The 72,089-nt window shown below is 46.2% G+C and overlaps 2 protein-coding genes across 3 annotated transcripts in view; one reads left to right on the plus strand and one right to left on the minus strand.

Annotated features, from left to right (window-relative positions):
* Positions 1-2,135: 2,135 nt before the first annotated feature.
* SOX15 (SRY-box transcription factor 15) lies at positions 2,136-17,225 on the plus strand. Of its 2 annotated transcripts, none has more exons than XM_030186896.1 (2): positions 2,136-2,929; positions 16,386-17,225. In XM_030186896.1, the coding sequence occupies exons 1-2, from the start codon at positions 2,325-2,327 to the stop codon at positions 16,669-16,671; spliced, it is 891 nt and encodes a 296-aa protein (XP_030042756.1). In that variant the 5' UTR covers positions 2,136-2,324; the 3' UTR covers positions 16,672-17,225. The 2 variants fall into 2 exon arrangements, with proteins under 2 accessions (XP_030042756.1, XP_030042757.1); XM_030186897.1 differs by having other exon boundaries at positions 16,389-17,225.
* Positions 17,226-64,736: 47,511 nt separating this feature from the next.
* MPDU1 (mannose-P-dolichol utilization defect 1) overlaps positions 64,737-72,089 on the minus strand; it is a 13,934-nt gene continuing 6,581 nt past the window's right edge. The window contains exons 6-7 of the mRNA XM_030186898.1: positions 71,428-71,538; positions 64,737-66,240 (exon numbers count right to left, since the gene is read on the minus strand). Coding sequence (XP_030042758.1) covers positions 66,112-66,240; positions 71,428-71,538 — 240 coding nt within the window. The 3' untranslated portion in view covers positions 64,737-66,111. The remainder of the gene's footprint in view (positions 66,241-71,427; positions 71,539-72,089) is intronic.

Below are 72,089 nucleotides of genomic sequence, written 5' to 3' on the forward strand. Positions count from 1 at the left end.
TCCAAAGTCTGTCTCAATAGCAGACTACGGATTTTTCCTCCAGGAACTTGTCCAAACCTTTTTTAAACCAGATATACTAACCACTGTCACCACATCCTCTGGCAAAGAGTTCTAGAGCTTAACCATTCATTAAGTGAAAAAATATTTCCTCCTATTTGTTTTAAAAGTATTTCCATGTAAGTTCCTCGAGTGTCCCCTAGTCTTTTTGATTTTAAGGAAGGAAATGGCCTTCAGTAAGTTAAATGCTTGCCACGCGGCCATTTTTTGAGTGCCGGAATTGGCATGCGGGCTCCGGTGGTAGGATTGAATTGCTGTGCGCCACCCTACCTCCCTTTTGTAAAACGGCCCCGAAACGCTAGGAAGTCCATTTTAGACCTATGTCATGCAACTAAGCTTTCGTAAAAGTGCCCCATAGTATCAGGAATTTTACACAGTTATAAAATAATATTGTGCACAGAAATTGATCATTATTATTATTTTTAAAAAATCTTTGCACAGAATTCCCCAGGAATACCATAGCTTGGTGTCGCTGGGTGCCTGCTCTCTCTTTCCACAAGGTCTCTCTTCAGCTGTTGTGCTGTGTTCAAGTTATGGTTCAGTAGTGTGTGCTGTATTCAGGCTTTGGGTGTCTTCTGGTACCTGCTGTCTCCTCCCCTGGGAGCTCATGGGGTGCTGCTGTCTCTTCTTCCACCCCCTCCCCCACCCCCCACCTCAAACTCTCTCTTCAATAGTCCCTTTTGTACTCATATTATTAATGTCTTCTTTGAGTTCTCTCTTCAGGTGCTTGTACTGTATTCAGACTATGGGTCTGTTTCCTTGTGTTCTCCAATTGTGTAAAAGAGTGCTGCTCCCCCCCCCCCCCCACCCCCTCTCCTGAGGTCTCTCTTCAATTTTTCATGCATCCTTTAGGCTGTGGAAGTTTTAGGGTGCCGTTAGCCTACAGTACAGCAGCAGCCCAAGGGGTCCTTTTACTAAGGTGCGGTAAAAGGGAGACTGCGCTAGCGTCAGCCCGTGTTTTACAGCAGCGGGTAAAAGGCTGTCTTTTTTTTCTCAACAAGAAATGGGTGTGCGGTAATTGAACCACTTACCACCAGGGCCGCTGAGAGACTGGGCCAGGCCCGGGACCCCGCCCCCGCCACCCCCCTCCATCCACCACTGGGCTGGGCCCCCCTGAATTCAAATCATAGCACCTCACCTTGACCTTGCTCCGCGTGAAAGAAGCGCGGCAGTCTGCAGAACGCCTCCCTTTGGGCCTTCCCTCCCTGTGTTCTGCCCTCATCTGACGTAACTTGCGTGAGGGTGGGACACAGGGAGGGAAGGCCCGAAGGGAGGCGATGTGCAGACTGCCGCTGCTGCGCTTCTTTCACATGGAGCGAGGTCGAGGTGAGGCGCTATGATTTGAATTCAGGGGGGCCCAGCCCGGTGGTGGACAGAGGGGGCCGGGTGGAGGGGACTGTGGCGCCGGGCAGGGGAATTTTGTCCCCCCTGCCCCCCTCTCGGTGACCCTGCTTACCACACGGCCATTTCAGAGGGGAGCACCATTCAGGTGGCGGTAAGGGCTCCTGCGCTAACCTGGTGGTAACCAGGCAGCGCTGATTATGGTCGGGTAAGCACTGGCGCTACAAAAATAGAAAAAATATTTTTGTAATGCCAGAAATGGCGTGTGCTGGGGTGGGAACTACTGTTGGGCTCCTGAAGTAGCCCGGTTCTATTTCCGGATTGGTGCCGCAGCAAGCCCAATGCTGCGTGCCAACCCTTTAGTAAAAGTGCATAAGAACCAGCCTTCTTAAGTACCAGTTCCATTGGTACTGGGGGACAGAAAACTGCCTCTAAAATGATGTTTTATAAAAAGTTTTTAAAAAGTAAGTTTGGAAGAATCTAAATTAGGGAGACTCTTTTCCCTACTGGCACCTGCTGGTTCCGATTCTCCCAAGGAGTTTGATTTTTCAGTAGTGTCTCTTTAAGAAGGCTCAAGGGACTGATTGGAAGACCACACCTTCTTCCCTGGAATGCAGGGGTGGGGTGGAAGTGGGGGAGTGGAGGGAGGAGGTTCCCAATTAGCATGAGGCCCAGTTGATTGGAGCCCTAATCCTTAAAAACCACCATCCCTCACCAGAGCTTGTCTTCCTGTATCTGTTCTGTCACTGGAGATATTAAGAGTTGAAGTTGTGTAAACTCTTAGCCTACTTAGCGCTCAGTCAAGCTCCAGCTTAGCAGCAGCTCCCAGAAGAGAGTTGAGTAAGAGAAACCAGCCTCTGTCCAAGCTCTTGAGTTTGGGTCTTGTTGGTTGGGGGGTCTTGGGTTGACATTGGAGGCTCACCGAGATGTACGCAGTAATGGACCAGCAACTGAAACTCCAGATGCCCCAGCACAGTTCAGGGCTGCCCCCAGGGGGTGGGGAGAAGAGCCGGCCCTGTGAAAGTAGCCCAGCGGTGGACCCTATGGACAAGGTCAAGAGACCCATGAATGCCTTTATGGTCTGGTCCAGCAGCCAACGACGCAAGATGGCTCAAGAAAACCCTAAGATGCACAACTCGGAGATCAGCAAGCGGCTGGGGGCCGAGTGGAAGCTCCTGAGCGAGACCGAGAAGCGGCCTTTCATCGATGAGGCCAAAAGGCTGAGGGCCACGCACATGAAGGATTACCCCGACTACAAGTACAAGCCACGCCGCAAGACCAAGCCAACAACCAAGAAGGAGTCGGTTGGCAAGTACCCGCTGGTGGGTGCTGGTGCCATGTTGAGCCCAGGCCCTGGGGGGAGCCCACACATGGACAGTTACAGCTGGAGCCCCCCAGGGGGATATGCCCCCATACAAAGCGAGGTGATTGGCTACCAACAACCTCTTCATCGTTATGATCTGTCGGGACTCCAGTACCCCCCAGGTCTGACCCCTTCACAGAGCTACATGAGTGCATCGAACTCCTACAGGTTAGCCTTCCGCTTTCTTAATTGTTGGGATTGTTTTGCTTGGGGGGGGGGGGGTTCTAAAAAGGCTCCTTAACTTTCACTCTTCTTTCTTGATATGGGGCTAATTTCTAATACTAGGGAGTGCTTTACGTTTTACAAGTCAACATAGAAATATGAGAGCAGGTAAAGATCTTTAGGCCCCTCCAGTCTCCCCCCCCCCCCCCTAATTTAATCCCTGGTACTACCCCATTGCTGTGGAGTCTTGTCTCTGGCTTTACCCCACCATCTCCCTTCCACTGCTGAGTATTCTCTGTACTTATTACAGGCTTTATCCCCCACCACCCTTACTGAGGATCCTCTACTACACACTGTGGGATTTGAGCTTGTGTTACCCTGAATCCTGTTCGGAGAGGCAGGACCCCCCCCCCCCCCCCCCCCGATAACAATTCAGCTTTTGTACAATTTGTTGCACGAGAAACGTACTCACTGGTTTCAGAATTATAAAGAAGAAAAAATATGCTTAAGTGTTTGTTGTTTTCCTGCCAGATCACACAGGGTACATTCTGGGGGCGTGTGTGTGTGTGTGTGTGTGGGGGGGGGGGGGGGGTATTCTGCCCCTACCTATTTTCACCTCCCCCCTCTCCAAACAACGCTCTTGGGAGGCTGGATAGTGCACAAGTGATGGGGAAACCCAGACCTCTGATTCAGGAAACTTTCCCAGCCAAAAGAAGTGATTATATAGAAGAAAAAATGCAAATCATAGCAACCAAATAAAATTATTCTCCCTGTCCCCCAAAATATATTATTTTCTCTTTCATCTCTCCTCCTCCTCTGTCTGTCTCAACATTCGAGAATCTTATCCTAGCTGGGTTTCAAAGGGATTCTGGACACATTTCTGCAGGGGAAAAAAAACTTCGTAAGCAATTTATAAGCCGAGTAGACCTCGGAAAGCTACAGTTCATCCCTTGGTGGGGGTGGAGGGGGGACTGGAAAAAAAAAAGGGTCTATTATCGGGGACCTGCGCCTCCCTTTTAGTGACCCAGTTTGTCCTGTCCCAGCCTGCCTTATTGTCTCAAGAAAACCTCAGCTGACAATTTGTCTCTATCTGTCTTCAGACTAATACAGAAATGAAGTGAATGAATTGAAACTTGAAATAGAAATGTAGCACTCAAGGGGGAGGGAACTGGTGCCCAGTTCTGGTTATATTCTTTCTCTCTCATCCCTCCAGGCACCTCTTGCTATGTTTTTAAGTTCCCCCCCCCCCCCTTATTGTGGTGGTGGGGGGGGGGGGGGAAGAAGGGAAGTCCCTCTGTTGTCGTTTTTTTTTTAAATATAAAGTGAGTTCACATGTTCTCTTCAATAACTTCTTTTAAAAAAAAAAAAAGTTTCTCTGCAGTCAAAAAAAGTGGTCAATATTTGTTTCTCTAAAATGCAAGGGTAGGAGGTGCAGGAACCGTCCAAATTTCTCATCTTCCATTCTTTTCTTGAAGCAAAAAAAAAAAAACTTTTTGAATGACATGTAAAAATATTTTTAATATCAGTGTGGAAGTGACATGACTTAAAATGATTTATTTTGCAAGGTTTGATAAATAGAAAATCTCTGAAGTCAAATAAACCCACAAGGATTTAACTAAAGAATTCATGGAGGTGGTGGGGGGGGGGGGGTCTCAAAAGCCTGGCTTCGATTTTAGGGGACAGGCTGACAACGAGATTGTAGTGGCTGTAACAGAAGCTGCCTGGTTTCTATCTTAAATATTATGAATAAACTATAACAGAAGTGGAGGATGGATCAAAATCGGAGAAAGATCCATTAAGAAGGCAGAAGAGGAAATCCCGTTTTGCTTGGAGTCTCTGTTTTAAAGTTCAATTTTCTGTGGCTGCATGGAAGGGACAGCATGTGAATTTCTGCATGATTTGGTTGTGGGGTTTTTGTTTTAACTTGCCTTCTGAATGAAATCCGATGAATGGCACATTATTAGATGTCTGCTATAAATAGTAAAGCACCCTGTAAAGTGTTTCCCCAGGTTCGGTCCTGGAGCACCCCTTGCCAGTCAGGTTTTCAGGGTATCCACAATGAATATGTATGAACTTGATTTGCAGACACTGCCTCCATTATATGCAAATCTTTCATGCATAATTCATTATGGCTATCCTGAAATTTTGACTGGCAAGGGGTACTCCAGGACTGGACTTGGAAAAAACTGCTGTAAACCTCCCCCTCCCCCCTACACTCTTAGAATTCCTTCCTTCCTTTTATTTCTGTAGTGCAACAAGCTAGTTCTGTTGGAATCTGAGCAGAATAGGAGCACATTGTGATGTCACTATGCATTTTGAAAGTTGTCCTGCCATTGGTTAATGCCTCTGGTCATCAGGTGAATCCATTGTGTTCCCTATATGGATTTCATGAATATAGATAACGTTAATGCACTTTCACACACATTCACATCATTGTTGTGATAAAGCTCAGATTTCTGTACCAAAGAAACCAGAAATCATGAAATGTTCACAGATTTCCTGTATCCTTCTGGATGCCACTACTAGGTTGGTCACACTCCAGTGATGCTGGCTGATTTCGTCTGACAGCCAGGACTTTGTATGCCAGGGTCACAAAAAAGAATGAATTTCATTATGAGGGTGAAATAGTTTTTCAAGTATTTGACTTCTCTACGCAGGGGGTTATAAGTAAGATTTAGTTATTTCTTTAAAAAAAATGGCCAAAGTCCCATGATCTTATGCTCCAGCAGGCCTGGCTATGAGTCACATGGTGAGTCTGCCTGCTGGACTAGGCATTCACCTAGGGCAGCAGCTTCTGGAGGCAGCAAGGAGTAGCCGTAGTCAAAATGAATAGATCTGGACAGCCATACAGTGAGAAATTGCATAGTAGATGACAGAAGGTAAACCTGCATGGCCTATCCAGTCTGCCCAACAAGAGATACTTTTAACAGCCGGGGTGGGGGGGGGAGTGAGAGAGGGGTTTCAAATGAGAATAAAATACTTGAGGGTGTATATTAGAGAAGACAAGGACCATTTTTTAAATCCCCTTCCCAGGTCTCTCTTCAGCTGTCCCTGCTATATTCCTACTTGGATCTTATCAAGATGTTGGTGTCTCTCTTCAGCTGTTTATGCTGTGAAAGCAGCACCTGAGATGATCCCCCCTCCCCAAATAAAAAGTTTCTCTTCAGTTTCTTCTGTATTCAAACTTTGGGAGTCTCAATGGGGCTGTTTTTTCCCTTTCCTGGGTTCTTTGTCAAGTATTCAGACTTTGGGGGGGGGAACCTAAGGACTGCATATGTCTCCCTTCTCTGGGGGTTCTGCTGTGAGGAGTAGCCTAGTGGTTAGTGCAGTGGACTTTGATCCTGGGGAACTGAGTTCAATTCCCACTTTAGCTCCTTGTGACTCTGGGCAAGTCACTTAACCCTCCATTGCCCCTGGTACAAAATAAGTACCTGAATATATGTAAACCGCTTTGAATGTAGTTGCAAAAACCTCAGAAAGGCGGTATATCAAGTCCCATTTCCCTTTCCCCCTTTCCCTTATGACATCACAATATCAGAAGTGAGCCAAGTGTTGGGCAATCAAGCCACTGTGACATCACTGATGAGGTTGGCTCTTATTGGTGGAATGAGTGGAGGAGTAGCCTAGTGGTTAGTGCAGTGGACTTTGATCCTGGGGAACTGAGTTTGATTCCCACTGCAGCTCCTTATGACTTTGGGCAAGTCACTTAACCCCTTCATTGCCCCAGGTACAAATAAGTACTTGTATATACTATGTAAACCGCTTTGAATGTAGTTGCAAAAACCACAGAAAGGTAGTATATCAAGTCCCATTTCCCTTTCGACATCACAATATAAGTATCGGGCAATCAAGCCATTGTGACATCACTGATGAGGTTGGCTCTTATTGGGGGAATGAGTGGAGGAGTAGCCTAGTGGTTAGTGCAGTGGACTTTGATCCTGGGGAACTGAGTTAGATTCCCACTGCAGCTCCTTGTGACTCTGGGCAAGTCACTTAACCCTCCATTGCCCCTGGTACAAAATAAGTACCCAAATATAGGTAAACCACTTTGAATGTAGTTGCAAAAACCTCAGAAAGGTGGTATATCAAGTCCCATGTCCCCCTTTCCCTTCCCTGAGGTCACTTTAGTTTTTAGTGCTGTATTCAGATTTTGGTGGTCTCAAGAATGCTGCTGTCTCCCTTCCCCAGGGTCACTCTTCAGGTGTTTGATGTATTCAGACAGGTTCTAGTCATTTTCTACTACTACTTATCATTTTTATAGCTGAGTTTCTTTACTGATGTGTTATTTTCCTGTACTCCTCTGCCACTGATTTACATTCGAATTGCTATAATTTAGGGTATCAACATTTATATAAACTTGAATGTAACAGTGCTTTGTGTTCTAAGATCTTGATGCTCTTCACAGAAAAACATTAATCAGAACAGCCAAGTACTTTTGGATATCACAAAGCATGACTGATTAGGGTGCTGCTGGGCAAGGAGTGATGTGCATTAGCAAAGGTCCCGGACCCCCTCCCCCGAAACAGTGACATGGAGGGGGGGAAATCTCTATACTGAGATGGGGGATGCTGCAGGGCAAGGAATGAGTACTGGCAGAGCTGGGGGGAGGAATCTCCATGCAGAAATAGGGGGTGCTACATGAGGAAGCTGTGGAGGAGGGGGTCTCCATGCTGAAATAGCAGGGGATGCTGTAGGGCATGAAATGATGTGTTCTGGTAGATCAGTGTGTATGGATGGGAGAGGAAATCTCTGTACTGAAACAGCAGGAGGTGCAAGGAGTGAGGGTACTCATAGATTTTGCTCACACCTTTTTCAGTGGTAGCTCAAGGTGAGTTATATTCAGGATATGTAGTGGTAGAACTGTGTGTGAATGGGGGGGGGGGGCACGAGTGAGGTGAGATGGCAGAGTTGTGTGTTTGGAGGGGGTCTGTCAGTCTCGGTACTGGAAGAGCTCTGTGTGCGGACTGTGCACGCGTGTTTCAGTGGGTCTTAGTACTGTTAATATCAGGGGTGTTGCATGGCAGTGAGGTGAAATGGCAGAGCTGGGTGGGTGGAATAGCAGAACAGGAGTGAGGTACATTTGGTAGAGGTGTGTGTGCATATGGGGGCGGGGGGGGGGGGGGAGATGCTCTGTTCAAGAACAGCAGAGGTAGTGCAGGGCAGGAATGAGATGCATTTGGTAGGGCCTTTTGGGGAAGTCTCTACTGGAATAGCAGGGGTACTGCAGGACAGGAGTGAAGGTTTGCAAAAGAAAAGATAACTGTCAATGCAAATCACCAAACCCAGGGTGGAGGATAAAGGTCTCTTAAAATCCCCATCTCCCCCCACTCATTCCCTGACCCTGATCTTCCTGCTCTCGCTGTCCATGGTGCTAGACCTACTCAAAGATTATAGCAGGGGTGAGGCAACCACAGTCCTTGAGGGCCACAACCCAGTCAAGTTTTTAAGATTTCCACAATGAATATTGCATGAGATCTATTGGCATACAAATCAATGTCATGCATATTCATTATGGAAATCTTAACCTTAACTGGATTGTGACCCTCAGACTGTGGTTGCCCATTTCTGCCCTAGGCATAGTTCTTTGCAGAGGCACTCCTGTGCAAAGCACTGGAGGGATTGATTTGCATAAACTGGTTCATAAACTCTCAGGGACTCCCAAGTTTGACTCCAGGGAGGTTAAGCGGTGTGTTGAAGGTCACATATAGTAGCTATTGGGTAATAAGAGGCAGGGCCTCCGAGTGACTGAATTGGTCCTGAGGCAGGGCCGCAGTCGCCCCCCCCCCCCCAAATCATCATCCACTGCTTCTGGCCCCCACCCAATCGCTGCCACAACAGGATTGAAATATCTATTTAGGTTTTGCTCACACCTTTTTTCAGTAGTAGCTCAAGGTGAGTTACATTCAGGTACTCTGGATATTTCTCTGTCCCAGGAGGGCTCACAATCTAAGATTGTAACTGAGGCAACGGAGGGTTAAGTGACTTGCCCAAGATCACAAGGAGCAGCAGTGGGATTTGAGCCGGCCACCTCTGGCTTGCAAGACCAGTGCTCTAACCACTAGGCCACTTCTCCACTCCAGAATCTTGCTATTCTTTGGGGTTCTACATGGAATGTCGCTACTTTTTGAGATTCTGCATGGAATCTTGTCACTCTTTAAGATTCCAGAATCTTATTTATTTAGATTTTGCTCACACCTTTTTCAATAGTAGCTCAAGGTGGTTATGTTCAGGTACTCTGGATATTTCTCTGTCCCAGGAGGGCTCACAATCTAAGTTTGTACCTGAGGCAATTGGAGGGTTTTAAGTGACTTAGCCAAGATCACAAGGAGCAGCAGTGGGATTTCAACCGGCCACCTCTGGATTGCAAGACCGGTGCTCTAACCACTAGGCCACTCCTCCACATGCTATACAGTAGTGCCGTCTATTTGCTGCCAACTTATTGGCAAAAGTGCCAGTATTCTATTCACTGATGTGCACAACTGGTATATAAATTCAGGTGCCCTGGCATAGACTTGCCCCTTATAAAGTCAATTAGCATGCATTAAAAAGTTCAAAACACATGTTAAATGATCGTATGAAACAAAACAAGTGTCTGAAGATCAGAAAAAGGCCAAATGATTCCGAAATATTTTCCTGCGCACATCCCCAAGACCCTGTAAAAATAATTTTGCTGAATCTCCCTGGCTAAAAGTGCAAGCATGTTTAAGATCAGAAAGAGGAGGTCCTCTGGACGAATCCAGGTTGGAGTGCAGGGGAAACCAGCATGCTTGCATTTGCTTCCAAGCACAGGTGTGCAGTCTTGCCCTGTCCACACAAAGAGCAGATGAATAATACATGGGTGCTTTTAGCCTGGCTAGTTTCCACTTCCCTTTCTGGAAGCTGGGTGCAGTGGGAGTGGCTTAAGTGTCCAGGTACATTCAAAGTGACTGTTCCCCTATACACCCCTCCCCCATCAGCACTAGCCCCATGCTGAGGGGATAGGGGCTCCTTGGGAGCTGTGAATTAAGTGTCCAGGACCGGTTCTTCAGGTTTCCAGGAGCCTGCTCCATGTGGACAGCTGCTGGGCCCGGGCCTTCCTGTTCAGACTTGTCAGGAGGGGGAAGTGGAGGGCAGGGCATGCTAAGAATCTTCAGCCCTCATTCACACATCTAAATATTTTTATCCAACTAGTGACAGAATTACAACTTTACACTGTGCATCAGGTTGCCCTTCTCAACACAGGGCTGCTCTCCTCCCAGTCCTCACCTCCTATTTCTGTCTGAGGCATGCTCAAATTCTGTCACTGTTGGCACCCTTCTGTCTTAATTTTTGCTTTGTCTCAGCTTCTGAACAAGGCTCACCTCAAATGTAAGTTCCTCACCTGAAGCACTGGGAAAAATAGTGATCTATATATATATATATATTTTTTTTTTTTTTTTTTTTGAAGGAAGAAATGTTTTCCGCCTGTTGTCTGGCATCTTGTAACATAGTACCAATTTGAAGACCCACTGGTCTCTTTTTAAAGACTATCCTTTCCAGAAGATTTTGTCATCATTGCCCAGAAGGCTTTTAGTGAAATAAGACTCCTGATGCATGTCTACAGCCGAAACACAACCTTGTGTCAATAAACTTCTCTATTATACATCCTTGGTCATCCTCCCACTTTTATTGAGTTCTCCGTTCTTTGGCGGATTTCTTTTCAGATTTAAATCAGGTTCCCAGGAGGAAAAATGTATTTGTGAAAAGTTTGTTGGCGGACCTTGGAAAGGGGGGGGGGGGAGGGAATACAGTCCTTTCAAGACCCTCCTGCAAAATTGGAGAAGGAGGCAAGTTAGGTGTTGGAAATACAACCCAAAGTTTGTGGGGTGGAGTACAGTAGGGTTGTAGGTTATTTCTCTTACCTGTTCCCCATAATGCCACTCCATGTGCCCATCAGTTCCCCCTCTCCCCTTTCTTTAGCCAGTGTTCAAGGAAAGACATTCACTGTCGGTGACTGGGCCTGCACAGAAGGGTTAAAGTTCAGACGGTGTCTTGGAGAGATCTGCATGGAATTGTCTGGAGAGAGGCTTTTTCCTGATGTGGAGAAAGTTAGGAATGTGAAAAATAAGACCGCCAAATCACTTCAAGGCTGTGCCATGTTGGACATCAGAACAATTCAGACGGGATCTACTCAGCCTCCAGCCCTCCTTTACATTGTATCAGCTGATACTATGAAAATTCTTTCCTGGACCGTTTCTCCATAAAATAATGATGACAACTTCTGGAGCGGAGGAGTAGCCTAGTGGTTAGTGCAGTGGACTTTGATCCTGGGGAACAGAGTTCAAATTCCCACTGCAGCTCCTTGTGACTCTGGGCAAGTCACTTAACCCTCCATTGCCCCTGGTACAAAATAAGTACCCACTTTGAATGTAGTTGCAAAAACCTCAGAAAGGTGATATATCAAGTCCCATTTCCCTAATTATTTCTAGTCTTCTCCCTGCCCCTCTTATCAGGGCCACTGAGAGGAGGGGGCAAGGTGGGCAAAATTCCCTGGGCCAGGTCCTCTAAGGGGGTCTCTCTCTCCTGACAGGACCCAAGTAATTGCATTCCAACAGGAGCAGGAGAGAGAACTCCAGGGCCACGCCCCACCTTGGAGGCTGGGGAAGACCTGGAGCTTCCTCCAGCACTGCTCTTCTGCCTATTGCTGAGCGGCTGCTCTTCTGCTCATTGTCTAGTGGCTGCTTTTCCTTTGAGCAGGGACTGTCCTTTGTTAAACTGTACAGCGCTGCTTAACCCTAGTAGCACTTTAGAAATGTTTAGTAGTAGATTCTACATGGAATGTTGCTAGTGTGGAGGAGTGGCCTAGTGGTTAGAGCACCGGCCTTGCAATCCAGAGGTGGCCAGTTCAAATCCCACTGCTGCTCCTTGTGATCTTGGGCAAATCACTTGGGTTCTCCATTGCCTCAGGTACAAACTTAGATTGTGAGCCCTCCTGGGACAGAGAAATATCCAGAGTACCTGAATGTAACTCACCTTGAGCTACTACTGAAAAAGGTGTGAGCAAATCTAAATAAATGTGTGTTAGGGGCATTCACAGGGGCAGAGCCTGGAAGGGGCATGGGCAGGACTTCCACGTGTGCAACTTACAAAATACAGTATGTTAATGCACAGTGGCATAGCAACAGGGGGCCTGGGTCCCCCCCCCCCCCACCTTGAGTTCAGATCCCCTCCAAACCTGCGGCACCCATTTGAATGGCTGGGGGGGGGGTGCTGATGCCCCATAGCCAAAAAGATTTACTGTGGAGCCTCTCCCCTCCTCCTCTTGTTACTGCAGTAACTTGAAAGTTAGCAGGGTGCCTCCAGCAGCTGATGCCGGGACTACTCGTGCATGCTCCAGTTCACGCAAGAACTGAGCATTCTTAGGGCATCGTGGATTCAGTGGCAGGAGGTACGCGGCCAACTTCCAGGTTACTGCAGCAGCAAGAGGAGGGGAGCGGCTGTGCAGCAAATTTCTTTGGCTGGCGGGGCCTCAGCATCCCCACTTACAAAGGTATTTTTAACACACCGGTGGGCTAGCTACACCCCTGGTTACACACCCTTGCCACATTTTACATGAGTGCAATATGGTGCCCAGAAGCTGTGTTAGAACAGGCTTTCACCCCATTATGTGGGATGAAGCCAATAGGTGGAGCTTGTTGCGCTATCAAGTGCATTGTTTTGGGTGTACCAAGATGGCGGCAGCTGCATTGGGGAGAATTACAACTTTGGGTGGAGATTGGCTTCAGCTTTGTGACGACATGCTGTCTCCTGTCATTAAACCTCCTTGCTGCCATGTCACAGAGCAGGACTTAGCCAGTTGGTGGCGATTTTCAGTCCACTAACTGGATAAGTGCCCGTTAGGACAGCAAAAAGGCTACGCTAACCTTATATGGGTGTTTATCTGCCCAATGGTCTGAATATCGTCCAGCAGCTGTCCTAGACCTGGATATTCAATGCCAGTGTCCAGAGTGGGCCTGGTGTTCAATATCTGGGTCATTACTGCCTGCAGTGGTCAGCACCTCTAACCGCTGACTGCCACAGGCTCAATATTGGCTCATAGATTACTCCAGCCCATAGCTCTCAGGACCAAGTTTACTAGCTTCACCCCTGCTAGGAAAAAGAGCAGACTTTGTTTAAAAAAAAAAAAAAAAAAAAAAAAAAAAGGGTTGTTAACAAGTCCATCCCTGATGAACTGAAGCTATCGTCATGATTTTGTCCACAGTGCATGCTGGGATTTGTAGTTCAAGAGTAGCCTAGTGGTTAGTGCAGTGGACTTTGATCCTGGGGAACTGAGTTCAATTCGCACTGCAGTTCCTTGTGACTCTGAGCAAGTCACTTAACCCTCCATTGCCCCAGGTACAAAATAAGTACCTGATTATACGTAAACCACTTTGAATGTAGTTGCAAAAACCTCAGGCGGTATATCAAGTCCCATTTCCCTTTCCCCCTTTCCCTTATGACATCACAATATCAGAAGTGAGCCAAGTATCGGGCAATCAAGCCATTGTGACATCACTGATGAGGTTGGCTCTTATTGGGGGAATGAGTGGAGGAGTAGCCTAGTGGTTAGTGCAGTGGACTTTGATCCTGGGGAACTGAGTTCCATTCCCACTGCAGCTCCTTGTGACTCTGGGCAAGTCACTTAACCCTCCATTACCCCTGGTACAAAATAAGTACCTGAATATATGTAAACTGCTTTGAATGTAGTTGCAAAAACCTCAAAGGCGGTATATCAAGTCCCATTTCCCTTTCAGTTGTCTTAGTGAGGCATAGTTAGTGATTAGAGCAGCAGGCTGAGAAGAAGAATTCAAATTCTGCTCATGCTCTTGAGTGACCTTGGGCAGGTCACCTCATTCTCCAATGCCTTGGGTATAAAGGCCTTATTTACAGCCAGCATTTAAGCATCAGCACCAGTGCTTTAACTTTACACATGCACCCCCCGGATTCTACAAATGACGTGCAAAATTGCGTACTATCCTGAGATGCGTGCACAACTAAATTGGGTAGCTATTGCCATTGGCAACAATTTGGATTTGTGCATGCAATCTTGCTATGTACTATTCTATAAAGATCTGCGTGTAAATCTTATAGCTTACAACTCAAAAGGGGCGGGGCATAGGTGCCACTAAAGATGCACGCAGTAGTACTGAACTCCAGGGATCGGCACCTAACTTGGCATGTCAGGATTTACACCAGGGTTCAGTTGGTGTAAATCCTCGCACGTAAAGTTTGGCATAGAAATCGGCTCTAAGCGTTAATCTATAAATAGCATATAACTTGGGCATGCCATTTATAGAATAGTGCGCCGCGTGGATTTTTTTTTTCAGCACCATTTACTGAATCAGCAGGAACAGTGCCTGGCATTAACGCCCCTATGATCAGAGCTTAGAGCATGCAAATTTAGGCAGCCGATTACCTCTGATCATAGAGGTAAAAGTGCGTGAGGATTGTGCTTGAGCGCATCCTCCCGTGCTTGCTTGACAGGTCCAGGTTGTCAAAAGCCTGGACCCGTCAAACACAGGAGCTGCAGACCCCAAGCCCCCCCCCCCCCGAACAGCGAGATGGGGTGGACCTCTGGCCCCCCCATGTTGCTGTCCCAGGGTGAGGTGTGGGGGCTTAGGGGCACTAGGCCACCAGAGCTGGGCTGCCTGACTTTGGACTGGAGTGGGGGGGGGGGGGGGAGGGATCAGAGCGCTGTTCTCTGATCAGAGGTAGAATACATATACATACATAGTAGATGACGGCAGAAAAAAAGACCTGCACGGTCCATCCAGTCTGCCCAATACCGCAGATCTCATTTAATTCTAATTTAAATGAGCCCTGCACTATGCGGGGCACTGTTTGCCCTATGATCGCATTTACGGAGGTAAATGCAGGCATCAGTCCAGTGCTAGTGGCCTCTAGCACCCGTATTTACCTTTGATCATCGGGCCACTAGTCCATAAAGTGGCACCATCTGTTTAACCAGTACCACTAAATATATGTATAAGCAGGGGCCACAGTGGTGCCACCACTCACGAGGCCTCCATCTAAACACATCCATTTAAAGGGCGATTCTATAACTGGGCACCGAGTTGCACATCACTTGCAGGCATTTACGTACAGAAAGCGAGCCCTTAACATGTGTAAATGGCAGCAAAGTGATGGAATGGTATTTTGCAAGGGTGTGCATACCAGGGGCATAGCTATGTGGGGCCACGGGGGCCTGGACCCCCCTAGATTTGGCCCTGGACCCCCCTGCCAATGACCCTCTTGACCCCCTCTCCCGCTGTCACCTCGCCGTCGCCTACCTTTGCTGGCGGGGGACCCCAACCCCCGTCAGTAGAGGTCCTCTTCTTCCTTCGTTCTGTTTCCGAGTCTGACGTCAGACTCGGAAACAGAACGAAGGAAGAAGAGGACCTTGGCTGGTGGGGGTTGGGGTCCCCCACCAGCAAAGGTAGGTGACGGTGACGGAGGGTTGGCGGTGGGAGGGGGGGTCGAGAGGGTCATCGGCAGGGGGGGGTCAAAGTTGGTGGGGGCGGGGGGGGGGGGCGGTGGTGCCAGGGGGGGGCTAAAATGTGCCCCCTAAACTCAGGCTCTGTACCCCCCCCCCCACCAAAGTCTGGCTACGCTCCTGGTGCATACGTTGTATAGTGTATAACTGCAAGGGGGTATTCAGATGGGAGGGGCACAGGCAGGGTTGCCACCTTCATGCTCCCTTTCTGTGTTTAGGTGCCCGCAGATACACCAGGTCTACGGCTAGCTTAACTGCATGTGCCTAAAGGTATGACATGCCGATTCGATAATGGAATCTGGGTGCCCAGAATAGACTTGCATCTCGCAGCATTGGGAAGCCTAAAAGGAGGGATAGAAAATTAAGACCAAGAATATTATAATGCCTCTGTATCGCTCTATGGTGTGACCCATAGGAGCCAAGTTTTCAAAATTATTGGGGGGTGCTAAGCCCAATGGAAAAAAACCTCTCTAGTGGGGGAGCTCAAGCACCCACAGAGCCGACTCCTATGGTGTGACCTCAACCTTGAGTATTGCATTCAATTCTGGTTGCCGGATCTCAAAGATATAGCGGAATTAGAAAAGGTTCAAAGGAGAGTGACCAAAATGATAAAGGGGATAGAACTCCTCTCGTATGAGGAAAGGCTAAAGACGTTAGGGTTCTTTGGCTTGGAAAAGAGACGGCTGATGGGGGATAAGATTGAGGTCTACAAAATCCTGAAAAAAAGCATGAACCAAAGACTGTCATATTTTGTTGTCGTTTTGAAGATGCTACCAGTGTTAAAGGTTAACAGAAAATGGAAAATTAGGTGATGCCTTTTGTATTGGAGTAAATATTCATCACCTTGTTTATAACTTTTTATATATTAGCCTTTTAAAGTAGACTAACATGGCTATCGCATCAATTTTATAAAATACACAGTTTTACTTTAATAGCGTATTTTTCTTTCCTTTTCTTTTTTTTTCATTAAAGCAGCCTGTCCTACAGTTCCCCTTCTCAGCACTCCCCCACAATCCTCCCCATGGTGAAGCAGGAAAGTGGGTCGCTTTCCCCTGGGTCCTCCGTGGCACATCACAGAGGAGGTGGCGGAGTTGGAGGAGCTGGCGGCTTCCAGGGCGAATTCCGCGACATGATGACTATGTATGGGCTTGCGGGAGGCGATGTGGCAGAGCCCACCAGCCAGCGGGCTTACCACACCCCGCAGCCTCACTATCAGAACTTGGGCCTGAACGGGACGGCACCTTTGACGCACCTCTAACAAGTGAGAAGAGATCAGCCTACCACGGGCAGTGGGAACCAGCAGCCACAAATTGCAGGAGGAGAGACTTTAGTGTCTTGTGTTTTTATTATTTTTTTTTTTAATGATGTACAGAATTTAATGAAGGAACTTTTGGGTTTTATCTACTTTTGTACATAATTCTTGTGTGAATATGTTTTAAATGTCCTCCTTTTCCATAATTTAAAAGTGCCTTCTGCTTTTAAATCTTCTAGTTGCTCACCCCCTCTCAAGGCAAGCATATAAATATCAGGGCCATGAAAATATTAGGTGTGATATTTATTTTGTATAGAAATAACTAGGCCTCTGGCTCAGTTTGTAGAGCTTGGCGACTGTTTCCCCAGTGACAGGTGATGTCATTGCTGTGCACCTCCAGGCATCACTGACCTGTGCTGATGTCACATCCTGCCACTCCAAAGAGTGGTTAAAAAGGGAGACGTTTTTAAGTACATTACAATAAACCTAGAACTTTTTTTCAGAGTGAAAAGTTTGTTCCCCTGTGGGGAAAGAATGGGCATTTCTCTGCAAGAGTATCTTGGAGGGAGGTGGGGGGGGGGGGGGGGGGTAGAACCTGTATTCATGTCTAATAAATGTTTTCATCTTGTTAAGTTGTACGGATGGACTCTTGATTTTCATAGACTTTTTTTTTTTTTTTTTGAGGGGGGGGGGGAGGGTGCTCAAGAAGCTACATTAAAAAAAAAAAAAAAGTAATCTGCAAAAAAAGAAATAAAGATTTCAAAAGTTTCTGCTCTCTTCTTGTTGGAGGTGCTCTAAGGGATGTTACAGGGAAACTCAAAGCTCCTGCAGTCCCAGCCTCTCTCAGCAGGAGGCACTATAGAGAAAGGGGTGAGAGAGCTCAGTTCCTGCAGTCCCAGCTTCTATAGAAATGTCATAAGTACATAAGTATTGCCATACTGGGAAAGACCAAAGGTCCATCAAGCCCAGCATCCTGTTTCCTACAGTGGTCAATCCAGGGCACAAATACCTGGCAAGATCCCAAAATAGTACAATACATTTTATGCTGCTTATCCCAGAAATAGTGGATTTTCCCCAAGTCCATTTAATAATGGTCTATGGACTTTTCCTTTAGGAAGCCGTTCAAACCTTTTTTTAAACCTTTACCACATTCTCTGGCAACAAATTCCAGAGTAATTACATGTTGAGTGAAGAAAAACTTTCTCTGATTCGTTTTAAATTTACTACATTGTAGCTTCATCGCATGCCCCCTAGTCCTAGTATTTTTGGAAAGTGTGAACAGATGCTTCACATCTACCCGTTCAACTCCACTCATTATTTTATAGACCTCTATCATATCTCCTCTCACCCACCTTTTCTCCAAGCTGAAGAGCCCTAGCTGCTGTAGCCTTTCCTCATAGGGAAGTCGTCCCATCCCCTTTATCATTTTCGTCGCCCTTCTCTGCACCATCTTTTTTGAGATGCGGCGACCAGAACGGAACACAATAGTTGAGGTGCGGTCACACCATGGAGCGATACAAAGGCATTATAACGTCCTCATTTTTGTTTTCCATTCCTTTCCTAATAATACCTAACATTCTATTTGCTTTCTTAGCCGCAGCAGCACACTGAGCAGAAGGTTTCAACGTATCAACGACGACACCTAGATCCCTTTCTTGGTCCCTGACTCCTAACGTGGAACCTTGCATAACGTAGCTATAATTCGGGTTCCTCTTTCCTACATGCATTACTTTGCACTTGCACACATTAAACATCTGCCATTTTAGACTCCCAGTCTCGTAAGGTCCTCTTGTAATTTTTCACAATCTCCTGCGGTTTAACTACTTTGAATAACTTTGTCATCAGCAAATTTAATTACCTCACTAGTTACTCCCATCTCTAGGTCATTTATAAATATGTTAAAAAGCAGCGGTCCTAGCACAGACCCCTGAGGAACCCCACTAACTACCCTTCTTCATTGAGAATACTGACCATTTAACCCTGCTCTCTGTTTTCTATCTTTTAACCAGTTTTTAATCCACAATAGAACATTACCTCCTATACTATGACTCTCCAATTTCCTCTGGGGTCTTTCATGAGGTACTTTGTCAAACACCTTCTGAAAATCCAGAAACACAATATCATCCGGCTCGCTGTATCCACATGTTTGTTCACCCCTTCAAAGAAATGTAGTAGATTGGTGAGGCAAGATTTCTCTTCACTAAATCCATGTTGACTTTCTCATTAATCCATGCTTTTGAATATGCTCTATAATTTTGTTCTTAATGGTCTCTGCCATTTTGCCCGGCACCGACATCAGACTCACTGGTCTATAATTTCCCAGATCTCCTCTGGAACCTTTTTTTAAAAAGTGGCGTTACATTGGCCACCCTCCAATCTTCCGGTACCATGCTCTATTTTAAGGATAAATTACATATTACTAACAATAGCTCCGCAAGCTCATTTTTCAATTCTATCAGTACTCTGGGATGAATACCATCCAGTCCAGGAGATTTGCTACTCTTCAGTTTGTAGAACTGCCCCATTACATCGTCCAGGTTTACAGAGAATTCATTAAGTTTCTCCGACTCGGCTTCGAATACCATTTCTGGCACCGGTATCCCGCCCAATCTTCCTCGGTGAAGACCGAAGCAAAGAATTAATTTAATCTCTCCGCTACAGCCTGGCCTTGTCTTCCCTGATCGCCCCTTTTACTCCTCGATCATCTAGTGGTCCAACTGATTCTTTTGCTGGCTTCCTGCTTTTAATATACCAAAAAATGTTTTTACTATGGGTGTTTGCCTCCAATGCAATCTTTTTTTCGAAGTCCCTCTTAGCCTTCCTTATCAGCGCTTTGCATTTGACTTGACATTACTTATGCTGTTTCTTATTTTCAGTAGGTTCCTTCCATTTTTCCGAAGGATTTTCTTTTAGCTCTAATGGCTTCCTTCACCTCACTTTTTAATCATGCCGGCTGTCGTTTGGTGTTCCATCCTCCTTTTAAAGCTAATATCACTATTCATCAACCAGCCCCAGCACCAGATCATGTGCTCCACTAAGGATTAGGTCTAGAATTTTTCCTTCTCTCGTTGGCTCCTGTACCAGCTGCTCCATAAAGCTGTCCTTGATTTCATCAAGGAATTTTATCTCCCTAGCATGCCCCGATGTTACATTTACCCAGTCAATATTGGGGTAATTGAAATCACCCATTATTATTGTGTTGCCCAGTTTGTTTGTGTCCCTAATTTCCTTTAACATTTCTGCATCCGTCTGTTCATCCTAGCCAGGCGGAGGGTAGTACACTCCCATCACTATCCTTTCCCCTTTACAAGTGGAATTTCAATCCACAGTGATTCCAAGAAGTGTTTTCTTTCCTGCAGAATTTTCAATCTATTTGATTCCAGGCTCTCGTTAATATACAATGCTACCCCTCCACCAATTCGATCCACCCTATCATTACGATATAATTTGTATCCCGGTTTGACAGTGTCCTCCTTCCACCAGGTCTCAGAGATGCCTATTATATCTAATTTTTCATTTAGTGCAATATATTCTAACTCTCCCATCTTTATTTCTTGGGCTCCTGCCTTTTGCATATAGACATTTCAAAGTGTGTTTGTTGTTCCTGTTTACATCATGCTCAGTACTTGACAGTATTAATTTGCAATCTTTTGTCTGATTTTTATTTTTATTTTTATTTAAGGACACCTGATCTACTACGGTCTCTTTTGCAACCTCACTATCAAGATCCCCTATCTTCCCTGTTTTGGTGATATCTTTGAAAGATACCTTATCCTAAACCATGTGCTTTTGAGCGACTGTTGGCCTTCCCCATGTTTCTAGTTTAAAAGCTGCTCTATCTCCTTTTTAAATGCAGACGCCAGCAGCCTGGTCTTAATTCTAGTACTACATTTTAATTAACCTTAGTATTTGTTTAATGTGCAATGCAGCTCTGCCGTAGCTAAGGTTGCATAGTCTAATAATCCTAGATGACACCCCAAGCCAAATACTCACTTCAAAGCATTTGGTTGGGGGGGGGGGGGGGGGAATTATATTACCAGGATGATGGACACACTATGCTTAATATTGAAATGGTTTACACACAGCTACTGATTTATATATATTTTTATGTTCAATCGTTTTTGTCAACAACCACAAGCAGCAACATAACTGCCAACACGTTGACAGGAAATTTTGGATTACACAACAGCACAAGGGCATAGCCCTCCCCCTATCCCCACCAGGCAATCAATAGTAACCAAAGTGAACCTCCCAAAGAAATGATTCTCAGAAAATAGCAGTTTGCAGTTAAGAAAATCCCTGTACAAATGGGCAGAGTGTTCCCTACCTGTCTTTTCCCCTACTATCCCTCCCCAGGAGCAATTGCAGATTAATCTTACATAGTCAAGGGCAGAGAAAGACCTGAACGGTCTAGCCAGTGTGCCCAGCAGTCACACTCGCTCATTGATTCATGGTTTAAACCATTGATGAGCGTGGTTAAATACTTGATCATGGTCTTTCTTTGGCGTTTCTGGGCCATAGACTGAAGAAGCCTGCCTGGCTCTGTCCTTATGTTCCCAACTCTTGGAGTTGCTGTTGAAGCCCATTCCAGCCTATCTGAATTCATTTTGTCATTGGTGGGACACAGACCGTAAAAGTCCTCTGTGTTCATCCCACGACTTTTTGAATCCCATCATCATTTTTTTTTTACCTCCCTCAGGAGGGCATTCCAGATGTTTACCACCCTCTCCGTGGAAAAATTTTCTGACATTACTCCCTAAGTCTACCACCCTGCAACCTCAATTCATATTCTCTAACTTGTTACTGGGACATGTGTTTCTACATTAATACCTTTAAAGTATGTAAACGTCTCTATCCTATCTCCACTGTCCCTTCTCTCCTCTAGGGTATAGATATTCAGGTCTTCACTCTCTTCTCATATGTCTTTTGTCACCTTCCTCTGGACCACTTGAAGTCTTTTGACATCTTTAGCAAGATACAGCCTCCAACACTGAACACAATACTCCAAGCGGGAGCCTCACCAACAATTTGTACAGGGGCATCAACACCGCCTTTCTTCTGCTGGTTCTGCAGTCTAGCATCCTTCTGGCTACACCTTCTCACACTGTTTCTTTGCCATCAGATCCTCAGACACTATCCCCATCTGTGCATATCAGCCCCTCACCTCCTAGGACTTGGCTCCCTGGGATTTCTACTCCCCAAATGCAGCACCCTGCACTTCTTTGCATTCAATTTTAACTATATAACGTTAAAAAAAAAAAAAAACCTTAAAAATTTATATATCACAGTGAAATTTGTGAAAAAACAAAATGTTTTAATATAATTTTTATAATATGCAAGTAGTGCTCAGCGCATGGGTAACTATCACTGGGCTGACTGGCAGTCCATAGATGTATTTATACCCAACATCACATCATCACCATCCTGCTACCCTATGATGTTATATTATTTGTACTGTTGATAATGCTAAACTCAGTATGTGGGTCAAAATTTCAAATGCTGAAATGTCACATAGGATTGATCACTTATCTTAGTGTTGAGTAGATAGGTTCAGCTGTAGCCTATGAAAGTCCCAGTCACTTTAATAACGTGCTGTGAAACTTAATTTGTAGGCTTCTGAGCCAGTTCCCTGTTGTAACGTCTCTTGGGTTCCCTACATGCGAGCACGTTTCGCCGTAGCGTCATCAGGGGAACGCCATTCTAAAATGAACATAGTATAACGGTAAATAAAAATAACATTATAGTCAAGAGCAGTACTTGTACTAAGCACTAATTGAATGTCATTAAGCTTTTCTACAAACAAACGTTTAGAATATTCAATTATTCAGCCTACAGCTGCACTAAACACTAGGCTGGATATCACTAAATCCCTTTCCTTGCCCTTATCCTCTGCTGACTCTCCTTTGGAAGGTGTTAGCAGTTTGAATTGGCTCTTAGCCACCACCTTGAACTCTATGCTCCTCAGTGGTTATCCTCCTCTGTCTTGTTGACATCTTCTTTGCCTTGGTTTTCCACTAAACTTCATCTACTGAAATCTCAACTGCGTCATTTGAAATGCCAATGGTGCAGATCTCATGCCCCCTCCTGTCATGCTGTCTACTGCACACAACTCACTTGATTTGTTTGATACTGAACGTTTATCAAACAAGCCAAGTATAAGTATTTTGATGATCATATCTCTTGTGCTGCTAATCGACCCCATGCCTTATTTTACCTCTTAAACCGCTTCTCCGATGATACCTTCCCCTACCTATGACCCTTCAGTCCTATTACTCTCTGGCCTTGCTGACAGCTGGGATTCCAAAATTTCACTGTTGCTCTCTTCCATGCCACCCATTTTCTCTTCTCCGTCACATATGCCTTCTCGCCCCCCCCCCCCCCCCCCCCATAGCAGCACTTCCATATACTTCCTCCACGTGGTCTTCCTTCAACCCTATTTCAGCTTCTTCTGTTCTTGAAACTATTCAATCTTAACCCAACTTCATTTAATCTGGATCCATGGCCTGCTCATTTGGTCAAACACCTCGCTCAACCTCTCCTACTCCTCTTCTTTCCCCTGCTCCAGTCCTCTCATGCCCTTGGTATTGTCCCCTCCCTGTGGAAACACACACTTGTCACCCCTCTTCTGAACCCCCCCTCCCCTTTATTGCCTGCTAATTTCTGCCCCAAATCTAACCTCCCCTTGTGCCAACATTCTCCTTCTGTATTAGGAAGGCTTTCATACAGGCCATAACACTGAAACACTCCTCTTCTCTCTATCAACACTATTTCGGTAGCTTTGGACCAACATATGTACATGTAAGTATTGCCATACTGGGACAAACTGAAGGTCCATCAAGCCCAGCATCCTGTTTCCAACAGTGACCAATCCAGGTCACAAATACCTGGCAGAAAAACAAAGAATAGCAACATTCCATGTAGAACCCCAAAGAGTAGCAAGATTCTAGAAGTCTAAAGAATAACAAGATTCCACGTAGAGCCCCAAAGAGTAGCAAGATTCTATGTAGAGCCCCAAAGCGTAGCAAGATTTCATTCAGAATCCCAAGTACATAAGTAGATAAGTGTTGCCATACTGGGACAGACCACAGGTCCATCAAGCCCAGCATCCTGATTCCAACAGTGGCCAATCCAGGTCACAAATACCTGGCAGAAAAACAAAGAATAGCAACATTTCATGCAGAACCCCAAAGAATAGCAAGATTCTGGAATCCTAAAGAGTGACAAGATTCCATTTAGAATTTCAAAGTGTAGCAACATTCCATGTGGAGCCCCAAAGAATAGCAAGATTCCATTCAGAATCCCAAGTACATAAGTATTGCCATACTGAGACAGATGAAAGGTCCATCAAGCCCAGCATCCTGTTTCTAACAGTGGCCAATCCAGGTCACATGTACCTGGCAAGATCCCAAAAAAGTACAATACATTTTATGCTGCTTATAAGTCCATTTGGGGAAAATCCACTGTCATCATTGTTTCCTTGGATTTATCTTCCACCTCCAATCTTGTCGATCATCTCCTCCTTCTAAGTTGCCTACATTCAATTGGAATTTCTGGATCTGTCTTGTCCTGGTTTTCGAGCTACCTATCTTTTCAACTCTCTCACTCTGGATCCCATTCTGCAACCTTCCTAGTGCTTTCTGGGGTTCCCCAAGGCTCCATTCTCTCCCCCACTTTGTTCAACATTTTCCTAGCCCCTTCAATAAAGGAATATGGCTGTTACCCTTCTGCTATGCAGTTGAAGTTCAAAACTTTTTTCCGGTTTCTGAACCACCTTCTCCTCCCACTATTTTGAACTCTCGCCTTATAGCTGTTTCATCCTGGCTCAGCGACCAAGTGGTCAAAATGTGAAGCCATAGCCATAGCCTTTAGCTCCCCACATTCTCCTGTTCCCATTTATCCTACCCTGGACAACAATACACTTTTATTCAGCAATTCTATCAGAATTCTTGGAGTCCATGTTGACTCATGTTCAAAACACAAACTGACAATGTTAGATCCTCCTTTTTCACCTTACACTGTATCCAATCCATTCATCCCTTCCTCTTCCCTCAATCTATTCACTCCCTGATCCCCACTTTAGTCATCACTCAGCTTGATTACTGTAACCTGTTGTAAGCAGGACTTCCCTTATACTCAATAAAATGGTTTTCAACTGATTCAATCCACAACCATCAAAATGATTCAACCAGTACACATTTCAATCATGTCACCCCTCACCCCCCTCCTCATTGAACACTGACTTCCTGCCTCCTCCCGTATCCACTACAGCACTACAAACTGCTAATGCTCCTCTTTAAAGGTCACTTTTCCCAAAATCCTGCCTACTTACCAGGGGCGTAGCTACGTGGGGCCACAGGGGTATGGGCCCCCGCCAACCCCCCTCCCATCGCCAACCCTCCCCTGCCACCGTTGGGTACCTTTGTATTTTTTTAGTGTGGGAGGGGGTTGGTGACCACTGGGGGAGTACGGGGAGGTCATCCCCCATTCCCTCCAGTGGTTATCTGGTCAGTTGGGGCACCTCTTTGAGGCTTGGTCGTGAAAATAAAAGGACCAAGTAAACCCGGCGAAATACTGCTTAACGCAGGACGTCAGAGTCAGAAACAGAACGAAGCCTTGCGCTGGAAGAAGAGGACCTCAGCTGGCGGGGGTTGGGGTCCCCCACCAGCAAAGGTAGGCGATGGGTTGGCGGGAGGGGGGGTCAAGAGGGTCATCGGCAGGGGGGTCCAGGCCCCCGTGGCCTCACGTAGCTAAGCCACTGCTTGGTGATCCATATCACTTCTTCCTTTCCCCAGGACCCCTGCTTTTCAGTTGCATTGTTTCTCAGATACAGAGCCGTTCCTCCACCTTTTTGACCATCTCTGTTCTTCCTATATACATTATAGCACGGTATGTTTGTGTCCAGCTTGGCCCCCTCCCTCCCCCCCTCCCCTCCGAATTCCATGCCTCCCTCCCTCTCCTCCGAGTTCCAGGCCCCCTCCCTCTCCTCCCCTCCAAGTTCCATGCCCCCTCTCTTCTTCGAGTTCCAGACCCCCGCGCCTCCCTCCCTCTCTCCCCTCCGAGTGGCAGCCCGACCTGCGTTGTCCACTCTCTTCTCCCAGTCCTCCGCCTGCCGCTTGCCTTCCTGAATGTAAAAGTTCTTACATCATGGTCCAGCGGCAGCAGTAAAAGGCATGCAGGCACGGCGCTTTAGCCTGCCTTCCCTTCTGTCTCAGCTCTACCTCTGGTCCCGCCCTCATTTCCTGTTTCCAGAAGGGCGGGACCAGAGGCAGAGCTGAGACAGAAGGGAAAGCAGGCTTAAGCGCCGTGCCTGCTCGCCTTTTACTGCTGCCAGCGGACCCCGAGGTAAGAACTTTTAAATTCAGGCTGGCACGCAGGAAGGCGAGGGACAGGCGGAGGACTGGGAGAAGAGGGCGGGCAACGCAGATCGGGCTGCCACTCGGAGGGGAGAGAGAGAAAGGGAGGGAGGCGCGGGGGTCTGGAACTCGGAGAACAGACGGGGCATGGAACTCAGAGGACAGGGGGGAGGGAGGGGGCGATTCTCACCTCCAACGTTCTGTGGTTAGCTGGTGCTAGTTTCCCTTCCCTCTCATTGATCCGCCCTCTGTCATCGCGAGGATTGACCAATGGGAATTGCATTACGAACCTAGGCATCCAGACGTAGAACGTTGGAGGTGCAAATTATTATATAGGATGTTATACTTTACTTTACCAGTTGCTTATATTCTGCTCACACCTCAAGTGATTCGGAGCGGATTACAGAGTAAAGAGAATTTAACAAGATTGCATTGGGAAGACAAGTTTCACAGCAGATTACAGAGCGGGTTAGTTGGTAGATAAATCAGTCGAATACAGAGATACAGTGAAAGGACTTCAGTTTGATGTTAGACATATTGAAAAAGTCATGTTGGGGAACCAGATTTACAAGGAGTTTGATAAGACGTATTTCTTAAATAGAACGGATTTTAAGGCTTTATGGAATTGAGTGTAGCAGTTGATGTTGTACATTGGTATCAGTAGAACATTCCACAATTTGGCAGCTTGGTAAGAGAATAGGCTTGAGAAAAGTCTCTTGAGTCGAAATTCCTTGAAGGATGGGAAGGATAATTTTAGAGTTTCTTGTCCCATAGTTTGAGTGCAGAGTTGTGGTTAGAGAGAACATGTATTTGGGAGAACAGCCCTGAAAGATTTTAAAGTCAAAACATCAGAGTTTAAAGATAATTCTGGCCTCTACCGGTAGATACTGTAGTATATAGGTAAGAGACCCCATCAAATTTTTTTCAGACCGTAGATTAGTCTTATGGCTGTATTTTGTGTTATCTGTAGTTTGCATATTAAGGTTTAGGCAGTGCAATTTTTCTAGCGAAAAAGGTGCCGGTACTCAAATGCCAGGGTGATCACTGAGGGACTCACTGCACAATAGCCAGGCCCCCTGCAACCAGTCACAGAATCTATGGCAAGGCAGAATTGGTGTCTTGAGCCTGAGCTCTTTCATTAAAACTTGTGGTTCATGGGTCAATTTTAGAAGACACTGGAAAAGGTGCCGGTACTCAGTACCCCCGAGTACCCCCTCAAAAAAAGCCCTGGGTTTAGGGCAGTTTAAGTGGACTATATTGCAGTAGTCTCGCTTAGTTAGAATTAGAGTCTGTACCACGAGTATGAAGTGTTCTTGTGTAAAATATTTCCGTATTCGTCTGAGGTTATGCAATTGGAAGCAGGGCCACCCAGAGACTGGGCCGGGCCCACTCCCCCATCCCGAGGTCGTCATCACCACCCCTCCACCACCACCGGGCCGGGACCCCCTGAATTCAAATCATAGCGCCTCACCTCGACCTCGCTCCGTGTGAAAGATGTGCAGCAGCGGCGGTCTGCAGATCGCCTCCCTTCGGGCCTTCCCTCCCTGTGTCTCACCCTCGTCTGATGCAACTTGCGTGAGGGCGGGAAACAGGGAGGGAAGGCCGGAAGGGAGGCGATCTGCAGACTGACGCTGCTGCGCTTCTTTCACATGGAGCGAGGTCGAGGTGAGGCGCTATGATTTGAATTCAGGGGGGCCCAGCCCGGTGGTGGACAGAGGGGGACGGGTGGAGGGGACTGCGGCACCGGGTCCCCCTTGGAGGCCCGGGCCCGTGGAATTTTGTCCCCCCTGCCCCCCCTCGGCGGCCCTGATTGGAAGAAGCAACACTTGACTGTCCTATTCATCTGTGTTTCCCAGGATAAGTTTTGGTCTATTGTAATGCCTAGGATTTTGAGGGAGGGTTCTAGTTTGTAGGGTAAACCATTCACTAGGAAGGAAGTTTTTTGTTTTTTTTCTATGGTTGTGTTATGGCCTGTCAGTAGGAATTTTGTTTTATCACAGTTTAGTTTCAAATGGTTCATTGCCATCCAGTTTCTGATTAGGGAGATGCAGTCCTCTATGTGTAGTTTTATTGAGTGGATGTTGTCATTTGTTGGAATTAGTAGGGTGATGTCATCTGCATATATAAATGATCTGAAGCCTGTTGCTTCAAGGGTGTATCCCAGGGAGGCCATAAGGACATTGAATAGAATGGAAGAAAGTGGCGAGCCCTGGGGGATGCCTCTATCTGCGGGGCCATCATTCTGAGTATGTTCCATTCATCCTAACTAGGTAAGATCTGCTTGTTAGGAAGCCGCAGAACCAGTTTAGTACGTGACCTGTTACTCACGGAACTATGTACATTATATGCCTAGGTTTCTAACAATGCCATTTTTTCCCATTGTCTCCTTCTAATGTTTCTATGTTGATGTCCCATTGTTATACTCCCATTGATATTCGAATGTCTCGCACAACTCTGTTCAATGTAATCCATAACCTAGTCGTAACAAATGTATTTCTATTATTCATGTCTTATTGTAAGCCACACTGAGCCCACAAATAGGTGGGAAAATGTGGGATACAAATGCAATAAATAAATAAATAAATAAATAAATAAATAAATAAATGCCAATGTTGTTTAGGATCGTTAGAAGTAATTTGTGATCTACCACATCGAAGGCGCTTGATAGGTTGAACTGCATGATGAATGCTTTCTTCCCCTTAGTCCTAAGGGTGTTTATGTCATGTATCAGAGCACATAGAGTGGTCTTGCTGATGAAATTTGCTCGGAATCCTGATTGTGAGCTACGTGGTAACGTGCGTAGGTGACGACAGAAAAATACCTGCACGGTCCATCCAGTCTGCCCAACAAGATAAACTCATATGCGCTACTTTATATGTATACCTGACCTTGATTTGTATCTACCATTTTCAGGGCACAGACCGTAGAAATCTGCCCAGCACTAGCCCCGCCTCCCAACCACTAGCCCCACCTCCCAACCACCAGTGCTGCCACCCAATCTCGGCTAAGCTTCTGAGGATCCATTCCTTTCTGAACAGGATTCCTTTATGTTTATCCCACGCATTTTTTAATTCCGTTTTCATCTCCACCACCTCCCGCGGGAGGGCATTCCAAGTATCCACCACTCTCTCCATGAAAAAATACTTCCTGATATTTTTATTGAGCTGTGTAGTATATTGAATTTGTTTTTGTTTTGTTACATTTGTACCCCACGCTTTCCCACTCATGGCAGGCTCAATGCGGCTTACATGGGGCAATGGAGGGTTAAGTGACTTGCCCAGAGTCACAAGGAGCTGCCTGTGCCTGAAGTGGGAGTCAAACTCAGTTCCTCAGGACCAAAGTCCACCACCCTAACCACTAGGCCACTCCTCCACTGTTGCTACTATTTGAGATTCTACATGGAATGCTGCTATTCCACTAGAAGTCAGCCCTTGCAGATCACCAATGTGGCCGCGCAGGCTTCTGCTTCTGTGAGTCTGACAGACTCACAGAAACAGAAGCCTGCGCAGCCTTCTACATGGAATGTTGCTAGTGGAATAGCAACATTCCATGTAGAATCTCCAATAGTAGCAACATTCCATGTAGAATCTCCAATAGTATCTATTTTATTTTTGTTACATTTGTACCCTTCGCTTTCCCACTCATTGCAGGCTCAATGCGGCTTACATGGGGCAATGGAGGGTTAAGTGACTTGCCCAGAGTCACAAGGAGCTGTCTGTGCCTGAAGTGGGAGTCAAACTCAGTTCCTCAGGACCAAAGTCCACCACCTTAACCACTAGGCCACTCCTCCACAGTCGCTACTATTTGAGATTCTACATGGAATGTTGCTATTCCACTAGAAGTCAGCCCTTGCAGATCACCAATGTGGCCGCGCAGGCTTCTTCTACATGGAATGTTGCTAGTGGAATAGCAACATTCCATGTCGAATCTCCAATAGTATCTATTTTATTTTTGTTATATTTGTACCCTGCGCTTTCCCAGTATGGGACTATATGAGGTATTATTGTATTTATATAGTATAGGTGGGGGTATATGGGGCTATATGAGGCATTATTCTATTTATACAGCACTGATGGGGTGCATGGGGTCTGTATGAGGTGTTATTATTTTCATACAACATCAACAGGGTGCACAAGATCATATGCTAACAATGAATGTGGGTTCATATTTATACAGCATTCAGAGTCTGAGGGAAAGAAAATGATCTGTGTATGGGGTGGAGGGAACATTAAACCGAAAAAATTAATACACAGTCCAGAAAAGTTTCCATTCATTTTTACCATAGTAATATGGTGGACGATGGCAGATTAAGACCAGTCTGGTCCATCTGGTCTGCCCAGTAGGGTTGCTAGATTTATTGCCACACAGAGCGGGTTCCTTTCCCCAGTCTTTATCTGCACCATGATTACTTAAGTATGGGTTACTAGGGGTACCGTTCTTTCAGGTCCAGCAATATAATTAATCCCTCCTCTGGCTGCCAGCAAGGCATGGAGATCAGCAACAGAGACACTGCTGGCTGTGTGCCCCTCATTGCTGAGAAAGTCTTGGAAGTGAGGCTCCGAGGGGGGGGGGGCTGCCCCTTGCCAAGCTGGGTAGGACATGAGTCACCGGCAGATGGTGAATGGATGGATGTCCTAGAGCCAGAGGCTAAATCAGCAAAACTCAGCAATAGGTTCCAACAAGTAGGGTGAAAAAAAAAAGAGAGAGAGTGAATAAAGAAAAACAAAAAATCATGGAACAACAACAGAAGAAACTGTAGAGCTAAGCCACTGTTCTATTCTACAAGCCAGAAACGCACTGATAAGGGCCTGTGATAGAATGATCCACTATTCTCTATTACAGCATAGCTGCTATAGAAACACAGGCTGATCATCTAAATAGAATAATCTAGATACCCATTTAAAATAATCTCATACATTAAAGATGATAAGACTACTATTTCTTTTTATCATAAAATGATATGTTCCAAATAGATCCCTCCTTCTCTGGATAATTTGGCTCAGAAATGGAACTGGGATTTAGGGATCAAGATTACAGCTGTTATGTTGAGAGGGTTGGCCTTGAAACCCCCAATTAAAGTGGTAAATGCTAATCATAGAGAGCAACTTTACAAATTTGTGTTCTGAGCTTATATACCTCCTAATAGAGTTGTAAAAACGGGTATCGCCTCCACTGACTCTTGTATTAAGTGAGGTGCGGGGAGTGGAGGGCCTACCTTGCGCCATTTATTTTGGGCTTGTGAGAGTATTCAACATTTTTGGGAACGTAAGAAGATAAGAATAGCCATACTGGGTCAGGCAGTGGTCCATCTAGCTCGGTGGCCAATCCAGGTCACAAGTACCTGGTAGAACCCCACATAGTAGCAACATTCCAGAAGCTTGAAGAGTAACCAGATTCCGGAATCATAACGAATAGCAAGATTCCATGCAGAATCTCAAAGAGTAGAACATTCCGGAACCCCAAAGAGTAGCAAGATTCCATGCAACCAATCCAAGAGCAAACAGTGGCTTCCCCCATGTCCATCTCAATAACAGACTATGGACTTTTCCTCCAGGAACTTGTCCAAACCTTTTTCAAATCCACATACGCTAATTTGTATGCATTCTTGTCATTTTGATGTTATTCCTTGCCATGTTGATTCAATTTAATAAAAATTAATTGCTACAAAAATAATAATCTCGTACCTGAAAAGATGACTTTGGATGGATATGCCAAACAGAATAATCCACTGTTCTATTCTAGAGCACAGATGCTGTGCAAAATTCACTGATCAGTACCAGTGATAAAATCATTTGCAAATTAGCATTATGCAAAAAAAGGTTGTAACACAGACCACAGTCATAATCTTTGCTCTTAATGACAAAACCTGCTTCCCCCTTTCAAGAGGCAATTTTTCATCAGCACCAGTCCCTCTTTGTGTGGTTCACCAGTACAAGCCCTCCCCTGTTGTACTGGGATTTCCTTCCCTGCTCGCCCACACAAAGGTGAAAGCTCATGGTGGCCTAGCAACCCCTAGGCGCCTCTCTGAGGGTGTGACTCTCTTCCCCTACCTGGAAGTTTCACCACATAAGAGTTGTAAATCACCCTAGGATACCTTCCTTCTCCACCTCCTCCTCTTACTCAAGCTTCCAGAAGGCTCTAGCCCTAGGGAGAATCAGCAAAGGGCAGAAAATTGAATTCTCTCGCACAGCCCTCTTCAATATCTGGTACCTGCTTCCAGTTTGGACACTGCAACTCTAAGAAGACAGAGGCCAGTGAAATGAGGTCTATCAAAATGGTCCATAGACTACACTGTCACATTATTTATTTATTATTTAGATTTTAATCACACTTTTTTCAGTAGTAGCTCTAGGTGAGTTACATTCAGGTACTCTGGATATTTCTCTGTCCCAGGAGGGCTCACAATCTAGGTTTGTATCTGAGTCAATGGAGGGTTAAGTAGGGTTACCATACGTCCGGATTTACCCGGACATATCCTCTTTTTGAGGACATGTCCGGGCGTCTGGACGGGTTTTGGCAGTCCGCCCGTTTGTCCGGATTTCTGGACAACGGATGGGCAGGTGGGCGGCGGGCCTATTCTAGCCTCCCCTCCCCTTCCCTTACTTACTATCTACTGCCCTGGTGGTCTAGTGACCTCTTCGGGGCAGGAAAGAGCCCCCTCTTTCCTGCCCAGAGCGCTGCCTTGCCCTGCATTCTGTTGCTGTGTGACGGTCTCGGGATTCAAAATGGCCACAGAGAGTTGAAGCGGCCTCGCGAGACTTCAACTCTTGGCGGCCATTTTGAATCCTGAGACCATCACAGCAACAGGATACAGGGCAAGGACAGAGCTCCGGGCAGGAAATAGGGGGCTCTTTCCTGCCCCGAAGAGATCACTAGACCACCAGGGCAGTAGATAGTAAGTAAGGGGAGGGGCGGTGACGAGGGGGGAGCAGGGGAGGGGAATATGTGACAGGGGTGGGACATGGGCAGGGCAAAGGGTGGGGTGTGGGCGGGGCAGGGGTGGAACATGTGTCCTCTTTTTCAGAGGACAAAATATGGTAACCCTAGGGTTAAGTGACTTGCCCAAGATCACTAGGAGCAGCAGTGGGATTTGAACCGGCCGGTGCTCTAACCACTAGGCCACTCCTCCACTCCGTCCTGTGTCTTCCTTGTCTGTTATGGCAAAGGTTGTAGAGAAAGTAATTGTGTCAGGTTTCCGAGGAAGCAGATACAATACAGTCTTGATTATCCAAACTTCACTAATCCGACAGACCCCCCTCCCCCCCAGTGATGTTATCGCATTTATTTCTATTAAAAATCTTTGTTATCGAACAATTTTTGAAAATCAGAAACTCTGGCTTTGAAGGGTTTCTGCAGTGCTTTCCATATTATCCCATTTTTCACTTATCCGAGAACGGGTTGGTCCCGTTTTACATCAGATAATGGAGACTGCACTGTATTTTGGATCCCTTTCCGTATGGATTCCATTCGGCACATGGCACTGAAAAATTGTTGGTCTCTACGGCAACCCTCTAATTCTATAAAACCAGGTGCCCAACTTTACGCTTAGCGTGGAAAGTTGGGAGCCCAACTTCATTTAATACTTGACTGTTAATTGGAATTCACAGCCAATTATTGGCTTCAATTGCTGTCAATTGGCATTAATTGGCAGTTGTGGGCTGACCTTAGTCACTATTCTAGAAGCTGCTCGTGCAATTATTGTTGCATGCAACATCTAGGGGATGTGGCCATGGGAGGGGCATGAGCAGGTCTTGGGCGTGGCAAAGCGTTATAGAATACTAGGGATTAGGCAATGTTCGCTCTCATTTTTGCTGGCCCCCATGCAAATGGAAAACATTTTCTGCCGGATTCTGTATAGTGTGCCTAGCGTTCCATGCCAAAATCTAAGGGTATTCCATAGCAATGCACGTAACGTAATTGGCTTAACAAGCTAATCAACATTGATAACAGCACTTCACAAGCAAGAATGAGCACTAATTGGTAATAATTAGAATTTACGCGCACAACTCGCTAAGCGTATTCAGTAACGTACTGCGCCTAAATTCTAATGTGCGCAGTTCAAAAGGGGTGTGTGGTTATGGACGGGGAAATGGTCATTTTGTGGGCGTGCTGAAATTTACACAAGCGCATAAATCTACATGCAGGGATTTACACTGCGTTTTCATTGGTGTAAACGGATGCACCTAGAGTTAGGCACTGGGATATCACCTAAGAGTATTCTATATACCGTGCCTAACTCTAGGTGCCATTTATAGAACACGCTTAGGCGGAAATAGTAACATAGTAGATAACGGCAGAAAAAGACCTGCACGGTCCATCCAGTCTGCCCAACAAGATAAACTCATATGTGCTACTTTTTGTGTATACCTTACCTTGATTTGTATCTGCCATTTTCAGGGCACAGACCGTAGAAGTCTTGCCCAGCACTAGCCCTGTCTCCCAACCACCAGCCCCGCCTCCCCCACCGATGTTTACTGCGTGGATTTTTTAGGTGCCTTATGTAGAATCTGCCCCTTTGTGTGCAAGTTTTAAAGCTTGACTTTCTGTGTGCAGTGTAGGCTACGTTGACAATGAAAAACGCCAGCAAACATTCTGTGCGTGCAGTTGCTAGGCGTGTGTGCTCCCTTTCTGGCCCGTGTGCACACACACACACAGCTTAGAGAGACTCCTGGAGTTAGGTATTTAAAATGGAAGCTAACTCAACATGACTTGTAGCTGTTTGGTGAATGCTGAATTAAACACCTATAATGTGGTTCAGTAAATAGATTCCATTATGCAGCAAAGCACAAACATAACCCAATAAAATGATTACAAAAAAATAAAACCCAAGAGCATCAAAACAATGAGGCTTGCAATGTCTGCCCGAACTCTCTCTTCTTCATGTCAGAGGCCTACATGAGAGGTGGCCTCGGTGTGCAAAGAGTTGGATGAGGCTTAATTCTGATAGCCTGGAAGCAAATTGGGCATTTTTATTTCAGGTTTGCATTGCTCTATCCAAAAACAAAATGCACTGAAAATTGTATTGCAAAACTTTGCAATACTGTTTGGGTGGGGGTGGGGGGGGGGGGGGGGGGAAAGGGAGGTTAATAAAGAGTCAAGTATTAAAATGCAAAAATAGCCATTTGCTAGAAAAATCCTCATCTCCAAAATTATTTCTGGATAAAATTTTGGGGCTCTCAAAGTGAGATGCCCCAGGCGGTTGCCCAGTTTGCCATTCTCTATGGTTACCACAGACTCCATGAATGTCATTACTCCATTAAATATCTCCTCCCAAGTCACATACCTACAGAGAATCCAGTGGCATCACCCCTGTAAATACTCCTTACCTACCTCATTCACCCCCAGAGACTCCAATGGCATCACCCCCTTAAATATCTCTTCCTCACCTCATTCACCCCCAGAGACTCCAATGACATCACCTCCTTAAATATCTCTTCCCCACATCATTCACCCCCAGAGACTCCAATGGCATCACCTCCTTAAATATCTCTTCCTCACCTCATTCACCCCCAGAGACTCCAATGACATCACCTCCTTAAATATCTCTTCCCCACATCATTCACCCCCAAAGACTCCAATGGCATCACCTCCTTAAATATCTCTTCCTCACCTCATTCACCCCCAGAGACTTTAATGACATCACCACCTTAAATATCTCTTCCCCACATCATTCACCCCCCCCCCCCCAGAGATTTCAATGACATCACCTCCTTAAATACCCCTTCCCCACCTCATTCACCCCCAGAGCCTCCAATGGCATTACCTCCTTAAACATCTCCCACATCATTCACTCCAGAGACTTAAAATTCCAGCTGGGGGAGACAGCAGGTCTCCCTCATGCAGCAAAGCACTGATTTTCAGCCTGAGTGAAGGGCAGTTCTCCTTAACAGCCTGAAGCTTTTCCTTAATCACTGAGTGGGTCTGGAAGTATTTAGGGTCCAGCTATTCTGGTTTTCCAACTGTGCAGTTCTGAGAAAGATGCCCTGCAAGGGAGTGCCTGTGAGAAACAGATTAAGACGGAAGGGCCACTCCCTCGGGGAGGTCTCATAGGCTCAGCCCCTGGAGACATGTCCCAGCAGGGAGAGTTATAAAAGCATGCAGCACCTAGTACACAAGGAGAGACAGCCAGAGAGAGAGAGAACAGGTGGCCCTAAGAGACTGCTGAAGCTCTTAGAGACTGCTAAAACATTGAAACTGTAGTTTTGCTAACATTTTGTACATTATTTCCTTCAGTTTTTTTTAAATGTGTGTGTTTATTTTTGTCTTCACTTCTAAGGGGGTGATTTTTCCATGCATAAAAGAGCTTTTATCAAATTTCCCTAGGGATTATAAGCAGTGACAAAACAGCCTGCACTTTTATATGACCCACATGTAGGTATATTTGGGGCAGAGTTTAGGAAGAACACAAGTGGAACTGTAATTTCTGCACGTGCTGCCCAATAGCAGCACCTGCTACCAGACTTCGGCGAGAGGGGGGTTCAGAGCTCGAGGTGAGGGGGCACATTTTAGCCCCCCCCCCTGCCACTTTTGACCTCCCCCTGGTGCCGCTGCCGCCACCACCATCTTTGACCCCCCCCCAGGCGCCAACCCTTTCGACCCCCTCTTCCCGCCGCCACCAACCCTCCCCTGCCGCCACTGTCACCGTCGGGTACCTTTGCTGGCGGGGGACCCCAATCCCTGCCAGCCAAAGTCCTCTTCTCCAGCGCAGCCGTGTTGCTGGCTGATCTGCAGGGCTTCGTTCGGTCTCTGTGAGTCTGATGTCCTGCACGTTGTACTCAGAAACCAAACGAAGCAAGAAGACTTCAGCTGGCGGGGGTTGGAAGGTAGGCGATGGTGGGTGGGGGGTCGTTGGTGGGCGGGCCACAGTTGTTGGAGGTGGTTCTGGCGGCGGCAGCGGGGGGTGTTGGCAATGGCGGGCGGGCAGCGTCGGCAATGGCGGAGGGGGGTCATCGTCGACACCGGGGGGGCTAAAATGTGCCCCCTAACCTCAGCTCTGGACCCCCCTAACGGCGAAGTCCAGATAAGCCCCTGCTTTACAGGCTAACATTTCCACCTGCTCCAGTATCCACAGTTTCAAACTAGCTGTGATTTCTGCTGGTTTATCCCTAGTAATAGGGCACAGGCCCACTCATTTTGAACTCAGGCCCACCCAGCAGCAGCACAGCTGTGATGTGGCTTGCAGGGATCCCCAAGCCCCTCCAGCCGAAGATTCCTGGCATTTCTTCCTCCCCTCCTCCCAGGCAATTGGGGGGTCTCTTAACTCCATTCCCCCAAACCTCTGGTACCTTAAATTCTTTCAGGTCTTCACTGGCAACGAGCAATGACTCATACCCGCTGCTCACACTGGCCCCCAGCCTTCCCTCTGATACAACTTCTTGTTCCTGGGACCAGGAAATTGCATTAAAAGGAAGGCTCGGGGCTGGCATGAACAGCAGGTGTGAGTCGCTGTTTGATGCCAATGAAGAACTAAAGGATTTGAAAGGGACAGAGGGTTGGGGGAATGAAGTTTGAGACCCCTGATTGCTTGGGGGGAGAGGAGGGAGAGATGACGGGTGGGGGGAGCAGGGTTCTTGTGCTCACCCACTTTGGGCTCCAGCCTGCCCAAACTTGGATGTCTGGCTATGTCCCTACCTAGTATTTCATAAAAACACAGAGGCCCCATGGGGGTAATTCTGTAAGCGGGGGCCCCCTGTAGGCACCCTTGATGCCACTTCATGAGAACCTTTTCTACAACTGTATCTGGTTACCCAGATTCCATTACAGCAGTAGAATCCCAGCATAACCTGGCAGGGCCTCCGAGAGACTAGGCCAGGCCCGGGGCAAGGCTGCCCCGCCTCTGCCCCCCCCCCCCCCTGCTGCCGCTGCAGTCCGCAGTCTCACCTGCCTGCCTCCACGGCTCCGGGCCCCCTGCATTCAAGGCGGCAGTCGCAGATCACCTCTCTTTGGGCCTTCCCTCCCTGTGTCCCGCCCTCGTCTGATGTAACTTCCGGTTTCCGCGAGGGCAGGAGGGAAGGCCCGAAGAGAGGCGATCTGTGACTGCCACTTTGAATGCAGGGGGCCCACAGCTGAGGAGGCAGACAGGTGAGACCGGGAACTGCAGCACCGGTGGCTTGACCCCAGCGCCGAGCCCCCCTTGGAGGCCCGGGGAATTTTGTCCCCCCTGCCCCCCCTCTCAGCGGCCCTGTAACCTGGCATCAACCTGCCTTACAGTCAAAGGCATGATGTAACTACAGGTGTCTGAATGCAGAAAGTGGCAGCACCATGCCCCACCCACATAAATGCACCCCTTGCATTTATGCATTATGTCACTTATCGCATCCTTCCAGAATAGCACTTCTCTTCATTGCTGCCATGTAAGTGCACTAAAGTGTTTATTTTGGGGACGATACTCAAAGCGATTTAACTGGCCAGAAACAGCTCCTGGCCAGTTAAATCACCTGCTTGAGACTAACCAGTCATTTTCAGTGGCACTTAGTGCCGTGAAAATAATCAGTTTGCGCCAAACCGAAAACTGGCTGTTTTGGGGGTATTCCGGGGACAGAGTTGGCACTTGGCCAGTTAAGCACTGATATTCAGCACTTAACTGGACAGGTTAACCCCCAAAACAGGACCACATAAAAGTCAGTTCTGTCTTTATGCGGTAAACTATAGCTGGTTTAATGCCGGATATCACACTTAAACACACTTATGTGTTAGCCAGCTCCAGAAACCCAGAACTTCAATGCCATTGCCCGGACACGGCCTGACATGGAATGTCCAGGTTTAAGATGGCGGTGGTCTGTGTGGCGAAACTGGGGACTTATGTCTGTGATTTATTATGTGGCTGTATGACATATTTTTCCCCAGTGCATTTCTCTTGTTTGGCTAGCAGGTGGTGTGGTGTCTGTCCTCTGCTTTAAAGCTGTTGCAGAGGTGACTGTTTTCCTTTCAGTTTAAGCCCTGAGAGAAAATAATCTGTACTGCTATTGCCCAAATATCCATACATTTTAATGCTCTTGGCTCTGATTGGCCCTGAAGTTCAAAATCCAGCCAATATGTGCTGAAAATCCTCAGACTCAGAGGGAGTGTGGAGAGTAAAGATCTCTGTTCAAATCCTGTGAGCAGTTATTTCCTGAACTCCCCAGGTACTACTCAGATAGTAAGAAATTGTCTGGTTAGTTTTAATGCTAATGCCTGTTAATTTACCTGTTATTGTTTGCTAATTACACCTGTTTTTTCACCATTCACTGTTCCACTTTTCTGATAATAAACCTATTAGTTTATTAGCTCTGCTGTCCTGGACTGACTAAGAATCCTGGTGGCTTGTGTTTTTGGTCTGTGGGTGTTTTCTAGTAACTGTGGGACCCCTGGGATTGTGGCCCCAGTGTCCTTAGGAACCACTGGGGAATTAACTTGAGGATGGGAAACTTGCCCAGAAGCAAGAGAAACCCAGTGTAGAGCACATGCAGAGGTGCAGGTGGGCCTGAGCAGTGCTGGGACAGACACTTTAGGCAGCCGCAGGGTTAACCCAGGTGGGTGCTAGGCATTTGTGACAGTCTGCAAAATGCTGATTTATTGGCACTTTATGTACTGGAACTACAAACAGGTGATAGGAAAGAAGAGAGAGAGAAAACCAGAGACAGCTCACAACCTGCAAAAGCTTGTGAGAAAAGCAGCTTGAAATTTCATCTAGACGGGCTCAGCCCAAAGTGGGGCTGCTAGAGGATTCCTAAAAGTGCTGGTATTCTGTACATTTCTGCAACCAAGCGGCGGGTACATGCAGAGATGCCAAGTTACCCAGGCTGGGGAAGTTTGGGACAGTCCTGGATTTCTGACCACCCCATTCTGGTGCAATATGGGCCTTGCAGCGCTGATTTCAATGGGCAGAATCAGCCACTACAAATCCCACACTGTTAAAAAACAGGACTGTCCTAAAGTCTGCAACTCTGTACATGCAGGTGCTCAGTGCTCAAATTGCCTTTTAAGCGTGTTTATAAAACAGGTTAAGCATAAGCACCTTCTTACCCTGTTCTAAAACTATTGCTTTGGAGTGCATGTATAACTGTCATGTGAAGAAAGTTATCTGAACCTTCTGTTCGAAGCTGTCTCATAGCTCAGACATCTGAACACTCCCAGCTGAGACAGCTCTGCTGCCTGCAAGCCAAGAGCCCACATGCTGCCACTCCTTGAAGTAAGGCACCTTTCTGCACTCAAAGCTGAGTCATCTCCAGCTGTCTTTCCTTACTGCCCTTTCCTGGGGCTGTTGCACTGTGCCGAAGTCAGCCACTTCTTGCTGAGCAGGGCTGTCTCTACACCGATACCATCAGTCAGTCTGGTATGTACAAGGTGTGGTCTTTAATGACTGAACCAACTATGGGGGCCCTGCCATCACCTGTGCAAGTGCTATCTTGTACTCAGAGAGCTGTCAGGTGTCTGGTCCAAGAGAGAGGAGGCCAGCAAAGGTTAAGGAAGGCTTCAGGGACAATGAGATAAGATCAGGCTGGTGACAATTCAGCAGACTTGCAAGGCTCCTGGAGGAAGATGGTTTTGTGATCTCTGCTTGCGATAATGTTTACCTGAACAGTCAATTCTACAGCAGGAAACCAAAGACAACCTGTCATTAAACCTCCTTGAATATATCTAATAAATTGTGTTCCCATGCCATTCCTTACAGCACATCCTGCTGGGAGAGGCTGGGACTGCAGGACTTTGAGAGACTCTGAACTTCCCCACAGCTACCACTCCTGCACCAAACTCTACAGCACCTCCTGCTGGGAGAGGCTGGGACTGCAAGAGCTGTAACCTCAGCCAGTACTCTTGCATTAATCCCTACAACACCTCCTGCTGGAAGAGGCTGGGAATGCAGAAGCTGTGCGCTTCCCCACAGCCAATGCTCCTGTTCTGCACCAATCTCAGCAACAGCTCCTGCCAGGGGAGGCTGGGCCCCCCCCATCTCAACCAGTGCTCCTGCACTAATCCCTATAGCACCTCCTGCTGGGAGAGGCTAGGACTGCAGGAGCTGTAATTCCCGCCCTCAGTCAATGCTCCTGCACCAAACCCTACAGCCCCTCCTGGAGTTGGGTTTTCAGGATATGCACGGTGACTATGCATGAGATAGATTGCAAGCACTGCCTTCATCCAGTGCAAATCTTGTTTTCACTGTGGATATCCCAGGGGCGTAGCCAGACACCCAATTTTGGGTGGGCCTGGGCCCAAGATGGGTGGGCAGAACTCCGCCTTGTCCCACAAGTGATGTGGTCTCTCCCTCTCTCGCCTGCATTCCATATGCTCTTTCAAACATCCCCCTCACCCACATAACTTTTAAATAGCAGATTTTCACCGGCAGTGAGCAGCAACTAATACACACTGCTCATGTTGGCCCCACAGCCTTCCCTCTGATGCAACTTCCTGTTTCCGCATAGGTGGGAAGACATGGCCGGTGCAAGCAGTAGGTATCAGTCACTGCTCGCTGCAGGCAAAGATCTGCTATTTACAAAGTATGCAGGAGGGACAGTTGTTGTGTTTTCGGCTGGTGGGGATCCCTGCCAGCCACATCATAGGTGTGCTGCTATTGGGTGGGCATGAGCCCAAAGTGGATGGGCCTGGGCCCACCCTTGTCTACGCCACTGGGATATCCTGAAAATCTTTCCCAGGCTGTGATCCTGTGTGTTGTGCAAAGGAGACCTGCTCTTTCTGGCTGTGATCCTGTGTGTTCTGCAAAGGAGACCTGCTCTTTCCGGCTGTGATCCTGTGTGCTCTGTAAAAGATACCTGCTCTCTCTCCCAGGCTGTGATCCTGGCGATTCTGTTTGCTGTGTAAAGGAGACATGCTCTCTATCTCTCTGTCAGGCTGTATGAAAGAGACCTTTTCCTTCACAAACTGTGATCTTGAGTGCTATTGAAAGGAGACAGGCTCTGTCATCCTGTATACTGTATATAGGAGACCTCTCTCTCTCTTTCGCTGGCTGTGATCCTCTATTTTAGATGGTGTCTCTCTGTCTATAAAGAGAATTGATAAGACGGTGGTGACATTAAAGTGGTCAACTCTAAAAATTGTCTTCCGGCTTGTGCTGGAGGAATCATAAAGGAATCATTGCTACTCCATGCTGTCATTTACAGAAATCCAGGGAATCTGGGCCATTTCCCCAGCCCTGTGGCTTTCTTGCCTTCACAGGCATGTTCTGGCAGAACAGAGAGTAAAGAAAATCCCTGACTTTCCTAGAAGAATTTAGGAGGAGGTGTAGGAGAGAAAGAGAACTGTGCTTTTTTTTTTTTTAAGAAATAAACACCAGAACCATCCTCTTCTCCTATGTTAGTGAATATGTCCTGTCCCCTGTATCATCTCCCCCCCCCCCCCCAGCTCTAGAACATCTCTATCACCCCTCAGATCCACCTGAGGTGTCTTCACTGAGTCTAGGAGCCAACTCTTTCTATGTTGTGGCTTAGAATAAGGCCGCCTTAGGGTGTAAGTGAAGAAGGAAGGGAGCAAATGCCGCTCCCTGAGGAGTGCAGCCTCTGGTGGCCTAATGGTAGGGCCACCATTGGTTATGCCATGACCAGAAGCAGGGGAGCTAAGCTAGCACAGAGGATGGATAGCACCACTGGAAGAACAAATTCCTGGAGGAAATGTCCATAGTCTGCTATTGAGACAGACATGGGAAGCAACTGTTTGCCCTGGGATCTCTAGTATGGAATGTTGCTACTCTGAGATTCTGCATGGAATCTTGTCACTCTTTAGGATTCCAGAATCTTGATATTCCTTGGGGTTCTACATGGAATTTTGCTACTCTTTGAGATTCTGCATGGAATCTTGTCACTCTTTAGGATTCCAGAATCTTGCTATTCTTTGGGGTTCTACATGGAATGTTGCTACTCTTTGAAATTCTGCATGGAATCCTGTCATTCTTTAGGATTCCAGAATCTTACTATTCTTTGGGGTTCTACATGGAATGTTGCTACTCTTTGAGATTCTGCATGGAATCTTGTCACTCTTTAGGATTCCAGAATCTTGATATTCTTTGGGGTTCTACATGGAATTTTGCCACTCTTTGAGATTCTGCATGGAATTTTGTCACTCTTTAGGATTCCAGAATCTTGCTATTCTTTGGGATTCTACATAGAATCTTGTTACTCTTTAGGATTCCAGAATCTTGATATTCTTTGGGGTTCTACATGGAATTTTGCCACTCTTTGAGATTCTGCATGGAATTTTGTCACTCTTTAGGATTCCAGAATCTTGCTATTCTTTGGGATTCTACATAGAATCTTGTCACTCTTTAGGATTCCAGAATCTTGTTATTCTTTGGGGTTCTACATGGAACCTTGTCACTGTTTAAGATTCCAGAATCATGCTATCCTTTGGGGTTCTACATGGAATGTTGCCACAATTTGGGTTTCTGCCAAGTACTTGTGACCTGGATTGGCCTCTGTTCAGAAAACAATACTGGGCTAGATGGACCATTGGTCTGACCCAGTATGGCTACTCATTTGTCTTACGGATAATTCTGAAATGTTTTGTTGAGTTGCCCCCTGCCCAAGAGCCAGGATTCTTTCCAATGTAATGCCAATTCCATTCTTGCACATTGATGACAAGGGCAAGGGTCATGTATTTGATACACTACCTTTCTGTGGTGCAACCAAAGTAGTTTACTTATTAAATGCAGGCAATTTCTCTGTCCCTAGTGGGCTCACAATCATAGGCGCCCCGTATAAGAGGCTTGGGGAGGCTAAGCCTCCCCAGCCCAATCGTCGACTTCCGCTTGTGGTGCAGCCCACCCTCCCGCCCCGCGTATTTTCATCTTTTATTTCCTTGGCAGCGACGTCAATGAAGAAAAAGACTACAGGCTCGCCGCCAGCTTCTCCCTTCTCTCTGCTCTCGCGGAAACAGGAAATGCATCACGGGACACTGTGTGCAGAGAGAAGGGAGAAGCTGGCGGCGAGCCTGTAGTCTTTTTCTTCATTGACGTCGCTGCCACGGAGCGTATGGAGGTAAGCTCCGCCCCCTTTAGCCTCCCCAAACAGTTGGGCTACCGACCGTCTATGCTCACAATCTAAGTAGAACTATACTGAAAATTCGTATTTGATTCGGCCCTGAACAGTGCCCCAAATACATTATTTGTATTTGGCTGAATAGTGATTTAAATTCGAATATGAATAGTCCAGGTCTCTACTGTGTTAAACCGTACTGAAATAAATAATTGATCTCGTTTGTTACGTTAAAGCTAAGTGCCCATTATTCGTAATCGGCTGAATAATATTTTTCATTATTTGTATCTGGCTGGATAGTAAAACATGCTGTAAGTTTTGTCCCTGGGGCAATGGAGGGTTTCTTTATTTATTCATGACATTTGTATCCCACATTATCCCAAACAAGTTTGAGTTCAATGTGGCTTACAATAAACAGTATAGGATACATAACAAAGAATAATGAATAAGAAAGTAATTTGTTGTAAGAATCCAATTTTACAATACAATATCAAACATACTGGGATAGCTATGGATGTTTAATATTTAGAAAATCTATTATGAGTGAGAAATTGTACATGAGGCAAAGAGAAAGGTAATGGTAAATAGAGTAATAACCAATTCAGGTAATAATTAGTTGTTTGAGATAATGGTTATTCTTTGTGAGGGTTTGTTTGAATAGGAACGATTTAAGGATTTAACGGAATCTAGTATATTCCTGTGTATTTCTTATCCTAGGTAAGAAAAGTCTGCAGAGTGGACAGTTTTGTAGATCACTTTTTTTGCAATTTGGGAGGTTTAGTCTGAGATAGTTACTTGCCTCATATTTACCGTTTCTTTGAGGTAAGTTGATTAATGGTCCCATATAGTCTGGAGCTGTGTCATTTAGTATTGGAAAGACAAAGGTACATAATTTAAAGGTGATTCTCGCTTTGATGGGAAGCCAGTGTAATTTGATTAATAAAGGGGAGGAACTTTTCAAAACGAGAGATTTTGTATACAAACCTGGCTGCAGTGTTTTGAGCTGTTTGGAATTTTTTCAAACATGTACTCCTTACAGCCAGCATATATGACATTACATTAATTGCTTGACCTTTAGGAGTCGTAAATACAGTGGCGTTTCTAGGGGGGCTGACACCCGGGGCGTATCGCCGATGCGCCCCGCCCCCCGGGTGCAGCGCCCCCCCCCCCCGGAACAGCGCGATGCCCCCCCCGGTGAAAGAACCCCCCCTGGGTGCACGCCGCTGGGGGGGGGTGCCACGCGCCTGCCGGCTCTTCGTTTTCATTATCCCTCTGCCCCGGAACAGGAAGTAACCTGTTCCGGGGCAAAGGGAGCATGAAAACGAAGAGCCGACAGGCGCGCGGCACCCCCCCCAGCGGTGTGCACCCGGGGCGGACCGCCCCCACCGCCCCCCCCTTGGTACGCCACTGCGTATATACATTTTAGGAACCTGTTCGCACAGTGTTCCTCTTTTGTGTTTTTTGATACACAACTTGGACCCCTGAGGTAGGCTTTTCTCACGCCGAAACACGGCCCGTGTCGGGTCTTGCAGAAATAAAGGACTCCTGTTGTCTCAGTCTTGAAGGCCCGGCTGTGTTTTTTTTCTTTGGCTAGTTGTACTTGTGAACTGTTTTACCTTCTCTCTTGCCACACCAAGAATTGCAAACCAGTTTCAGCTTCATCGTGACCCAACTCATCACTTTTCTTTTTGACTGGAGACCAGTAACCAGTTCAACATCAACAGGCAACTCTAATGTTTTCATAGGCTATATTCACTGAACAGCAAAATTTAAGACGAGATGATCCACTGTTCGTGTGACGAGGTTTGCGATAGCAAAATCCTGTTTCAGATTTTGCTGCTTGACTTGGTTTACTGAGAAATCATCATTTAGGTCTTGCTTCCACTTTTACTTTTTTACTTTTAACTGCAACTACCAGATGTAACTGAGTAAAAGTAGTAAAAACTGGTGAAATTATGCCTTCAGTTAAAGTAAAAGTAACTAAAATGTTATCCTGTACTTAAGTAAAAGTGACAAAACCTTTACTTAAGTACAGTAATTAGTACTGGGCGGCACCCTTCTTTAACTCCCCTGGAGCAATCAGCCAGGCCAAAAACCAGGCTGGCTGTGGCCTCCATATCCCTGGCTGGTAAGGGGCTCATCCCGTTAATGGTGTGTGCTCAGGACACTGATTTCTTCTGCAAAACTTCCCTGGCTACCAGTACAAAACAGGGCTAAATTTAAAATCTATCTCTGATCTTTAAGGCCCTTAAAGGAAATGGGCCAGAGTACTTGAAAAACAGGATATTTCTTCACACACCTCCAAGGTTGCTAATGTCCTGGCAAGGAAAATCCCTAACCACACCCTCTCTAAAGGAAATCATGTGATGTGACAGGCAATGAGCCTTCTCTGGAGTAACCCCTACACTCTGGAATGCACATCCAGAAAGGCTTCTCTTACTCAAGACCATCTCTATTTCAGGAAGCAGGTGAAAACTTCACTCTTCTCCCAGGCCTTTTAATAGAAGAAGTAACTAACCAGCTAGTCACACATACCAGGACTAACGCCGGTCGTGCATGTTGTAGCAGGACTTGCTTATCCATTCCTGCTCTAGCTGAGATCATTCTCTTGCACCTTTCTGACTTTATGTGCAACTTTTGCTTAAGTTAGTCCCTTCCTTTTCTATCTAACTCCTGTTTCTCTGTCTTATCTGATAAATGTTCCGCTTCCGTTTACACCCAATGCTTTCTTACGATGTTTTATTTTGCATTGTGTTGACGTTGTAAGTATCACACTATGCCAGCTGCCTGCGCCCTTAATGCCACCTATTGACTTAGCGGTATGGGCTCACGTGTTACCCGTGCAGTAACCATCCAGCATGCGCCGCCAATTACCACCGGGAACACCCCAGCGGTCGCCAATTACCACTGGGAAAACCCCAGTGGTAGAACTAGAAAATTATTTTTTTTTACCGTGGGTTTTCAGCAGGCGCCAAACTCAGAATTCCCACCAGGTGCACGCGCTAGCCGGGTGGTAATGCCAATTTGATGCACGCTGCATGCGCACAGGCCATTGCGCGTCTTTGTAAAATGGCCCCTTAGCTTCTCTAATTACAGTACAGTTTGGATTATCCAGCATATCAGAAATCCCTCGGTGACATCATCACATTTATTTCTATTCAAAATCTTTGTTTCAGAACACGCACATGTACAGTAATTACGTCTTAGCGCTCCAATCGGGAATTCTATGCCTTTTTTAATGCATTGTTTGAGGGGTTACGTTGAAAATTCGGATAATATGGAAAACAGTTATCCAGCAATGGGTCAGTCCCATTTAGGTTGGATGAATCGAGACTGTACTGTATTCCCTATACCCCCCCCCCCCCTCGTCACAGGCAAGATGGGAATCCACTGGAAACCGGGTTTTCTTTTCCCTCTCTCAATTTCTTTGGAACTCTCTACCATGTACCCTTCGATTGGATGTCCTCATACTCAGCTCTCAAGACATACTTGCTCCATCTGATTTCTCTACCACCTGATGTTATGTACGCACATTGGTGAACCCAAAGTACAGCAAGCTTCCCTAAACTCCCCTGGACTTTCTTAAATTCCCTAAAAATGTCCTGAATCCCATCATTTTCCCCTTAATTTTTAACCTCCCATTTTTTTTTGGAGTGCATGCCGTATGTTTGTTTTTAACTTTTCTATTTTTAAATTGGAGTTCCTTTCTACTTGTTTTAATTGCTTGTGTTATGCAAACTGCTTTGATTTGTGCTCACAAAGAGCAGTTTAGCAAACGGTAATAAACGATAAACGATTTTAACACAGGGCGCTCACAGAAACACACAAAATCGTGCACAAAAGCAGAGCTAAGCTGTGTGCAGACCTAGAACCCTTTACATTGTCCCATCAGCCTGTCTTTTGTTTCACCCACTTTCCCACACTCACACTCAGTCTCCCTCTGGCTCACTCACACCAGTTTCTCTCAACACGCTCAATTTTTCATTTATGCTCTACGGCCTGCCAGTTTTGTCTTTCGCAACCAGAAAGAAGTGCCTGCAAGTTTAAAAGACTGAAGGAAGGTAGCAGATCATCTGCGCACGTCCCAAAAAAAATGAAACTGTGAACACACATCAGCCTCAAAAAAGATGCCCATTAGCCCCAAGATTCTATATAAAGCGCCTAGCGTTCCGTGCCGAAATCCAAGCGTATTCTATAACAGCGTGTGTAACTTAATTGGCTTAACAAGCCAGTGTTGTTAACAGCACTTAACAGCCCACCTTTTTGATGCTGCTTTTAACTCCTAACCCTTACTCACTTGTTCAGTACCCTTATTTTATCATTCCCACCTTAGTAATTCCCTTATCTCTTATTTGCCCTGTTTGTCTGTCCTAATTAGATTGTAAGCTCTGTCGAGCAGGGACTGTCTCTTCATGTTCCAAGGGTACAGTGCTGCATAAGTCTAGTAGCGCTACAGAAATGATAAGTAGTACCGTAGTAGTAGTCTTTGGGATTCTGGAATCTTGCTACTCTTTGGGATTCTGCATGGAGTCTTGCTACTCTTTGTCCTTGTCCCTTACTTGTCCTGTTTGTCTGTCCTAATTAGATTGTAAGCTCTGTCGAGCAGGGACTGTCTCTTCATGTTCCAAGGGTACAGTGCTGCATAAGTCTAGTAGCGCTACAGAAATGATAAGTAGTACCGTAGTAGTAGTCTTTGGGATTCTGGAATCTTGCTACTCTTTGGGATTCTGCATGGAGTCTTGCTACTCTTTGTCCTTGTCCCTTACTTGTCCTGTTTGTCTGTCCTAATTAGATTGTAAGCTCTGTCGAGCAGGGACTGTCTCTTCATGTTCAAGTGTACAGTGCAGCGTACGTCTAGTAGCGCTATAGAAATGATAAGTAGTAGTAGTTATCAATAATGAGCACTAATTGGCAATAATTAGAATTTAAGCGCACAACTCTCCAAGTGTATTCCGTAACATCTGCGCCTAAATTTTAATGCGTGTAGGCAAAAAAGGGTGTGATTATGGGCATGGAAATGGGCGTTCCAAAATGTGTGCACGCTGTTACAGAATACGGCCCTCTGCGCCCAAATGCACATGCCGGGATTTACGCCATGTTTTCGTTGGTGTAAATGGATGTGCATAGTTTTAGGTCATAGGATATCAACTAAGTGTATTCTATATACCGTGCCTAAATTTAGGCGCCGCTTATAGAGTGCACTTAGGCGGAAATGCTTTCTGCGTGGATTTTTCAGGCGCCATATTTAGAATCTGCCCCTATATTCCTATGGGCGTCTTATCATTTAGCGTGCACTGTTTATTAACGCACCTTAGTAAAAGGACCCCCATAATTTTATGTGCAAGAAATGTTTGTGAGACTAATATTTATGAGCAGAACAGGTGCTGATGTCTATGTACTCCAGACATTTCACCCTCCTATATAAGTGCACAACTATGGAATGCACTGCCAAAAGCTGTGAAAACAATCCACAACCATCTCAACTTCAGGAAATCACTAAAAAACCAAGTTATTCAAAAAAGCATACCCCACGGATCCAACATAAATGCCTACATCCTGCAGCACAGCATAACCAAGGACCCTATTGGACACTTATAACCCTCCCTACCTTTAACCCCTTTGTGCTTGAAACATATAATACTCATTTGACCACTACACTATTTTGTATATCTACCGGACTGGCGACCACCTTTATGGTATTATGCAAGGCACATTGAGCCTGCAAATAGGTGGGAAAATGTGGGATACAAATGTGATAAATAAATAAACTATTTCTCTTGGGTATGTTCAATTTCTCTTTATTGCATGGTCGTTGCCCCACAAACTAATGGTAAATGCTGAAATTATTTTCCTACCAATTTTATCACTGCACAGTTTTGGGTGGTATTATCATTAAACGTGCCTATGCACTAATAAACAGTCATCAGCTACCCCCAGAAAAATGTTCTGGAGTGTGACAAACACACAAACACTATCAAATTCAAAAAAAATACATTTAGGTGTAGTTTTGCCTTCATTCTGATTCTCTTTCAGCAGAAAAGCTCCCAACTCCATTGAAGAACAAAGTGAGGGGGGGAGGGGGGGGGAGAGAACAGCAGCTGCAGCATCTACTTGAGGGAATCTCCAAGGGCAACGGGGCAATAGCCAGAACTCAGCCTCCCAATCTCTCCCCCGCAGATACATATGAATGACATTCAGACAAAAGACCCAGAAGAGCCAAAGAAGACCAAAGAAAGGGAGGAGAAGTACCTCCAACTAAAGAGGGATCAGGCCCCCCAACACCTCCTCCCTCGCCGACTTCCATTTCATGGCTCCTGGGGCTTCCCTACCATAGTGCAGCTGCAGGACTGAATGGTTCAGTGCTATAAACCCCGGCCCGGCCATAACTATTTATTTATGTATGCATTTATTTTTTTTTACAGGTCGATATGCAAAGCGATTTAATTGGCCAGAAATGGCTCCTGGCCAATTAAATCGTCTGTTTGAGGCTAGCTGCTCATTTGCAGTGGCATTTAACCGGAAAGCACTGCTGAAAATATTTGGTTAGCGCCGAACAGAAAATTGGCTGTTTTTGGGGTGTTCTGGGGGAGGAGTCGGCACTTGGCTGGTTAAGTGCGGATATTCACCACTGAACTGGCCAGGTTAACCGCATAAATGGGACCACATCCAAGTCAGTCCTAGCTTTAGCTGCTTAAGTCCTGAATATCGCACTTAGGGGTCCTTTTACTAAGGTACGCCAATGATAAGACGGCCATAGGAATATAGGGGCAGATTCTATAGATGGTGCCTGAAAATTCTGTGTGGAAAAATAATACGCTTAGGTATATTCTCTAAAGCATGCTAAAGTTTATAGACTAGGCTTAAATTTCTGCGCGGTATATAGAATTATGCCAAGCGCCTCTCCACGCGACCACATTTAGTCGTGGCCATTTACACCACATTTCACCTGGCAATAAATCCTGATGCCTAAACTAAGCGCAGAGCTGGTGTATTGTATTGATTTTAGCCAGCCTAATACCTAGGTTACTCTAGTATTCTGTAACGCATTTAGGCTCCCGACGCAGAATACTCTCTCACTGCCGGCATCAGGGGGCTTGAAGAAGTACCAGTTCTAGAGTCATCCCCTAAGTGACTACAACATCCAAATAAGAAATAACAGGACTGTAGTACAATAATGTCAGCACGACACACATTACAACATCTTGTCCTCAATACACAGATTACACTGTATAACTTTATATTAAGGATAAAACTCCCCCTCCCCTCACCGTCCCCCATACACGAGTTACACTGAATCACTTTATATTAAGGATAAAACTCCCCCTCCCCTCACCATCCATGCATGAGTTTACACTGTATCTCCACAACCTATACTGAGAATAAGAGGTCCTTCCCTTCACTGTCCTCAATACACAGATTACACTGTATCACTTTAAATTAAGGATAAAACTCCCCCTCCCCTCACCACCCCCCATACACGAGTTACACTGTATCACTTTATATTAAGGATAAAACTCCCCTTCCCCTCACCCCCCCCATACACGAGTTACACTGTATCATTTTATATTAAGGATAAAACTCCCCCTCCCCTCACCTTCCATCCTCCACGAGTTACACTGTATCACTTTATATTAAGGATAAAACTTCCCCTCCCCTTCCCCTCACCATCCCCCATCCACCAGTTATACTGTATCACTATATTAAGGATAAAACTCCCCCTTCCCTCACCGTCCCCCATCCATGAGTTACACTGTATCACTTTATATTAAGGATAAAACTCCCCTTCCCCTCACCCCCCCCCCATACATGAGTTACACTATATCACTTGATATTAAGGATACAATGCCCCTTCCATTACTCCCTCCATACATAGGTTACATTGTATCATTTTATATTAAAGATAAGATGCCCCCTCCCCTCATTGTCCCCCATACAGGAGTCACACAGTATCACCTATATATTAAGGATACCCCTCCCACACACACACTGTCCCTCATATACGAATTACACTGTATCACTTTATATTAAGGAAAAAAACTTCCCCTCCCTTCCCCTCACCATCCACGAGTTACACTGTATCACTTTATATTAAGGAAAAAAAACTCCTCCTCCCCTCCCCTCACCATCCACGAGTTACACTGTATCACTTTATACAAAGAATAAAACGCCCCGTCCCCTCACTGTCCCCCATACACCAGTTACACTGTATCACTTTATATTAAGGAAAAAACTCCCCCTCCCCGAGTTACACTGTATCACTTTATATTACCTATTTCTTCACTGTCTCCTATATACATGTTGGGCCAAAGGAAAGGCAACTTTTACACACTATTCTCACACCTCATTGTTTACTTACCTGGGTAAAAGTGTTTTTACACATTTATTTCCCTCTATGAAGGTAAACATAAATGCAACGTGTGTACTTTCCTTCCCAGGTTTGTGAAGGTGCTCTGGGGGAGGGGTGAAAGGGGGATTAGTCCAGTAGAAGCAACAGCCTTTAGTTTTGGCTGGAAAAAGGTACCCCAGGAAAAGCAGGTGGAAAAGCTTTGCCACTACGTCAGTTTCACCTTGGCCATTTTTAAAAAGAAAACAGGCAGGAATTTTTCCTTTGAGTACTGATGTAAAATCTGTCAGTACAGCAGCTGTCAACTTTACACTTGTTCACATGACTTTGAAAACTGGCCGGAAGGGGGGAAGAGGGTTTTGGCATTTAGCTCATGGCTTTTTTCCAGTATTTGCTCAAAGTGAGTTACATTCAGGTACATTAGCTATTCTCCTGTCCCTAGAGGGCTGATGTAGAAAGTGGAGGAGTGGCCTAGTGGTTAGGGTGGTGGACTCTGGTCCTGAGGAACTGAGATCGAGTCCCACTTCAGGCACAGGCAGCTCCTTGTGACTCTGGGCAAGTCACTTAACCCTCCATTGCCCCATGTAAGCCGCATTGAGCCTGCCATGAGTGGGAAAGCGCGGGGTACAAATGTAATAAAAATAAAATAGATACTATTGGAGATTCTACATGGAATGTTGCTACTATTGGAGACTCTACATGGAATGTTGCTATTCCACTAGCAACATTCCATGTAGAAGGCTGCGCAGGCTTCTGTTTCTGTGAGTCTGGCGTCCTGCCACACTCACAGAAGCAGAAGCCTGCGCGGCCACATTGGTGACCTGCAAGGGCCGACTTCTACATGGAATGTTGCTAGTGGAATAGCAACATTCCATGTAGAATCTCAAATAGTAGCAACAGTGGAGGAGTGGCCTAGTGGTTAGGGTGGTGGACTTTGGTCCTGGGGAACTGAGTTCGATTTCCACTTCAGGCACAGGCAGCTCCTTGTGACTCTGGGCAACTCACTTAACCCTCCATTGCCCCAGGTAAGCCGCATTGAGCCTGCCATGAGTGGGAAAGCGCGGGGTACAAATGTAATAAAAATAAAATAGATACTATTGGAGATTCTACATGGAATGTTGCTACTATTGGAGACTCTACATGGAATGTTGCTATTCCACTAGCAACATTCCATGTAGAAGGCTGCGCAGGCTTCTGTTTCTGTGAGTCTGGCGTCCTGCCACACTCACAGAAGCAGAAGCCTGCGCGGCCACATTGGTGACCTGCAAGGGCCGACTTCTACATGGAATGTTGCTAGTGGAATAGCAACATTCCATGTAGAATCTCAAATAGTAGCAACAGTGGAGGAGTGGCCTAGTGGTTAGGGTGGTGGACTTTGGTCCTGGGGAACTGAGTTCGATTTCCACTTCAGGCACAGGCAGCTCCTTGTGACTCTGGGCAACTCACTTAACCCTCCATTGCCCCAGGTAAGCCGCATTGAGCCTGCCATGAGTGGGAAAGCGCGGGGTACAAATGTAATAAAAATAAAATAGATACTATTGGAGATTCTACATGGAATGTTGCTATTCCACTAGTAACATTCCATGTAGAAGCCTGCGCAGCCACATTGGTGATCTGCAAGGGCCGACTTCTACATGGAATGTTGCTACTATTGGAGATTCTACATGGAATGTTGCTACTATTGGAGATTCTATATGGAATGTTGCTATTCCACTAGCAACATTCCATGTAGAAGGCTGCGCAGGCTTTTGTTTCTGTGAGTCTGACGTCCTGCACATACGTGCAGGACGTCAGACTCACAGAAGCAGAAGCCTGCGCGGCCACATTGGTAATCTGCAAGGGCCGACTTCTAGTGGAATAGCAACATTCCATGTAGAATCTCAAATAGTAGCAACAGTGGAGGAGTGGCCTAGTGGTTAGGGGGGTGGACTTTGGTCCTGGGGAACTGAGGAACTGAGATCGATTCCCACTTCAGGCACAGGCAGCTCCTTGTGACTCTGGGCAAGTCACTTAACCCTCCATTGCCCCACGTAAGCTGCATTGAGCCTGCCATGAGTGGGAAAACGCGGGGTACAAATGTAACAAACAAAAAAAAATACATGAGCCTAACCTCTTGGTTACTGTATGCTTTACAAGCACATCAGTGGCCACACAATGCAGGAAGGGGTTGAGCAAAGAAAAGACACAGGCACACGCCATTAAAATGTATGGAATGAACGCATTAAAGTATCCCATGCAATGCAGAAAAGGAAAAAGTGGCTTTTGATGCATACGCAACATGAGAGGACTTATGCCAGTGTTTGATATTTAACTGGTCTTTTACAACTGGAAAGAAGTGACTGTGTAGTTGAAAAGACGGAAGGGAGGTAGCAGGGGGTGTGTGTAGGTCCGAACAAAAATGAAACTGTGAGCACACGTCAGCCCCTGTTCAGCCTGAAAAACTTATGTGCAAGAACTTTTCAAGGCTTTTTTTGAGCAGAACAGTTGCCGATGTTTACTTGATATGCACACATTCCATGTTTACCATAAAACCTTTGTGGGCATGTGCCCTTGCAGGTTCTGTGCATTTTAAATTTGCAGAGCATTAGATTCCTGCATCGTGCAGAATTAAGATTGCAGTGGAAGCCATGTGATCAGCCTTCTGAGTGTGGCTCTACCTCAAGCCTTTCTGCATTGGCCTCTAAATAGTTTGTACTTGAGACAATGGAAGGTTAAGTGACTTGCTGAACATGGCAAGAACCTGCAGCGGGATTTGAACCTTAGCTTACTTGATTATCCACTGCTCTAACCATTAGGCTATTGCTCCACTCCATAAGGATTTATGTTAAAAAATAACCCCCCCCCCCCCCCATTATATAATCTTGCGCAAATTGATACACCAAGGGCCAGATTCTATATATGGTGATGAAAAAAATCAGTGCCAAAAACCCAGCGCTTAGAACTACTCTATAGACCTCGCCTAAAGTTAAACATGGTTTACAGAATCCGCGCAGTGCCCGTCTCCGGGACTAAAATTTAGGTATGAACATTTACGCCAACTAAAACCTGGTGTGAATTCCCAAACACCTAATTTAGGCACGGATCGGCGTATTCTAGAACAGTGCGCCTAATTTTTAGGAATGCCCATGACCCCCCCCCCCACTATCCCCCACCAACCCCCCCCCCCCAAACAAACATCAAATCAAAATAAAGACACAGCAGCAAAATACAAACACAATGGAAGGGAAACAGGAAAAACTCATAAGATAGTACAGAGGCAGGAAAACACAAGGTGAACACACCCACAAATATTTACTGCTTTATTTTCTCACACTTCTATTTATTACCCATGGTGGACTTCAGCAGAAGCACAGAAATACAGCATTAAACAGATACTATCTCGATTAAGACAAGAAAGCATAGGGAGAAGGGGCTAAACCCACTAAACCCACCACACAGTACCCATCCAGCTCCTAAAGGAGGGAGCTGCAACAAGAAGCACCTCTGGCTCCCCCTGCAGGAGGAAAAGAGAACACACTAAACCTACCTCACACAGAGCAGCAACAAGAAGCAGCTCTGGCTCCCTCTGCAGGAGGAAAGGAGAACACCACCTGAAAATCGACTTTCTAATTTCCAAAGGGAAAAAAGGGTCAGGGGGGAAGGCAGCTCCCTCCTGCATATTAACTTCAAACAGCAATATTCGAAGCCATTTTCACATGTAAAAGAAGGAACGGAATGTTATAATGGAACACTCATATCAGAAATCCAAAACAGGCGCCCTATTTAATATTTGAAGCCTAAAGGCACCTACTACTTAAGCTCTCAGATCCAGCCCCAATACCACATCCATACAGCCCAGCATACCAAGCCAGAAATCGCACCCCGACATGCCCCCGGCACTCCAACCTTGCCCACTGTGCCACGGTCGGGGAGCAATTCTAGTGCCCCTGCCTCCCTTGTGCCCTGTTCTTGCTGCTGTACTACACATGTGCACCCAGGGAATTAATAAATTAGGCAAATAAATGACATCTCTCTCTCTGTCCAAACTCCATCCCCGGAACGCCCTTGCACAGATCGCATAACCATGGATGCACATTTTCTAAGCACCTCTGCAGTCATACCATTTTATAAACAAGTTTTACACAGAGAAAGCTTCATGAAATTACTCCTGGAAATTATCCAGCTTGTCTTTAGGTTAAAAATACACACATTTGTCCTGCACATACATTTTTCTCCTCAGTCTCTGAAGGCATTCCCAAGAGCGGCAAGAGGAAGGACACGCATAGGTCTGATTATTCTAACCTAGGTGACTTGTTTCATGCCAAAACCTTAGCTGCAAAGAAAGTGGCCCTAAATATCTGTAGTTCATTTCAGAGATACCCAGGGTGGATCATCCCAAAGAGTGAGATTGAAAGCCAGTGAGGGTTTTCAGATGATGTGTCCAGGGTATAAACCTAGACAAATTTAAGTGTGCTATTGCTTTGCAAATGAAAACAGCCACATAAAATTAACCCCTCCTGTTTACTAAGCCACCACCTTGGCAATGCTGACACAGCCCATTCAAAGTGGGGTAAATTTGCGTTTCTTTGGAGCCTCTGAAATGACAGAGTGGAGGCAATGAGGATGAATTCTCCAGGCTGAAAACATTTCTCCACTCAGGCCCCGATGATCAAAGAAAGGTGCATGCAATCAGGGCTGGCCTTAGGAGTGGGCAAACAGGGCAGTTGCCCTGGGCCCCCATATCACTGGGGGCCCCAAACCTGCCTGAAGTTGAAAGAAGAACTATCTGCAAATATTGGAACCCCCCCTCCATAGGGGAAAAGGAAATGGGACTTGATATACCGCCTTTCTGAGGTTTTTGCAACTACATTCAAAGCGGTTTACATATATTCAGGTACTTATTTTGTACCAGGGGCAATGGAGGGTTAAGTGACTTGCCCAGAGTCACAAGGAGTAGCCTAGTAGTTAGTGCAGTGGACCTTGATCCTGGGGAACTGAGTTCAATTCATTGCCCCAAGTACAAATAAGTACCTGTATATATGTAAACTACTTTGAATGTCGTTGTAAAAAAAAACCCCAGAAAAACAACATATCAAGTCCCACTCCCACCTGCGCTGGGCCCCATCATGTCCAGCATTGGCTCTGCATCCAGTGGCGTACCAAGGGAGGGGGGCAGTCTGCCCCGGGTGCACACCGCTGGGGGGGGGGGGTGCCGCGCGCCTGTCGGCTGCGCTCGTTCCGTGCTCCCTCTGCCCCGGAACAGGTTACTTCCTGTTCCGGGGCAGAGGGAGCATGGAACGAGCAAAGCCGACAGGTGCGTGGCATCCCCTCAGCAGGTAAAAATGCACCGGGAGGGTTGTCCTTTCGCTGGGGGGGGGGGGGGGGGGCATCGGCGATCCACCCCTGTGTCAGCCACCCTAGGAACGCCACTGCCTGCATCCATTTGATTTTAGACTGGTTGAAGCCAGTCTAGCATGCATGCTATCCAGCATCTAATGAACAAAGGGGTTCTGCATCACTTTTACCGTTCGCCGTAGCAGCTACCGATAATCCTATGCAAACGTATTACAAGTTCATTTGTATTAAAATGAGTATTCCTTGCACTGCACAGAAAGGAGCACCTACCTCTAACATGCAAAATTTCCCCGCAGGTCTGCAGCTGTCCTTGGTTGCATGAAAGCAACTTCTCCGTGGTGCAGTCTGTTTGCATTTTTTAACATGGTGTGAAATGTGCCATGTGCGTGTATTATGTGTGTCCCATCATAACGGTAGAGTTAAAAAAAAAAAAAAAAAGGAAACCGATTGTGACATCACTGGACGCGTGCCTTTTTTCCCCGAGCATGTGTAGAACATGGACGCTTACCGAGAGACTGCTCTGCACCTGTGCTAGGTGCTTTCCCTACTGAGCCTCTCATTTGCATGTGATTTCCTTTGAGCATCGGTTGCTCTTTCGAAATTGGTAAGTTCAACTGCGCCTATAAACACATCCGGTATTAAAGGCAACTTTTGAGCATCTGCCTGTCATTGGCTGAAAGCATGCACACAGGTTTCAGAGCATGGCTGTAGAGGCAGGGTAAAGGGATGGTGCAGTGGGAGGCAGGGCACAAGAAATACACCGATTTCTGCCTACACGTGGGGGCACTTGGCTTTTCTTCTCTTAATCTTGCTCCTCATGAAAGCAGTGATCAGAATCAGCAGTGGCACTCAGACTCTAATGAGTGAGAGAAAGGAGTCGTGAGAGAGGCTTCAACTTAGTGTGACAGACTCCTAATGAGTGAGGAAAGGGGCTCCAGAGTGTGAAAGCCTTCAAATGAGTGACACACACTCCGAGAGAAGGGACTGAAAGAGTGTGAGAGCCTTCAAATGAGTGAGACACACTCCTAATGGCCGAGAGAAGGGACTGAAAGAGTGTGAGAGCCTTCAAATGAGTGAGACACACTCCTAATGAGAGAAGGGACTGAAAGTGTGAGAGCCTACAAATAAGACACACTCCTAATGAGTGAAACAAGGAGCTCAGAGTGTGAGACTGAGAGAGCCTTCAAATGAGTGTGACAGACTCCTTCCTTATGAAAGGGCTCACAGAGCGCGAGAGTGAGACAGCCTTCAAATGAGTGCTACACACTGAAAAGGCGACTGTGGGAGGCTCCGGCAGCTATTATGAATGCAGAGCCTGCAAGGGCTGGAGTGACTGGGGATTGCTCCTACCCCGAGGCCAGTAGACTACCTAAGGTAGGCCCGGAGAGGGCCTACGAGTGGTAGAAGAATGGCACTTTAGGTCAGGGAGGGGAAGAAGAGAGTCCTCACACTTTTTGTTAGGGGAGGGAAGCTCCCTCTGCCATATTAAACTTTACAAAGCCATTTCCACAAGTAAAGGAAGGAACGTTCTAACGGAACACTCCAAAACAGCCTATTTTAACATTTAACAAGAACGGGTTAAAAACAACGACCTTTGGGAAAAAAAACCCTAAGTAAAACATTATATTAAAAGGTCTCAATGAAATGACGTTTTTAGGTTAACTACCAAGATTAAAGTTTAAATAAATTGGTGGCAAGGAGGTTTTTCTGGCCTGTGATTGATTTATCGCTAAAAGCAGTCATGTTGAACCACGTTTGAGTTTGTGGCAGAAAGCTCTTTTCCTCCTGCCATACCGCCCGTTAAGATTTATTTTGATCAAGGTATTCTTTAAGTGGACTGCTGGGGGTTGCAGTATTTGAACCATGATTTGTGGAAGATTTTTTGCCATTTTTTTGTTAAGAGCAGGCCTTATTCGCTCTTCTTCTAGCAGAGACCATTTTCCTGCACCTTTTCTGACTTCATGTACAATTTAATCCCCTTACTCCCTATCTTATCTGTATGTTCCACTTCCATACTATGCTATCTATAAAAATGTTTTATTGTATACTAGTAAAACAGGCCCGTTTCTGACACAAATGAAACGGGCGCTAGGAAGGTTTTCCTCGGAGTGTGTATGTTTGAGAGAGTATGTGTGAGATTGACTGTGAGAGAGAGTGAATGTGCGAGTGTGTGTGACAGAGAGAGAGTGAGACTGCTGGGTGCCAGTGTGTCTCCTCTGTCCCCCCTCCAGCCACCCAGCGATTCTCCTCTCCCCTGCTCCCCCTCCAGCCACCCACCGATGCTCTTCCCTGCCCCCTCTCCAGCCACCCAGTGAGTCTCCTCTGACCCCTGCTCCCCTTCCAGCCACCCAGCGAGTCTCCTGTTCCCTGCCCCCCTCCAGCCACCCAGCGATTGTGCTATCTCCCCTGCCCCCCCTCCAGCCACCCAGCAAATCTCCTCTCTCCCCTGCCCCCTCTCCAGCCACCCAGCGAGTCTCCTCTGACCCCTGCTCCCCTTCCAGCCACCCAGCGAGTCTCCTGTTCCCTGCCCCCCTCCAGCCACCCAGCGATTCTTTTTCCCTTGCCCCCCCTCCAGCCACCCAGCGATTGTGCTCTCTCCCCTGCCCCCCCTCCAGCCACCCAGCGATTCTTTTTCCCTTGCCCCCCCTCCAGCCACCCAGCGACTCCTCTCTCCCCTGCCCCCCCTCCAGGCACCCAGCGATTCTCCTCTCTCCCCTGCCCCCCCTCCAGGCACCCAGTGATTCTCCCCTCTCCCCTGCCCCCCCTCCAGCCACTCCTCCACTTTAATCAGCATATATTAAATTCCCCCCATGTGCTATAGAAAAGCACCGAGCACATCCTACATAATAAAACGCACCTCTAACGTTCTGAAGCCGAGAAAGTGAAGCCTTCAAGTCTTGAAGCATTCGTGCGCTCTGTAAGGCTCCATCTCCTCAATTGACGACACGTATTTCCGGAACGTTGCAGGAATGCTTCAAGGCTTGAAGGCTTCACTTTCTCGGCTTCAGAATGTTGGAGGTGCGTTTTATTATATAGGATTGTGTTGACATTTTAATTTGCCATAAGGTGTAGTTATTTGAATATTTTTACTGCTGAACTTGCCTGTTGTCTATGTCCAGATTGTTCTTGCTCGACACTACCTTTGAGTAAATTTCTTTAAAAAAATTTTTTTTAAAAAGTGGTAAAAACATCCTAATAAATAAATAAAAAAAATATGTTTTCAGTCGATGTGCAATAAAGCCATGGCCTTTGTTACCAGAAGACTTGGTCAAGACACCACGGCTGGATTTAAAGAGTTTAGACAAATTTAGAGGAAACATTCACAAATCATTATTGGTCAAGTGGGAAAGCCACCACTTATCTGCGGGACCCTGCTAGGTACTTCTGACCTGGACTGGCCACTGTCGGCAAAAATATACTGGACTTGATGTATCTTTGGTCTGGCTCAGTATAGCACATCCTTAGATCTCACGATAGGACTGAAAGTGATCCCAGAAGCTCATCTGGAATCGGTCATTGAGGTAGAAGGGAACTCAGACGATCATCTTACCCCTTCCCAACTCCTGAAAGGACCCTTGCTTCAGACCATCCCAGACTGATGAAGATGTACCCTCAGCAATAGAGATCCCCCCCCCCCCCCCCCCCCACACACACACACACAAGGAACTCATGCCGCAGATCAACTCTCCTCCGTCAGAAAGTTCATTTTGACAGCAGAAGGTGGAATACTATGAATCCCGGCCTGCAGTTCTAAACAAATCTACAACACCCAAAACTGTTTCAGCACTTTTAAAGCTTTATTTAAATTGCATTAATTGATTTCATTTTCATTTACTTTTCAACCACCCAGAGGAAGACATTTCAAAGTAGCAAATACCTGTTCACTAAGGAACTGATCCACTTTTAAACAATTTGATAGAAAACTTCTAGATACCACCAGGGCAAAAACAAAGCATCAACACTGTAAACCTGAACAAACCAAATCTCCCCAACCCAAAGAAAAAAAAAAAGATTGAATCCCAAACTGGCTCTTTTGGATCATTAGGGCTCAGTCTGACCCTTCCAAACTTAAATCCCATGTCTGACATACACTACCGACTGCTAGCTTTACTGTAGCCAAGCTCTGGAAACAGTCTGCTCTGCTCGAAGAATGGTGGAGGCAGCTGTTTGAGGTGGTCCATATTGAAAAACATACACATGCTGTTAGAAGGACCGATACACTGTACGATACAATCTGGAACAAACTCTAGTCTTATTATAATTAAGAGGTGAAAATTCACACAGTCTTTCTGATTCTCACGTATTAGAAGGGCCAAAAGCAGTCTCCTTATTTCAAGTTATTTTTGTTAACGGAAACTTGCTTCCTCTAGAGCGCTGGTTTTCAACCCAGTCCTCTGGCTAGTCAGGTTTTCAGGATAACCGCAATGAATGTGCATGAAATGTATTAACATGCACTTCCTTGGTTGCATGCAAATATCTCTTTCATGCATATTCACTGTGGGTAGCCTGAAAACCTGACTGGCCAGGTGGTCCCCGAGGACTGGGTTGAAAACCACTGCTCTATAATATTGCCCTGTAGGGGGTCTTATACAGCGAGAAATGTGATTGTAAGAGGTATTTCAATAAAGAAAGTAACATAATGGGTACTATATGCCACGGATGTAGCTAGGTGGGGCCATGGGCCCCCGCAGATTTAGCCCTGGCCCCCTGCCACATTCAACCCCCCCCCCCCCTCCTGCCGCTAGGTACTTTTGCTGGCCGGGGTTCCCAACACCCACCAGCCGAAGTCCTCTTCAGCGCTGGTCTCTGGCGCGTTGCTGATCTGGATTCTGTTTCTGTGAGTCCTGACGTCCTACACGTAGGACTCCGAGACCGGCGCTGAAGGGTAACTTTGACTGGAGGGGGTTGGGGACCCCCGCCAGCAAAGGTACCTGGTGGTGGCGGGGGAGGGTTGGCGGCAGCGAGGTGGCACCGGGAGGGGGGGGGGGGGCTAAAATGTGCCCTCTCACCTCAGGCTCTGGACCCCCCTCCCGCCAAAGTCTGGCTACAACCCTGCTATATGTGGCTGGTGTAAATGTTTGATTGTACATTATATTATTATTCCAGGTAGTAGGGAAGGGACGTAGGCCAACCAACAAAGAAAATATATCCAGAGGTTGATTGTAGTAGATTTATTAAATATCAAAATACATGCAGACTCGACACGGACCTGTGTTTCGGCAATAAAAATGCCTGCCTCAGGAGTCAATGTATCTGATAGTCAATGTCCGTGTACTGCAATTTTTATGAATGGAGGAAAATAAAATCAAGCCCAGACTTCTGCGCTTCGGAGTGTGAATACTGTTACGCTTGCTGACTCACATCAAAGAGGTTTTTGGTTTTCTCCATTCATAACAATTGCAATACACAGACACCGAATATCTGATACATCGACTCCTGAGGCAGGCATTTTATTGCCGAAACACGGTTCCCTGTCAAATCTCCATCCTACTGCAATTCTCTGGATATTTTGTCTTCATTGGTCAGACTACGCCCCTTCCCTACTACCTGAGCTTTTCTGTTCCATAGGGAACCATCCTTTCCTTCCATGGTGCATTAATGATAGTTATCCATTATTTGTGTACAATTGTGCCTCTGTACGTGCTACACCCAGACTTCAACCATGTATACACCCGCCCTCAAACTACACACTATCGCATATAAGCACAATCTTACAGAACAGTGCATAGTCTGAATACTGGCATTTACTCAAGTATGTACGTACATACAAATGCAGGTAATCTTGGCACCTTCTTACAGAATTACCCACTAAGTCAGGGGTGGGCAATCGCGGTTCTCGAGGGTTGCAACCCAGCCAGATTTTCAGGATTTCCCCAATGAATAAGCACATTATCTTCAACAACCGTTGTATTTAATTATCAATCTTTATTAAAAGTTTAATTCAAAATTTAATCACGTTATCCATATTTTAAAACCTTTTCACACAAACCATCATCCACACCTTACTCTGACTCCCATTCGCACTAAACAGAATACCTACACCTCAGGGGTGTAGCTACGGGTGGGCCTGGATGGGCCCAGGCCCACCCAGTTTTGTCTCAGGCCCATCCTCACCTTCTCCCACCCCCGCCGTAGCGCTGCCTCCTCTCCTGCACTTCGCGGTCTCTGTCTCCCACCCTCGCGGCAGCGCTTTCAATTTGCTATCAGCGCTGCCTGCCTGACAGCTGACAGACGCGGCGCGACATCCTCCTGCTCCGGGGCCTTCCCTCTGCCGCGTTGATTCAACTTCCTGTTTACGCAGGGTGGATTGCACGCGGCAGAGGGAAGGTCCCGGAGCAGGACGTCGTCGCGCCGCGTCTGTCAGGCAGGCAGCGCCGATAGAGCGCTGCCACGGGGGTGGGAGATGGAGACCATGAAGTGCAGGACAGGAAGTAGCGCTACAGTGGGAGAAGGTGAGTGGAGGCAGCGCCGATAACTTTAAATGTGCTGCGCGTGTGTGCGGGGGGGGGGGGGGGGGGTTGTAGTGCCCACCCATCCAACCCGCTGGCCCACCCAAAAATTGTCTTCTGCTACACCACTGCTACACCTATATTGACAATTCTAAAAATCAAATACAATTCTCATTTCCATGTTCATCAAAAGTCTTCATTAGAAACTACAATTCAGCGGTCACTCTCTTCTTAAAGCCACAGTCCGTTTTCCCAAAAGAGTTAGTAATTCAATTTTCAAGTTATTGTCCAGAATTCTTCTTATAAGTCAGAAATTATATCTGCTCATGTACTCCGATTCATCCTCAATATGTGATAACTTTAGCTAGATGTTTTTTTATTTATTTGTAACATTTGTATCCCACATTTTCCCACCCATTAACAGGCTCAATGTGGCTTACAAAATACCGTAAAGGCGAACGCCAAGTCCGGTAGGATAAACAAATATAGATTGAAATAGGGGTCAGGTAAGGTTAGGGTATAAGGTACAATAAGAGTCAACGATAATAAGGAATATATATTGGCCAATACGATCTAAGGTTATGTTGTGTTGCAGAGTTGAAGCATTTAAGTAGGGTCAGTGGGATAGGCCTTGCAAACCAGGTAAGTCTTTAATGATCTCCTGAAGTTAAGATGGTCGTAAATCGTTTTCACAGTCTTTGGTAGTTATGGTGATTTGGTGTTAGCTGGCCAAAAATATTCCGTCATTGTTCTACAAGGCCTCTGGTACAGAAAGTTCCCACTACCCTCTAGAAACATAAAAGTTGAAGGTGGTAAATTATGTTCATGCTCTAAAGCAGCTATAGACTTCTTCCAAAGTCATTTTCAAAATTTAGTCCTCTTGAGACTCCAGGCTAGAGCTCTAGGAGTTAATCCACTTCCAATTGATAATCCTCATTCATCCGTTATTTTTCACTCCCATACATCAGATCGATACTGACTCGAGGATCACGGACTGCGGCTTTAAGAAGAGTGACTAACTTTGTTTGATCAATGAATGTGCACGAGATCTATTCACGTGCACTGCTTCCACTGTAAGCAAACAGATCTCGTGCACATTCATTGGGGAAATCCTAGAAACCCGACTGGCTTGTGGCCCTGGAGAACCGAAGCTGCTCACCCCTGCCCTAAGTAGTTAACTGTGGCGTGACCTGATGAAAAACAAAACAGAAAATATTGAATAGAAAAAAATACCAACCCTGAGATTTGGAATGTCAGTTTGCTTTGTTGCTACATTTTATCCGCTATTAAAAGCAGGAACTTTAGTGGACTTTGCTAAGCAGATGTATTATATAAGATGAGTTGGTTACTGTTGGATGTAATACAGCACAATCAACTAATCAAATTCACCTCCTGTCCCACAATGGTCCTGTATTCTAGGCTCTCTTTATCTAACAGGTCCAGAAAGACGTTAGACTGTATCTCTCAAGGGGCAGGATGGGGCAAATCGAGATCCTCTGCACCAGCAGGGAAAGGTAGGACCAGGGCCCCCATGGAGGCTACATCCAGAAGAAGTGGGGATGACTGACAATGCCACTAAATATGGTAAAAGGGGAGCTGCTAACTCTTTTTTTTGGGAAACAACGGACTGTACTACTTCAAGCTGGAAGGGGGAAACGGAAACTACCATTTCACCCCCTTTAGAAATGGGGAGATGGTATATGCCACTTGGGAAGGGGGGGGGGGGCAACGATTGTTTAACTGTATTGTTTTATTAATTTAAAATAATCAGTACAATATTATAATGCAGTTAGGTGTCCTACAACCGTAACCTCTCAGTTGCCTCTTATGGGCTAAGACCATCACATTGTTGGGAATGAGGTACAGTGGGCTGTAATGGCACACTGAGTTTGGCTGTGAGGTAAAGGCAAACAGTATGACCTTGTACCACAGAAGGAACGAGAGTGGAGATGACCGACAGCAGCGTCCCTCTCCCAGCCCACTTTCCACTGCTGTTCCCTAATTCAGTTGTATTTCTTCATCTTGGCCTTACTGGGGGTCACGTTCCAGTAGTAGAGCAGCTGGCAGGCAATGATCCCATTACACACTGAAGAGACAACGTATGTTAAGGCCATAAGAACATCTCCAGTTTCCTGTCACAAGAAAAAAAAGAAGAAAGCTTTCAGCTCCATGACTGAGCCACTGCAAACTATCCAGGCTGGTTCAGCTCGTTCATTGGAAAGAATATTTCTGCAGTGATCCTCTGCTACTTTATTCCTATGTTTTTCCGCTCTGCAAGTCCCAGCTCAGATGTTCCTCACTTTACTGGTGACACATCCCTTTCTATATCCTAAGACACTGCAGAGTGACAGCGGAATACAAAGCCTGATATGTGTTGTTAAATTTACCTGGCACTGTCCGGTTATATTGCTCAATGTTTGGATGCAAGATCTCCTAATAGTCCCTGGGGCAGGCATTTTGCCAAAACATGTCGGGCTTGGGTTGAATTTGTTCAAATAGGCTGAATTTTTATTGAATCAATCAAACCAACTGATGTTTTATGATTTTTAAAGGTTATTAAAAGCATACGTCTATGAGGATTTTTGTTTAAAGCTACTGCAGAGTGACAGCAGCATACAAAGCCTGGTGTGTGATATTAAATTTGCTTGGCACTTATCAGTGTATTCTCAGGATGATAAGAATTGCTTTGATAAGGCTGGGTCGGTGGTTCAGATGGTAAGTGTTTTGTACTTCCATATGAAAGGTCTCTGATTAGATTGCCAGGTTGATGCTTCATTCCCCAAGTCAGCTGGGGCAGGGGATGCTGGGAAAACAATGTTCATGGTCCTCGGAGGGAAGGAGGTTGCATGGGAAGTTAAATCTAGATGGTGAGGGCCCGTGACTAGAAGGTTCCAAAGGGAGCCAGAGTTCATGGCTGATCACTTTAATGACCCAATTAAGAAATTCATCGGCGTCATCTCGTACTTATCTTATTCTGCACTATCCTTCCTGCAGGAATCTAAAGTACACGTCAATCTATGCTTCATCCTTTTCATACATCAGCCCGCAATCCTGGAATGCCTTGCCGAGACAACAGAGAGAGACATTGGATCACCTGACATTTAAGAAATTACTAAAACGCAGTGGCGTAGGAAGGGGGGGGGGCGGTGGGGCGGTCTGCCCCGGGTGCACGCCGCTGGGGGGTGTCGGCGCCTCGCTGGTTCCTTGCTCTCTCTGCCCCAGAACAGGTTACTTCCTGTTCCGGGCGAGAGCAAGGAACCAGCGAGGCGCCGACACCCCCCAGCGGCGTGCTCTTGGTGGATTGGCCCTCCCACCCGCCTCTCACCGCCTTCCAGGTATGTTCTCGCGGGCGGGGCGGGGGTGTTGCGCTACGGAGGGGGGAGGGTCGTCGCGCTGCACCCGGGGGGGGGGGGTGCGCAGCGGCGACCCGCCCCGGGTGTCAGCTGCCCTCGCGACGCCACTGTAAAAACGTATTTGTTTAGTAAAGCCTATCCCAAAGCCCCCCGTTCTCTTTAAACCCCTATTTCCGTTTGTCAGATTTCCTGCTTTTTTACCTTTGTCTGCTTTCCTTTGGTTGCTCCCGATTTCCCATCCGTATTCTCTTATTTAGCTGCTTACGTTCTGTTTTTGTTACTTTCTATTTTACTGTTATATCCTGTTGTATTATGTAATTTTACTGTAACTTTGTTAGCCACATTGAGCCCGCACATGCTGGGAAAATGTGGGATACAAGTGAACCAAATAAATATCTGGTTGGGTGGGGAGTCGGTAGAATATAAAACAGGGGAAAAATCCCTAGGTAGTATGAATAAAGGTTCATGATACCAGAACCCAGTCTGGCTCTGAATGAGCCAGAAAAAAAAAAAAAAAAAAAAAGGAGCAGGAGACAACTGCCAGCTCAAAACTGATTTCTAACCATATCTTAACTTGATTTGATTGTTTTATGTACCTTATTGTCCACCCCTTTGAATGAGTACTCAAAAAATGGTATATAAATGTTTTTATTTTAGTTACATTTGTACCCTGCGCTTTCCCACTCATGGCAGGCTCAATGCGGCTTACATGGGGCAATGGAGGGTTAAGTGACTTGCCCAGAGTCACAAGGAGCTGCCTGTGCCTGAAGTGGGAATCCAACTCAGTTCCTCAGTTCCCCAGGACCAAAGTCCACCACCCTAACCACTAGGCCACTCCTCCACTGTTGCTACTATTTGAGATTCTACATGGAATGTTGCTATTCCACTAGAAGTCGGCCCTTGCAGATCACCAATGTGGCCGCGCAGGCTTCTGTGAGTCTGACGTCCTGCACATACGTGCAGGACGTCAGACTCACAGAAACAGAAGCCTGCGCAGCCTTGTACATGGAATGTTGCTAGTGGAATAGCAACATTCCATGTAGAATCTCCAATAGTAGCAACATTCCATGTAGAATCTCCAATAGTATCTATTTTATTTTTGTTACAATTGTACCCTGCGCTTTCCCACTCATGGCAGGCTCAATGCGGCTTACATGGGGCAATGGAGGGTTAAGTGACTTGCCCAGAGTCACAAGGAGCTGCCTGTGCCTGAGGTGGGAATCAAACTCAGTTCCTCAGTTCCCCAGGACCAAAGTCCACCACCCTCCCTAACCACTAGGCCACTCCTCCACTAAATAAAGCTGTTACAGAAGAATAAAAACAAAACCATAATCACACTGTGAGTTTTGCAAGTCAATTTTTCTCTGCAGTGTTTGGATTTTCTTTTTTTTTAATCACTTCAGCAGCTTGGAATGATCTGTTTTAAGGGCCTTTTTACTAAAGGGCGGTAAGCCCTTAGGGGGAGGATTTCTATAAACAGTGCCTAAAAAATTGGTGTCCAAAACAAATTAAAACATGTAGCAGTATTCTATAAACTGCGTCTAAAGTTAGACGCGGTTTATAGAAAGCGCTTAAGCCCAAGGATCACACCAACATTTAGACACAGTCATTTGCACCAATGAAATCGTGGTGCAAGTGCCCGCACCTATATTTATGTATTCGCTAGGCATACATAACTATTTAATGGTGAAGGGAGTGCATCAATCAACTACTTCATTATACTCAGCTTCACATCGAATAAATACTTAATCAAAACATTATGGTCAAATTAGGCGATTTTCTTTCAATAGGATTGTCAGATCAGCGTGTGTGCTTCCATCATGGCTAAACTGAGCCAAGCGTGATTCAAGAGGCAACATCGCAATCCTCATTAATCATAATATAAGTTTTTATCTTTCTTTTATATGGTCTGTGCCAGAGCTGGTGGTGGGAGGCGGGACTGGAGGTTGGGAGGCAGGGATAGTGTTGGGCAGACTTATACGGTCTGTGCCAGAGCCGGTGGTGGGAGGCAGGGATAGTGCTGGGCAGACTTATACGGTCTGTGCCAGAGCCGGTGGTGGGAGGCAGGGATAGTGCTGGGCAGACTTATACGGTCTGTGCCAGAGCCGGTGGTTGGGAGGCGGGGCAGACTTATACGGTCTGTGCCAGAGCTGGTGGTGGGAGGCGGGACTGGAGGTTGGGAAGCGGGGATAGTGCTGGGCAGACTTATACGGTCTGTGCCAGAGCTGGTGGTGGGAGGCGGGACTGGAGGTTGGGAGGCAGGGATAGTGTTGGGCAGACTTATACGGTCTGTGCCAGAGCCGGTGGTGGGAGGCAGGGATAGTGCTGGGCAGACTTATACAGTCTGTGCCAGAGCCGGTGGTTGGGAGGCGGGGCTGGTGGTTGGGAGGCAGGGATAGTGCTGGGCAGACTTATACGGTCTGTGCCAGAGCTGGTGGTGGGAGGCGGGGCTGGTGGTTGGGAGGCGGGGATAGTGTTGGGCAGACTTATACGGTCTGTGCCAGAGCCGGTGGTTGGGAGGCGGGGCTGGTGGTTGGGAGGCGGGGATAGTGCTGGGCAGACTTATACGGTCTGTGCCCTGAAGAGGACAGGTACAAATCAAAGTAGGGTATACACAAAAAGTAGCACACATGAGTTGTCTTGTTGGGCAGACTGGATGGACCATGCAGGTCTTTTTCTGCCGTCATCTACTATGTTACTCACTATTATAGATTATGTAGAGATTGCATCGTTATTATTAGTCTTCAATTGAATACTTAGCTTTCTCAGCTTTAGTAGAGTTCATACTGGAGACTCAGTTTCACCTATATTTAAGCACGGAGCTCCCTTATTTCTATAATTACGCTCGTAACTAAAAGTCATGCCTCGATCTGCCCATGGCCCTCCCATTTCTGACTCACGCCTAAATTTCCGTGCATAAATGTTAACTGAATCTAACCAGTGCTAATAATTGCTTGCTAAAAAGCCGATTATTGGCACCAATTAGATATTCAATTAAAATGAGCGTGAAAATTGGGCGCACGTACATTGTTTAGCACTTTTTATAGAATTAGGGGGTTAATGCACAGTTAGCACACGCTATCGCAGAACATGTTAAAGCATTTTGCGGTATTTTATCTTTTTGCGTGCGGTAACCCGTGCATTACCTAATTTAAAAAATATTTTTGGGAGGGGGCATGTCATTTATTTATTTGTTACATTCCTATCCCACATTTTCCCACCTATTTGTAGGCTCAATGTGGCTTATATAGTATCGGAGAGGCCTTTGCAGGCTCCGGTGTGAACAAATACAGGACGATGTTGTGGTAAGATCAAGTTCATGTGGCCCAGCCCCATTATGGAATCTGAGAACGGAAGAGTTGTGTTATGTCCATTACGTGCTTTAGTTTGGTTGTGTTGCAGAGATTAGGCACTTAAGTTGGATCGGTAGGGTATGGTTTTTAGTGATTTCCGGAAGTTTAGGTGGTCGTACGTCGTTTTCAAGGCCTTTGGTAATGCGTTCCACAGTTGTGTGCTTATGGATGAAAAACTAGATGGAATTCGTTGCCAGAGAATGTGGTAAAGCAGTTAGTTTAGCAGGGTTTAAAAAGGTTTGGATAATTTCCTACAAGAAAAGTCCATAAGCCATTATCAAAACGGACTTGAGAAAATCCACTGCTTATTTCTAGGATAAAGCAGCATAAAGTCAGTTTTACTGTTCTGGGATCTAGCCAGGTGCATGTGACCTGGATGGGCCACTGTTGGAAACAGTATACCGGGTTTGGTGGACCTTCGGTCTGTCCCAGTATGGCAACGCTTATTTTGCAGATCGTTTGCCTTGTTGTTTTTTGGCAACGCTTATGTTCTTATCTGGGTAAGATGGCCACCCCCAGACAGCACCAGATGAACTGCGGGGAAGCAGCATGGCTGAACTCTCTCATCTACCCTCTGTCCACTTCCCATCTCCCCCCAGTCGGCAGCACTCACTTGTACAGAGGTGAATATGCGAGCCAGAGAGCCTGCAAACAGCAAGAAAACCGTGATGGCTGACAGTTGACCAGTGTGTCCATTTCGATAGTTAGATACTGCCTGAATGAGCTAGAAGAGGAAAGAGGCAGCAGTTAGGGGAGAAACAGAGTCCATGTTCTTAGGACTAGTCATGGTGACAGGCCCCCATCACACACATGAGAAACTAACACAGTAACAGCAGTTGATGGTAAATAAAGAATATATTGGCCCAACCACTCTGCCCAGTTGAAAATCATTTCACTTTGGATAGATGAGTGTATAAATTTCCCATATGGACTGACTTTTGCATGACCTTCCAACTCTTTCACCTACCAATCATGCTCCAAATTCCTTAAAGTACTGGTCTCTATGACCTCCAACAGTAGGCCAACATTTTTAATGGATGTTGAGCATAGCTGGGCAGATATAGAATAAATACAGTGACTGCCTCCTGTCATGCACATATGGAACTAGTCATAGATCCCAACTTCTATCATGCACACGGTAAAAAGACAGGTAGAACGACAGAGCCTTGAAAAAGCACATGCAACAGTATCACCAGCCTGACCGCTGCCTCTCACAAGGACCTCCTCGTCTTTGGTTTCTGCTTTGGATCAACGGATCTGGTCTGAGGCAATAGA

This window comes from Microcaecilia unicolor, chromosome 14 (genome assembly GCF_901765095.1).
Source record: "Microcaecilia unicolor chromosome 14, aMicUni1.1, whole genome shotgun sequence".
NCBI lineage: Eukaryota > Metazoa > Chordata > Amphibia > Gymnophiona > Siphonopidae > Microcaecilia > Microcaecilia unicolor.

Excerpts from the sequence above, each read along its gene's own strand:
- SOX15 (XM_030186896.1), top strand. The coding sequence starts at position 2,325 with ATGTACGCAGTAATGGACCAGCAACTGAAACTCCAGATGCCCCAGCAC. Across the intron at positions 2,930-16,385 it reads AGTGCATCGAACTCCTACAG|CAGCCTGTCCTACAGTTCCC; the intron begins GTTAGCCTTCCG and ends TTTTCATTAAAG.